This window comes from Dromiciops gliroides, chromosome 3 (assembly GCF_019393635.1).
Source record: "Dromiciops gliroides isolate mDroGli1 chromosome 3, mDroGli1.pri, whole genome shotgun sequence".
Classification (NCBI taxonomy): Eukaryota; Metazoa; Chordata; class Mammalia; order Microbiotheria; family Microbiotheriidae; genus Dromiciops; species Dromiciops gliroides.
In genome coordinates, this window is record NC_057863.1 from 166,557,570 (window position 1) to 166,629,658 (window position 72,089).

A 72,089-nucleotide genomic window follows, 5' to 3' on the forward strand; every position below is an offset into this window, starting at 1 on the left:
TTAAAAGATAAAATGCTGCATATATAATTTATGCAAGCTAATGATAGAATGCTTGATATATACATTAAAAAAAGATCTCCTCTGGAAATTGACCCTAAGGAGAAAGTGCTCATTTAAAAAAAAATAACATAAGCCTCACTTATATGAGATACAATCTTGTGCTTACAATCAGGAAGCTGGAAAGAGATGAACTCTTCTATTAGGGCTTTCCAATTTGACATTGTCTTTTTCAAGTACCATGTAAGTACTCTCTTCACACTGTATATCTACCAAATAATGTAATCTCTCAGGCTGGGAGTTAGATGGTTTTAAGCTAAGTGTTCCAAGTCTGATCTCAGCATTTATATGGAAATTTGAAACCACATTTGATAGCACATGAGAAGTCTCCTTTAATTTAGCCACCAAAGTTAGACCTTTTTAAGGGAGTGCATTTTATTAATGTTTACAGTTACACTCTCATGCTCCTTTCCCTTTTCTGTTTAGTTTCTGTTGGGTTTTGTTTTGTTTTTAGTTCTAGCTGAAAGAAAACATTCTGGATTTTGTATGACTTCTTTCAGCAAATTTCAGATCCCCCCTCAGAGCATCTGTTAAATCATAAAAATTATGTTACTTCCCACAAGTGAAACTGAATCCATGATCATCTCTCCAACCCTGACTATATTTTCACTTACATACCCCAGGACACTTGTCCATGGAGGGAGTCAGGATAGGTCTTGCCTCTAATTGTACTTTAGATTCTCCTTTTGCCTACATTGCTTTGCCATTTCTCCATCTTGAAATTCACTTTGATAAAATTTTTCTTTCTTTCCAAATAATGGCGGCTATTTTGTACCTGCTCCAGGCTATTCTTTATCCTTTCTCAAGGAGGCTAAGTCTCTGCTTCACATCTTCCTTTATGACCCACATTCTTGTCCCTATACTAAGAGGTTTCAAATCTATGCTGATGTGTCATCAAACTCCCTGTTCTTCAGATTCCTAAGTCTCATAAACTCCATGCCTTACCTTCACCTTGGCCACACAGGGTCATGGTCACACACTGGATCTCTCCATTCCTGGAAAATTATTTACTACATAATTTGTTGTCGTGTGGGTGTGTGTGTGTGTGTGTGTGTGTGTGTGTGTGTGTGTGAGAGAGGAGAGAGAGAGAGAGAAGAGAGAGAGAGAGAGGACGAGAGAGAAGCAATTGGGGTTAAGTGACTTTGCCCAGGGTCACACAGCTAGTAAGCGTTAAGAGTCTGAGGCCAGATTTGAAACTCAGGTACTCCTGACTCCAGGGCCAGGCTCTATCACTGCACCACCTAGCTGCCCCCATAGATTTTTTAAAAAGGAAAAAAAAGGGGTAAAAAAACCCTCAGCTATTTTTTCTCCCTGACCATCATAACATCTTACCTCTATTCCCATAATACTTCTAAATTTATACTTCTCCCCTCTTCATAACCTTTAATTTCCGAGAACTTTCTCAGGCCTGAGAAAAGTGGCACTGCAGCTGATTGAGAGGTTCTAGGGGACTCTTTTCTCTGGTGAGGCCTTCTTGGGACAGGATCTGTGTCAGCAGTACTGTGGGTTTGGGCCTCCACTGCTGTTTCAGCACAGCAGCTCCCGTCTTCCAAACCTTCCAAGCCAAACTTGGTTGGAAAATGATCTCCAGTTACAGTCTTCTGTGGATTTTACTGCTCCAGGAATTGTCCTATGGCATTATTTGAAGGTTTTTTGGTGCGATCATGTCATGAGTTTGAAATCTCACTGGTCTCAATTCTTTCAGAATTTCTTTTTCTTTGTAATGTTGTTATTATATAACTTATATAAATTAAGGCATTAACATTTTAAAATTCATTAAAACTTCTGGAATACTTTGTATGTATATGCCAGTGTATATATGTGTATTAAAAACATTATATGCACATATCTCTCCAGCTCCACTCACTCCCCTGAGCTCTAGTTCCACATCAACTTCCTAGTAAACATTTCAAATTGAATGTCCCAGAGATATCTCAAACTCACTATGTCCAAAATACCATTATCATTCCTGCAAACAACCGTATGCGAAATTTCTTTATTTACTTGAAAGCAATATATTCTTTCAGTATCTCTTTATTTGTGATCTCATGTTAATCATCATTTTTCATCCTCCCTGTAGCCAAAAATATACATACATTACTAAATCTTATCATTTCCACTTACAAAATACCTTACTCATTTGCCACTTTATATTGCCACAAATAATCTATGACCTTGGTACAAGGTAGGCATCCCCTTAATACCTCAAAATTGGAAATTTCATTTTGATTGGAGTTAAAAAAGGTTTAATTTTAAAATATGAGTTATATTATTCAATAAGAACTGAAATATGGGGGTATTGTAGAAATATATAAATATCTCATGTTCACTGGAAATATAAATCCCCTCTTTTTGAAAGATGATGTCTAAGCTCTTTCCTGATGATGGTTTTCAGGTAGACCAATACTTGTCAAATTATAGAGCCCTAGATATCATCTTCTAAAAAATTATCAGGGAAAATTGCCTTGATATTCTAGAAGAAGAAAGTAAATAGAAATTGAAAGAATTGACTGATAACCTACTGAAAGAGATCCCAACAGGAAAACCTCCAAGAATATTATAGCCAAATTCCAGAGGTCACAAGTCAAGGAGAACAATATTGCAACTAGATAGAAAAAAGGAATTCAAATACTATGGGCTACGTAAGGATAAAGCAAGATCTAAACAGCATCTACATTAAAGGACCAGAGGGCATGGAAATCATATTCCAGAGAGGCAAGGAACAGGAACTACAATCAAGAATCACCTACCCAGCCAAACTGATTATAGTCTTTCAGGGGGAAAAAATGGGACTTTGATGAAAAAGCGGACTTTCAAGTATTTGTGATGAAAAGACCTGAACTGAATAGAAAATTTGACTTCAAATACAAGACCCTAGAGAAGCATAAAAAAGTAAACAGGAAAAAGAAATCATGAGGGATATTAAAAGATTAACTGTTTTACATTCCTACATGGGCTGATAATATTTCAAACTCATAAGATCTTTCTCCAGTATTAGGGCAGCTGAAAGGAATATACCTAGAGGGCAGAGGTATGAATTGAATATGAAGGTATGATATCTGTAAAGCATTTATTTTTGTTTATCCTTGCTTTTTCTGTATCAGCCAGGGTGGGGTGACTTATGTCTGGGGCTGGATGTGGGCTTGCGGTCCTCCTGGGTCTAGGGCTGGTTCTTTGTCAACTGTTTCACCTAGTTGACCCCTGATGACATCTTCAAAATAAAGTTACGGGGTAAGATTAATGCACTGGAAGAAAGGAGAAGGGAGAGGCAGATTGGGGAAAAGTCGTGCACATAAAAGACATAAGAAAAAGCTTCCCTGGAGTAGAGGGGAAGATGGGGAAGGAGTGGGGGAGTGAGTGAGCTTAACTCATCAAAATTGGCTCAAAGAGGGAATAATATACACAATCAAGAGGGGATAGTAATATATTTTGCCCTGTGGCAAAGTGAGAGGGGAAGGGGATAAGGGGAGGGGTAGAGGCAATGGAAGGAAGAACAGATTGGGGGAAGGGGCAGTAAAAAGCAAAACACTTTCCCGGAGGGATAGGGTGAAGGAAGATAGAAAATAGAGTAAATTTCAAGGGGAGGGAATAAGGTGGAGGGTAATACAGTTAACAATAGTAACTGTGAAAGAAATAAAGAGCAGGATTCTATCAGAAGGACATATGAAAAATGCAAACCATCAACAGAGATATAAATGATGCTATCTGAATATAGATTGAAGTATAATTTTATTTGTTAGCTCCTCTTTCTAAAGGTATTTTGTGTATTTTCTTTCACAAGCTGACTAATGAGAAAATATTTTGCATAGTTGCACATCTATGACATATTGGATTGCTGGAATTCATAGGAAGGGATGTGGAGGGAGGGAAAAAGAAAATTTAGAACACAAAGTTTTAAAAAATAAATGTGGGGCAGCTAGGTGGCACAGTGGATAAAACACTGGCCTTGGGATTCGGGAGGACTTGAATTCACATCCAGCCTCAGACACTTGACACAGCTGTGTGACCCTGGGCAAGGTCACTTAACCCCAAATGCCTCACCAAAAAAAAAAAGAAAGAAAAAAAGAAAAATGTGAAAAGTAATGAGTAGCAGGAGGAGTTCAGAAATACCTGGACGGATTCACATGAATTGATGCTGATGTGGGGAACAATTTTTAATTGGGGAGTGTTAGCTAAGTGGCTCACCGGCAATATTGGGGCAAGGAAGGAGACCATCAACCTCCCTCAAAACAGAGCAAGATTTATTTTAACAAGAACGAACTTAAAAAAAAAAACACAAACAGTATCAGTAGGATCAAGGGAAAGGAAACTAAAATGGGGAAAGGAAATTATACAACCTGAAAAAGTCCCACTTCCCAGGAATCAGCTGAGAATACACAGCAGAGCTCCTGTTGCTTCCAGCTTCCAGCTAGAATGGCGATTTCTCCTCCCCCTTCCCAGCAAAACCCCAGGCAGCCCCAACCGATTGCCTTTTCTCTATGACAGTCATGTGACTGCCCTCACTCAGCTTCCAATCATTATAATTTTGCCAGGCTCATGTAGTGTCAGTGAGTGGTGATGATGTGAGGTGCCAGTGCTATGGCAACAGATACAACCAGTGGGTGGAGCACAGTGCCATTGGTGGAGCCCCAGAGGCCAGTACACACGCCGAGGTTTTTTTTAAATATTCTAGCCAAAAGATGGGGTCATAAAACCTCAAATAATAATTAATTCTTTACTAACTGACTAGAGGAGCAGAACAGGAGAAACACTGTATACAGTAAGAGCAACATTGTGTGATGAATGATAGTGGTAGATTTGGCTCTTTGTAGCAATGCAATGCCTCCAAAAACAATTTCAAAGAACTTCATAATAGAAAAATGTTCTCAACATCCAGAAAAAAGAACTGTGGTTTATGAATGCAGATTGAACAATACTCTTTCTATTTTGGGGATGTTTTTCTTAATTCTTCTTTTTTGAGGATTTCCCTTGTGCTCAGACTCTTCTGTCACAATATGACTAATGCAGAAATATGTTTGATGTGGTTTCACATATATAACCTATATTAGATTGCTTTCTCTCTTGGGGAGGAGGGAGAAAAGGAGGGTGGTAGAAAAATTTGGAACTGAAAATCCTATAAAAACAAATGTTGAACACTATCCTTATATGTAGCTGGAAAATAATAAAATACTGAACAAGAAAACAAAATTAGAATTTGGTGAGTCCAAAGCTAATGACTGCATGAGCCATCAAGAATCAATCAATAGGGGCAGCTAGGTGGCACAGTGGATAGAGCAAAGGCCCTGGAGTCAGGAGTACCTGAGTTCAAATCCAGCCTCAGACACTTAACACTAGCTGCGGGACCCTGGGCAAGTCACTTAACCCCAGTTGCCTCACTACAAAAACAAAACAACAAACCCAAAACCTAAAACAAACAAAAAAAGAATCAATCAAAATAAAATCAAAAGACTGAAAACAATAGAAGAAAATGTTAAATATCATATTTGAAAAAACAACTGATCTGGAATATAGATGCAGGAGACATCATTTAAGAATTATTGAACTACCAAAAAACTGTGATCAAAGATAATACCACAAACAATTTGAATTTATTGCCATAAACTGAGTAATTACCATAGGAACAGATTTGTGCATTATAGATTTGGTGCGTGTATTTAATATTCAAAGCCATAATGCAGTTTGTGATATCCCCAAGGAGAAAATAAATTTAGAGTGCAAATCTCCATTATTTAAAGAAAGTAGCAGTAGTTTAAATTATAGCCCATCAAATGATTTAGTAGTTTGGTCTTTCTGTCATTTCTTCTCTCTAATGACATAACACCTTAAGGATGCACTCATTTAACATTTATTGATAAGGGATTCAGATCCTTATACAAAAGTGCCATTTTAAAATTAAAATACCAACTGTCAGAATTTCATGTGTTGAGCTCTTCTTCATGGTAAAGTTTTGATAAAAGAAAACCTGTGCTATTTTGTTGGATATAGACAAATAGATTATTTCTATAAATAAGAACATTGGTATAACCAAAATAAAATTAAGTGACTCATTAAAATTTTTCTGTATTTAGTGAAAGGCCAGAGAGCAGTCAGGGTAATCATTAAAAATAACTGATAGGTTTTTAGAAATGTTTGTTTCTAAATCTCATCATTAGTGCTAAAAATACAAACTTTTAATGATTGAAGAAGAAAAGACAGAGGGGGAGATGAAAGATACTGCTGCAATACAATGTCCTTTTCAAGTGAAAAATGGTCACAAAAATTACTGATTTCACTATTGACTATCAAATAAAAAGGAACAGATCTTCACTGCGGTATGTTATTTTGAAAATGAAAATCAGTCAAGTGAATTTTTTATTTCTCTTCAAATAGTATTAATCATTTTCTATTTTTGATCATTTAATCTTATGTTGGAAATCTTCTTAAATTGACCAATCATCTTGATGTCTGTGTGTTTGGATAGTGTACTTAATGTATCTGAATCTTCTGAAGTAAAAAGAAACAAACAAAGACAGTAAAGAAAGAAAGATAATAAAGAAAGAAAAAGGACAATAAAGAAGAAAGAGAATAAAGAATGAGAAAAAGAAAGAGAAGGAAAGAAGGAGAATGGGAAAGAAGGAAGAAGGAAGGAAGGAAGGAAGGAAGGAAGGAAGGAAGGAAGGAAGGAAGGAAGGAAGGAAGGAAGGAAGAAGGAAGGAAAAAAGCAGAAGAGGAGAAGAAAAGAGAACCAAGAAAGAAAAGGGAGGAGAGAAAAGAAAAGAAAAAGAAAATGAATCATTTATTAAAGTTCCAAGTACTTGGCATACAAAAAGTTAAAAGAGACAAGCCTTCCTTAAAGGAGCTTATATTTTATTAGGGAAAGATAACCATTGGAAAGAGGTGACTAGAGGAGGGAGCTTTGTTTTGGAAATGTGGAAGTGGGGTGAGACAAGCAGCTAATGGTCCCAGTTGATGGTTAGACAGGATATAAAATTAAAGGCATGTTCTGGTGTCATGGGCCATACAATACCTATAGTAGACTAAATGAGCTTGTTTGCACACACTCCCTGATGAACTTGATAAAGCTAGGAAGTTTAGATATAAATAGATTAACTTTTCAAAAGACTAATGTTTTGGGGGACAGCTAGATGTCACAGTGGTTTAAACCACTGGCCCTGGATTCAGGAGGACCTGAGTTCAAATACGGCCTCAAACATTTGACTCTGAGCAAGACACTTAACCCTCATTGCCCCACAAAGAAGTCTAATGTTTGGATTTAGGAAAACAAGAGCATCCAGGTCTCAATAGCAGTTGTTTAGGGTGCTAGTCCTGGGTGAGAAAATCAGGTTATTAATGACAAGCAGATGGAGAAATGGCCTGTGTAAAAGAGTGGATGGCTTGATGGAAAGTGAATGTAAAGGTTACAAAACAATTAAATGCCCCTTATACATTGATAAGTACATTTTAAAAATTGTCCTCATGATTAAACTTCAAGTAAAGTAAGTAAAACATTATTGTCTTTGATTTACTTATTACTATTAAGAAACATCTTTTGCCTTCATGTACATGTTATGATGAAAATTTTATAAGACATCTTCTAATTGAATTAGAATTGAACTTGATGATAAATAAAAGCTGAATCCTATACATGAAAAAAATATTCAAGTCCATCTTTGTTCTTCAACATGATACACCCTATTCTCTATATTATTGCAAACGTAAGTACCCTTGTACTCTAGCACTCAACTTTCTAAAATTACAGTGTGAAAAGCTTGTGTAACTCTTTGGCTATGATGAGAAGTGGCACAGAATATTTTCAATATATTTTAAATGACAGTGTGGATGTGTGTAAAGAGAATAGGTCAGTTTACTCAGTTAAGAAGATAAGAATGTCCCACTCATATGAATGGAAAATTTAGGTCCCAGCATCTCTTTAATGGAAAAAAAAAATTGGAGAGATTTACTTTTTTTATATATCCTGAGACTCAAGTAAAATGTTATTGCCCAGTGCTTTGAAGAGGATAATGAAAATCCTAAGTGCAATGTTAAACATCTGACTTTAGGTATTGTCAGTGACAGTATGGTAATACTCACAAACTAATTTAAAGTGTTTTTTGCATGACTAGGTAGCTGAAATCAGATTAATTGAGAGTTATGATGGATCTGTTTCTAATATCACCACAGAGTATCTTGATTGGCTAAAGGAATTGAATCAGTCTTCTATATTACAAATCTATTCAATACTTACCAGTTTTAGGTTTTACAAGTTGTTTTTGTGAAAATGCTTTTTTTTAAAACCAACACATTTTTTTTTAATTCAAGTAGAACAATAGCATAATACACCTCAACATACTCATGTGTTTTTTTCCACATAGACTAATAATAGATTTGCTTAATTAATTATTCTGATGTGATTAAGGAGCGTATAACCATAACAGCTGGTGAGTAATATCTCATTTATGAGAACATAAGTAGATAGATGATAGTTAGATAGATAGATGACAGATAGATAAATAAAGAAACAAATATAAAGCACTTACACAGCAATGTCAGGCACTTTGATAAATGTAGAGAATGTATATATTATATATATACATAGTATATATATATATATATATATATCAAAGACAATTTTCTACCCTCAAGCTGCTTATATTCTAATGGGGGAAGAGCAATAAAAAGTAACTGAATAGAGGGGGAGATGAAAGATTCTGGTGCAATACAATTACAATGTCCTTTTCAAGGAAAAAACTTCAGAGTAAGGAGTTGAGCCAGGAGTAAATTGAGAGTGTATACCCTGGACACCTCATGAAAAATGCTGGTACCTACTAATCAGAGAAGAGGGACTACAAGGCTAGCCACATTCCAAACATGTAGAGAGGGCTCAAGGAGGAAAGTCAGAGATTCAGGAGTGAAGACAAGAAAAAGTGAAAAAAGTTCATTTTGCTTTGTTCAATTTGGGGTTAGTTCACATCTGAGTAAAGAGAAAGCTACAGTAATTTGACTATCACTTTATATAAGCCTGGATATCACCACATCAAAAATACAGTATTTTCTCTTATTTTTTGTTTCAATATTTAAAATTTTTAGTTTCAGAAAATTAAGTTTCTTAAAGTTTTTTCTGTAAGTTGATATATAAAATGTCTTTTATCATTCAGTACATTTTTTGACTTAAAAATAAAATTCTCAGCATATCCACCATAAGAAATGCTATACATACCTCTGCATATAGTTGGCTTTTATTACTGTTAACATTTCTTACACTACTCTCTACCCCAATAGCACTCTGCACTTTTCAACTCCTTGAATTTCATACCCCAATTCCCTCTATTTCTCAGAATTGTAGTCAATCAGAACTATTTTTGCAATGAAGTGTATGACCCCCCCAAAATGCTCTTTGAGATTATTCAACATTCTGTGACTCCTGATCAAAATTCTTCTCTTTGTCAAACAGCTCCCTACATATATTTCTTCCTCTATTAGAATATAACATCTTGAGAAAGAGACTTTCTCTCTTTTTCTATTTGTATCCATAGAATTTTACACAGTTCTTGATAGGTACTGAAATGAGTGTGTAAATATCCATCCATCATTCTACATAGTCCAAAACAGAATATAATCTAATTTGATCTGGGCTACCTAGATCAAAAGGCTTTCTACATGTTTGTAGAGATGAACAGATTGCTCAATGAAGTAACAGGAATAGCCATGTCATGTGTGATGATATCCTCTGGAATTCAAAGTGTCAAAAGTAATTAATTATTCCAACTGCTATCTTTTTTCCTTTTTGGTGAGAAGTATCATTGGCAGGAGTATTCCTTTGTTAGTCTAGTGATCTACTTCCACATAAATGAGTCTATTTTTGTGAGGACTATCCTCTAAATATTTTTGTTTTCAATATTTGACTGTAGCAGCAAGAGCCAAAGCCATTTTCATTGAATTTAGGGGCTTCAGTGATGAACACATTCAAGACATATGGTGTATCAAAGAAGCAAAAGGCCTTAATGTTGCTGCCCCAACATTATTAAGCTTAATCCAAATTAAATTCATGAGAGTAGGCATGTTATGAACCATTACTATATTATCTAAAGGTAGCATAAAAGTCATATTTTCCCTTAGTTTTTAAAGTCATTATAGTAAAAGCTAACAAATGGTTCTGCAATCTTATTTCTAATCTAATTTACCACACTTTGAAAACACACACACACATGCATACACACATCTAGTTATTTCACAGAAAGTTAAGTTTTTGTAATGTAGTTTGTTGTTAATCAAAGGCAACTTGGTACAAAAGAAGTATTTATGCATATTTATTTATATCATACATATATGTATAATACAGATATACATTTTATATTTATACTTTATATCACTGTGCATATATACATATTATCTATTTTTATTATATGTTACCACAACGGTCCAGAATTTTGCTCTTCTTCTAAAACAGTATGTGATATTGTCAGGGAGTAATTTTGAAAGCAAATTAGTGGGCATAAAAATAATTATTTATTTGGAAGTAAATCTTATTTAGATAACTTAGCTTTAAAATAAATTATGAGTTGGAGATGTTATAAATATTTTTTTCTTTGTGTACCACCTGTTTTTTCCTTCCATAGAGTGGGAAAAAAATGAAAATGACATTTTGATGGATTAAAAGTTTAATCTTTTAATGATTAGTATGGATTAATATACTACTTATATTTATATTTGTCTTCAGATTTGAAAGAATTTAGAAAAACATTTCTATATTTAAATAACAAATAATATACAGTTATAATTGTGTTTTTCTTTCTTTAAGAATGAAATAATTCTTGGTAAATTCAATACTACCACTTACTGTGGGGGAAAGTACAAGAGTTTTTATGTACCTATTTTTCCTCCCAAAGAGGAGACTGTTTTAGTAACCTGAAGAAGTAACTGATTCAATCTTCCTTTCCCAAAGGTTGCCCTTTCTTTTTCTTGTATTTTCTATTTAGAAGAGAGTACATGTATACAGAGATAATAGAGATCTCTTGTCACAATGTTTTGTGATTCTCAGACAAATGTACAAATTCATCAACGTTCTCATCCAATCCCATCATCAATGAAAAGTGTTATTTAAGCAGATGTAATTGTGCTACCTGCTAAATGTAAGCCATCCATCTAGGAATTCAAAATCTAATTCTCCAATGATGAAACCAAGAGACATTAAATACAACCATATAGAAACTCATGTTATATAAATTAGTATTTATATTTGGAACAACAGCAAATTTAGAGTTGCTGTTCATTGGCCCACTTGAAATTAATTGGGAAACACACATAGGGGGAAATAGAAATTTGCAGTTAAGTATATATTAATTTAATAAATTCCTCCGCTATATAACTTTTGTAGTGATGACATTATAAATGGGATATGTGTTTTTAAAAATGCTACATAAAATGAAGAATATACAATTTCCTAATGTGAGAAAGACATCAAGGGAAAAGAAACATTGTTATCATTTTTCTTTATCTAAAATACAATGAGCATCTAAACATTTTCAAAGTCCTACATCCTTTTACATATTCTATCAGGTTATGTAAATATTAGAAGATCTTATATTTTTTAAAATCTGTGATAATCATAAATAATCCAAGCTTCTTTTCTAAAAAAAAACAGAAAAAGATTTTCATTCATGTCATATATGAATTCAGATAGGAAATAAAGGGAAAATCATTTCTTTGTATCTGAAAATTGAAGGCAGAAATGAGCAGGCAATAGCTGGCTGGCTAGCTAGATGAGATTATATTATACATAATCACATATATATCTGAGCATGCAACAGGCATGTGTGTATGTATATGTTATAATGAATAAATATGCATACATTATATAGATGTGTGTTTTTGCATATACACACAAATTCTTCCTTATATAAATGTTAAAATGACATTAAATCATATTCATTTTTTTAAATTGTGAAATATAGTCTCTTCCCTCATCTTTTAATCAAGCTAGCTAGTTGTTTAGTACTACTAGAGAAATAACATTTGATTTTGAGAATAAATTGTTTCATGTTTTTGTATTCTACTTTATATATTCCCTTCTAATTTGCAAAATTTTCTCTTCTGTGTTTATTTTGGGCTTATTTACTGAATTTCTAATTTTTAATTGAATTTCTATCCATTAAACTTTTATTTTTCTATTTTCTTAATGTATGTTCTTAGGAATATAATTTTGCTTAGAGGCTTACTTTAGCATCACAGACACATTTGGATGTTTTCTCAGCATTGTCTTTCTTTTTTTCTTTCTTTTTTCTTTTTCTTTTAGTGAGGCAATTGGGGTTAAGTGACTTGCCCAGGGTCACACAGCTAGGTAAGTGTTTGAGTGTTCTGAGACTCGGATTTGAACTCAGGTACTCCTGACTCCAGGGCCGGTGATCTATCCACTGTGCACTAGCTGCCCCATTGTCTTTCTTATTGATGCAATTTTTAATTTTTGCCCGTAATTTAAAAATAACTCATTAATTAGCATAGTTTTAATGTATTCTACTTAGATCAGTATAATTTGTTTAGATTCCCTGTATTAATTACTATTTTTTGCTAACTTTATAAAGATGGGTCTAATGTTAAATGGTGTTTAAAGTTAAAAAAAATACTAAGGTAAAAAGCCAGTATGAAAAAATGTCAAGTAAATATATTATATTTGAATTTGTATAGTTTTAAGTGATATGCAACTTGTCTGAAAGCCTTAAAGTATCATTGTGTTTTATTCATAATTTCTTACTTTATGTTTCCATCTAGTGAGTTCATTAGTCCCAAAGTAATTTTTTTTTTTTTTTACGGGGCAATGGGGTTAAGTGACCCACCCAGGGTCACACGGCTAGTAAGTGTCAAGTGGTCTGAGGCCAGATCTGAACTCAGGAACTGCTGAATCCAGGGCAGTGCTCCATCCACTGTGCCACCCAGCTGCCCCCCAAAGAACTTTTGTGCATTTCTGTTGTCACAATTTGTTTCTAGAATGTGCCTAATTCCATGTCATTGCAAAATCTGTGTGAGAATGAATATCAGATGTTTTGTTTTGGGGCGTCATTGGTTTCTGATTAAATAGAATTAATGTTAGTCAGTTTATCAATAATCCTTCAGAAGATGAAGTGGGGAAGAGCAACTGGATGACGTGACAATACGATATGTAATAAATCTGAGCTGCTTGTGAAAACCATTCAAAAGAACTTAGAGTTTAATTTTCCACATTTCTCAAAGGAGATGATATTTCAAAGAATTTAAATGATTACAGACAGTGGTAATAAGAAAAAAGTAACTTAGAAAATGCCAGAAAAGATTAACCTATATTCCTACTTTATAAATGTAAATAAAACCCATATATTTTGAAAATAATTATTCTTCCACTGAGAATGTGTTTTTTTAAAGTAGTTCTGTGTAACAAAGAATTTATTAAGTCATAGGACCTTAATTGACTTAAATTGTACCTCTGCTACTCACTTACTTCTCTGACCATTGTGAAGTCACTTCACTCTTCTAGGACTTTACAGTTTTTCCATCTGTAAAATTAAGGGATTGAGTTAAATTACCACCAAGATGATTTTACATTATTATTTTGATCCCACCATCACACAACATATGGGGAAAGAGGCAAAATTTTATACAATAAACAATGTCTTCACCTTTACCCATATAATTGAGAGGTCTATACCTTGGGGTAGGCAAAGTACAGCCCAAGGGTCAAATGCAACCTGCCCCTATTTTTGTGGTTCACAAGCAAAGAAAGGTTTTGTTTGTTTGTTTGTTTTTAAATTTTAACTACAATAACATTTTATTTGAAAAATATAAAAAAGCACTCTTAGTTTTCCTGCTATGCCAAAATAGACTTTCAAGGTAGAGTTTATAGGTCCTCTGCTCTAGATAATATAAGATCTCACTGATTTTGTTGTTTGCTGACATCAAAAGTATTGACTTAGAATAAAATAAGCCTTGGGGATTCTGTTCCAATGAAGTATCTGATAACATAGAGATATAATTCTTTTATGAGATAAGCTAATTATCAATCTTAGAATCATAAAAGGTGGTGATTCATGCTTGTAAAAGTTGTGCATCAACATCATGGAGAAACACTGGTTCATAAGACCTTAGAATCAGATAGAAGGCTAAAAGAAACATTAGAGGTTGCCTAGTCCAAACTTTCTTATTTTATAGATGATGAAACAGGTCCAGAGAGCTTAAGTAATTTATACAAAGTCACACAGCTTGGTGTCCAAGAAAAAATACAAATAGAAAAAGGGATTCCCTAGAAATTAAATTCAATAAACATTTACCCAATGCCTATAGTTTTCAGAACATTGTTCTGGCCACTGACTATACAAAGACTATAATGAAATCTTACTAAAGGCATGCTATTTCTATGAAAGGGACAGAACATGCCAATGGATAAGTTAAAGCAGGGTGCTCCTCAGAAGAAGAGATATGCTAACCCCTGAGATTTGGCATAGGGAGAGGGATCAGGAAAAGCTTCATCTAGGAAGTGGTTATGGAGCTAAACATTCAATAAAGTTAGTAAAACTTAGAGAAAGAAACTAGGGTAGGATAAGCTATGGCATGGGGATAGAATTTTTTAATTCAGAGAAAAGCTAGTAAACCAGTTTGGGTAGAACACAGGGTACATGAAAAGGATTGATATGAAATGATTTTTAAAAGATAGATTGAAGCTAGATTGTGAAGGGATTAAAATACTAGTGTCAGAAGTTTGCTTTGATCCTAGAAAGATTGGGTAATGAGTAAAGAATGATATAGTTTGTTTTGTTTGTTTTTGTTTGTTTGGGTTTTTTGGGGGGGGGGCAATGAGGGTTAAGTAACTTGCCCAGGGTCACACAGCTAGTAGGTGTCAAGTGTCTAGCCTGGATTTGAAATCAGGTCCTCCTGAATCCAAGGCCAATGCTTTATCCACTGCACCACCTAGCTGCCAAGAATGATATAGTTTTAATTTGCTTTTGTAGGAATATTAATTTGGGAATTTGACAGAGGATGGATGGAAGTTGGGAAAAATTGAAAAGCAAGAAACTTATTAGGAGAATTCCTCATCATCTAAGTGAGCTAAATACCTGAACTAGGACTCATAGAGTAGGCTCATAGTTGGGACATGTTTGGATATAGACTGGATAAGATGGCAATGATTATTTAAAAAAAAGAAAAGGAAAAGTCAAGGCTAACCACACAATTGTGAACCTAGGTAATAACATGAATGATATTATTTCTTAAGAGAAAAGAATTTTGGAGAAATATATTTGGGGGAAGGAATTTTTTTCTTAGTTAAATGATCAGTTTGTGATGTCAGTAGGGAATATGGTTAGAGATGTCCATCAAGCAGTTCTTGATATGAGACTGCAGTTCTAGGTATCAATTACAATTGGATTTATAGAATTGGGGGTAATCTACAGATGATAACTGAGTCCATGAGAATTAAAAATGAGAGAGAGAGAGAGAGAGAGAGAGAGAGAGAGAGAGAGAGAGAGAGAGATTGAGAGAGAATGAGCATATTAAGAGAAAAATGAGAAAATGTTTCAGGACAATGCCCAGGATATATAAACACTTTGGGAGGTGAAAAAAAATGGTAAAATAATGGAGTCAAACCAAGAGAACCAAGAGAGAGCAGTGTCACAGTGTCCACTTTGTCATCTAGCTGCCCCATGATGACACCTTTACGGTAAAATTGAGGGATGAGGGAATTGCACTAGAGGAGGGGGAAGGGGAGAGGTAGAATGGGGTGAAATCCCAGATGAAAGAAGCAGGAAAGGGCTTATGGAATGGGGGGACAGATGGAGGAGGAGTGGTGCAGTGAATGAGCCCTACACTCATTACAATTGGCTCAAAGATCTTAGTTTTATCAGCGTTGACTCAAGGAGGGAACAACATACATACTCAGTTGGTGCAGTAATTATCTACTCCTGCAGGAGGGTAGAAGGGAAGGGGATAAGGAGGGAGGGGTGAAAGAAGGGAGGGCAGAATAGGGGAGGGGGCCAGTCAGACGGAAACACTTTTGAGGAAGGGTAGGGTGAAAGTAGTTAGAAAATAGAGTAAATATCATAGAGGTGAGAATAGGTTGGAGGCCAACAGTTGACAATAGTAACTGAAAAAAAATGAAGCAGAGGCAAGAGAAATGTAAGATGATGATGATGATTGATCAATTGATGGATTGATGATGATTGGATTGAAAATGAGAATTTATTGAAGAGGATTGATGAGGAGGATTGATTGATAATGAGGAGGATTAATTAATGAAGATGAAGTTTGATGATGAGGATTGATTGATGATTGATGATGGTGATAAAACATGTAGTACTTACATTGCTGGGCAACTGTGAGGAAAATCCTTTTTTCAGGTATAAGGTACTATATAAATGTTATCTATTACTGTTGTTGCAAGAATCAACCTCATGGGTTTATTGTAAGGAAATCTCTCTTTAAAGTACTATATAAATATAGTTTACTATAAAAATGATGAGCAAGATGCTATCCAAAAAACTCGGGAAAGACCTGCATGAACTGATGCAAAGTGAAATATATTGTATACAAAATAATAGCAATACTGCAAGATGATCTGCTGCAAATGACTTCATTATTTTCAGCAATGCAATGATCCAAGATAACTTTGAAGGTTTTAAGACAAATGAAGTCCATCTACAGAGAGAGAACTGATGGTGTCTGAATTCAGATTGAAGCATAATTTTTTTGTTAGTTACTTTACCTAAGTTTTGCTCTTGTCTTTTTTCTTTCACAACGTGGTTGAAGTGGAAGTGTTTTGCATTACTAGTCATGTATAGCTTATATTGAATTCCTTGAGTTCTTGGGGGGGTGGAGAGGGAGGAAGATAATTTGCAACATAAAGTTTAAAAAAATTATGTCAATATCTGATTTACAGGTAATTTGGGAAAAATTAAAATTCTAAATAAATAAATAAAAATAAGAAATAAGCACTTGTTAAGTGTCTACTATGTTCAGTCAATTAACTAATAAACATTTTTATGTACCTAAGGCACTGTGATAAGTGCTAGGGATACAAAGAAATTCAGTTCTTGCCCTTCAGAAACTAAAATCTGACTGGGGAAGTAATAGGCAAACCATTATGTACAAACAAATAATATAGAGGCTAAATAGAAATAATCAACAGAGAGAAAACACTATAATTAAGAGGGGTTGAAATATGTTTCTTATAGAAGGTGTGGGTTTTAGGTGGAACTTAAAGAAAGTTAGTGAAGCCAAAAGGCAGAAATAAGGAGAGAAAGTAATCCATGATTGATAGAAAACCAGTAAAAAATGCCCAAATTTGGGAGATTAATCTTATTAGAGGAATAGCAAGGAGGACAATGTCATGGTATTGAAAAGTAAATGGAATTGTGAAAGAGGATATATGATGTAATAAGAAGACTAAACATTTAATGCTTTATTAAGAAGGGCTTTGAATAACAAACAGAGGGTTTTTAATTGATCTGGAAGGTGATAGGGAGCCAATAGAGCTTATTGCATAGTGGAGAAGGGGAGAGGGGAGTGACATGTTGTTTTGGGTGAGTGGAGGATGGACTGGAATGAGGAGAACTTTGTGACAACAGAGCATCCAATAGGCTATTGTGAGTGTCTTCGTGTGACACTCTGCACCAGGGCAATAGTAGTATTAGATGATCAAGAGGACATATGCAATAGATCTTACAATGGTAAAATTTGTAGGACTTGGCAACAGTCTGAATAAGGGAAGTAGATTGTAAGCAGGGGGAAATGGGAGGAGAGTGATGCCCTTGACTGCATAGTGTGAGATTTAAAATTGGATATAAGAGCATTTAATTCTCCCTTTAACTTTTCCCTTACATATCTCCCAGACCACTAAGAAAAAGAAGCCGCTGAGCTTTAATCAGTGAGGGATTAGCTTTTACTGTTTGGCAATTAATTAGACAACAAAAAGGTGATACCGATTAGGGAAATAGGAAAGTAGAAATACAAATGAATAATCTTAGATCTAAGCTTAGTCTATATTTCATTATAAAACTCACTGATCCCAAAACTGCCTGCCAGGCTGAGAATGAGAGCCAACCACCAGACACGTGTGCTGCCCTGGCTAAGCTGAGAAGCCTGAGTGAGAGAGCCGATTTCCATTCCACCCTCAATTTTTAAACTGCCGTCCTGGAAGCACAGCATGCTTGGCGAGCTCTCTGGGCAGCAGCAGGAGCATGGCCATTTGTTGCCATCTCCTCCCCAAAAGGGCAGTCCTTCAAAAGAGGCTTCAGTAGCATGCTCTCAACTCGCAAATGATTAAGCTAAAACTTCCGGTTTTTTACCACAATAGTGTAGTTGGCAGTGGGAGAGGGTTTGGGGTAAAATCATGAGTTCAGTTTTAGAAAGTTTAAGATGTGTTAAGACATCCAATTTGAGGTTTCTAACAGGCAGTTGAATATGTGGAGTAGTGTTCTAGTCAGGATGCCTTAGAGATCAGCAGTTTAGTTAGGACTGGATATGTAGATTTGGAAATCACTACCATAAGCATGATTAAGTCCATGGGACACGATGAGATCACTAATTAAAAATAATATAAAGGAAAAAAGAGAAACCTTGGTGGACACTCAGTAGCACAACCTGGATGAAAATCTAGCAAAGGAGATGGAGGAGAAACAGTCAGATATAAGAGCAAGAGAATTAGGAGTCATGTGTATTAAAATACTTAGAGAGAAGAAAACTTAAAGGAAAAGAGGATGATCAATAGAATTGAAGGCTACAGAAAGTTCAAGAATTATTAGACCTGAGAAAAGCCCATTGGATTATTCAGTTAAAGCATCACTGGCAACTGTGGAGAGAGCAGTTTTGGTTGAATGATGAGGTTGGGAGCCAGACTATAGAGTTAAGAAAAGAATGAGAGTAGATATTGCCTAAGAATTAAAATTGAAGGAAGCTAGTGAATTTAGGAGAAACCAAGACACAGTAAAGCAAATCCAAATGAATAAAAAAAATAGGGCAATATGAAATATCTCCTTGGAAAAGCAGTTGACCTGGAAAATAGATCCAGCAGAGATAATTTTAAATTCATTGGACTACCTGAAAACCATGACCAAAATAAGAGTATAGACAGCATCTTCCAAGAGATTGTCAAGGAAAATTGCCCTGATATTCTAGAAGCAGAAGGCAAAATAGAAATTGAAGAATCCACTGATCACCTCCTGAAAGAGATCCCCAAAAGGAAAAACTCCAGGAATATTATAGCCAAATTCCAGAGCTCCCAGGTCAAAGAGAAAATATTGCAAGAAGATAGAAAAAAGGAATTCAAATTACTATGGAGCTACAGTAAGGATAAAACAAGATCTAGCAGCATCAACATTAAAGGACCAGAGGGCATTGAATATAATATTCCAAAGGGAAAAGGAAGTGGGACTTCAGTCAAGAATCACCTACCCAGCAAAACTGTGATAATCTTTCAGAGGAAAAAATGGGACTTCAATGAAAAGAGGACTTTCAGGCATTTGTAATGAAAAGACATGAACTGAATAGAAAATTTGACTTTCAAATCCAAGACCCTAGAGAAGCATAAAAAGGTAAACAAGAAAAAGAAATCATGAGGGATATTCAAAGATTAAAACTGTTTACATTCCTACATGGGACTATAATACTTCAAACTCATAAGAACTTTCTCTGTATTAGGGTAGCTGAAAGGAATACACTTAGACAGAGGACACAGGTCTGAACTGAATATGAAGGGATGATATCTGAAAAGCATTTATTTCTTGTTTGTCCTTGTCTTTGTGGGGCAAGCAGAGTGGGGTTGCTTATGTCTGGGGCCGGATTGGGCTCAGGGCCTCCTGGGTCCAAGGCTGGTTCTTTGTCCACTGTGGCCACCTAGCTAACTTATGATTACATCTTTAATATAGGGTTGAGGGGTAGAAGAATGTATGGGGGGAGGGGGAAGGGATAGGTGGACTGGGGAGAAGTAGCTCACATGAAGGTAACAAGAAAAAAGCTAATGGAGGGGAGGGGAAGAGGGTGAAGGAGTTGGGGATTGAGTGAACCTTATTATCATCAGAATTGGCTCAAAGAGGGAATAACGTACATACTCAAGTGGGTATAGTAATATATTTTTGCCCTGAAGGAAAATGGAGGGGAAGGAAATAAGGGGTGAGGGGAGAAGAGGGAAAGGAAGGAAGGGCAGATTGGGGGATGGTACAGTAAATAGCAAAACGCTTTCAAGGAAGGTGAAAATGTTCTGCATAACTGCACATGTATGACTTAAGTTGAAATGCTTGATTTCATAGGGAGGGTTGTGGAGGAAGGAGGAAGAAAAATTTAGGATATAGAATGGCTTAAAGACCTTAACCTTATTGGAGTGGGCTTAAGAAGAGAATAATATACACACCCAGTTTGGAGGAGTAATCTATTCAACCCTACAGGAAAGTAGGAGGAGAAGAGGAGAAGGAGGGAAGGGTGAAAGAGAGAGGGCAGAGAAGGGGAGGGGGCAGTTAGAAGCAAATCACCTTTTGAGGAGGAATAAGGTAAAAGAAGATATAAAATAAAGTAAATATCATGGGAAGGGAATAGGATAGAGGGAAATAGTTATGATGATTGAATATAATGACAAAATGTATGGTACCTACTCTGCTGGGCTATTGTGAAGAAAATTCTTTGTCAAGTTTAAGGTATTATATAAAAGTTATGATGAACAGGATACTATCAGAAAAACCTGGAAAGTCCTAGATGAACTGAAGCAGAGTGAAAGTACTATAAACAAAATAACAGGGGGCCGCTAGGTGCGCAGCAGATAAAGCACCAGCCCTGGATTCAGGAGGACCTGAGTTCAAATCTGGATTCAGACACTTGACACTTACTAGCTGTGTGACCCTGGGCAAGTCACTTAACCCTCATTGCTCCACCAAAAAAGAAAAAAAAAGCCAAAGCAGGAAAGGAAGGTTGTGTCATCAGGATGATGTCCAGTCTTAAAGAGAGCTAAAAGATGGAAGAGTGGAAAAGGAAAAGATTAATAATTACTTACATTATTCACTGTGAATGATTTAACTGTTCTAGGCAATACAATGATCTCAGACAATTCCAAAGAACTATTGATGAAACATACTATCCACATCCAAAGAAAGAATATATAGTGAACACAGACTGAAAACATGCTTTTTTTTCACTTTCTCTCACTTTCTTTTATTCAACTTTTCCTCTACAAAATTACTAATATGGTAATGTTTGCATAATTGCACATGCATAACCCGTATTGATTGCATTACTCTGTCGGGGGCGGGGGAGGGGAGAGAAGGAGGGATAAAATTTGGAACTCAAAACTATAAATAAAAATGTTATTATTTAAAAAAAAGAAAGATGAAGTGACCAACCATCATGACATAAATAAGGAAAAATTTTAAGAATGATGAAAATGAAGATAAAACACCTGGAACTTAAGTAGATCATTTAAGAATTAGTAGTTTAAGTATAGTGGGATGAATAGAAGCCAAAAGATTTAAAGTATAAAAACAAGTAGTAAGGAAATTAAAGTGATTATATAATATATAATTCATATACAACATACTACAGTTATTATTAGTTTTAATTTATAGGTCAGGAAACAGAATCAAAAGGTTTTTAAAAGTTAGGTGTCCATAGTCACATAGCTAATGAGTATTGGAGGCAAGACTCAGACCCATTTCTTGCCCTCTTAAATTCTAATTTCTCAAAAGAAAAAAACATTTACCCATACCTATAACCTATACCTATATATATATATATAAATCTCTCTGTCTCCTCTCTTTCTCCCCTCTCCCCTCCCTTTCTCACACTCCTCTCTCTCTCTCTCTCTCTCTCTCTCTCTCTCTCTCTCTCTCTCTCTCTCTCTCTCTCTCTTTCTCTCTCTCTCATCTTTCCAGTGGTAAAAAGGGACAGGATCACCTTGGAATAGGTTGGACAGCTTTACCTTTGAGATTGTGTGAAATTAGAAGAGATAAATGTACAGATAAGTATATGATGAATTAAAGATAGAAACATTTGCAAGAACTCAGATCATATGGTTTCATATTCTTGTTGATATTAAGGTCAAATGTTTTGTGTAGGGAAGGAGAGGGATTAGGAACTTGAGGAAATGTGTGCTCTAAAATATCTGTAATGGGAGTAAGCTAGAGCATGGAGAAAGATTTCTAGCAGTGACCAGTTTGAATTTTGTTTGGGTAGCATGCACTTTTAGCAGAAATTTTCTTTGTTATGGGAAGCACTTCAGCATTTGACCTTGGAAAACCTTATTATAATTACACATTATTTATCAACAAAATGGATGTAACACAGCCCACGTTTCCCAGGGTTATTCAAAGAATTAATGGTCATAATGTACTTTGAAATACCTGGCCCAAAGCCTCTATATAAATAGTGTTCACCATTATCAGGAAGACCCAATTAAGCTTGTTTGCTCTTAATATCAGTTGAGACTAGTATTTATGCATGGAATGAAGCAAGTAGCAGTCTCCTAAGTTACATGCTTCATAAATGATGACTTTCAAGCATCTCACCACTTGGAAGCAGAGCTAGAATCTTGCAAAAAAAACAAAAACCAAACAAACAAAAAAGAAGATGAATTTTCCTAAAGGATGAAACTAAAGTACCTGGAGTCACCACTGGAAAGCAAGGATGAAATGTGGAATGCCCACAGATTTGTCCAACACAATTTGCATGAATAGAATAGATGCCAAAAAGGATAAATCTTTTCCATACAGAAAAATGAATGTCTTCATTAGAATACAACTGACAATCATCTCAAGCATAGCCCTTCTCTCTATGCAGCTCACCAAATGAAGACACAAATATGTACATATTTTGAAATGTGATAGAGGCTTCTCCAACCTCCAGGTGTAGTATTTGCCAGTGAGCCCAAAAAGGGAGGGGGGAAAGTTCTCTTTCAAACCAGCTTAATAGTGGGAGCAAATATGAATATTTCATATTTTGAAAATCAAATGCTTATAAACAAAGTCACTTCTGACATTAATTGATTATGACTCATCCTGACAGTCCTGCAAAACTGCTGTCAACCTGCAGCCTGATTCTCTCTTATGTAGGGGTAGCTACACGGCATTCAACATTGCGTCAGCACCATGTCAGGAGATGTGGGAGAGAGAGAGAAAAGAAGTCAACAACCACAGTTTTATACAAGAAAATCCCCCAAAAGCAAAAAACTAAAAACAAAAAACAAAAAAAAAAACAAAAAAAACAAAACAAAACACTTAAAAATCAAAACTCTTAAACTGGGCCTGAATAGATGAGACAATTAGAAAATTCACAAAGCAATATACAAGGTGAAGGTAGATAGCATGAACAGATGATAACCTCTGAGCTGAAGGAATGTTAAAATTACCAATGGTTTATTGCATCTTTTAGATTCTTTATGGTTACAAAACCTTTGTATGTAGGATCTTAGACTGAACACCCAAAGGGACTTCTGATTCACCTAGCCCAAATACTTTATTTCACAGACAGAGAAACCAGGTCCAAGTAAACTGAGTGACTTATCTTATGTCATTACACAGTAATCATCAGAGGAAGGATTTGAACCTAGGGTCTTCTCACTCCACAGTCTGTGCTTTTTCTAATGCCACCATCCTATCTCAGGTAATTCAAACATGAACCTATAAGATAGGGCAAGTTTTCTTGTTCTTATTTTTACAGATGAGGAAACTGGGTCTCGGTATCATAGAAGAATGGAACTATGTGAATAGGAGAAAGCAGTTGTGAGCAAAAAAACCTGAAGAGAGCACTAATCTCTCTACATGAGTTAACACAACAAAACAACAACAATCTGAGAGAAGCAGAAGAGCTTTTTTTTTTTTTTTTTTACTTTGACCAGGCTATTATTTTATCATTGTATTGAGATCTGTTGAGGAATTTTGTTTCTCTAATTAGGCTGAAAATTTTTATACAATTTACAGTATTAGAAATTTGCCTAGAGGTGGGGGAGGGGCATAGAAAGACAACTTGTATTGCAAAGAAGAGTCATTTCAGTCAGGAAGAGCTAGGTTAAAAACCTGATACATCCTGGTCTTGTTACACTAAGCAAGGTATATTTACTAGGATTTATAAGCAGGTTTGCTATGTTATACTGGTGCCAGAATGGTAAACACTTTTTGCATCATAGGTATGGAATTGGGAGTATGTGTTTGCAATGAGGGGAGGAAAAGGAGTAGTTTTCTCTGTGTACCTCTATTGTAATCTGTTGTTGTACATGTCTCTGGAGAAGTACTGTGTGCTGTGGTCCTCTAAATTTCATGAGGTCTTGGGATTAAAGAATATTGAGAGGTTCAGTTGTGATGTATCCCTATCATATTAGATATCGATATAGATCCTAGGCAAACTCTATTTTGAGATCTTCTCTATCCCTCAGGTATATTTATGTCATGGGATCAGACCAAAGACTCAAAGGTTATGCAATGCTGAGTCTTTACAGCATTAAATGATTTCCACTTGGTCATATGAATAAGTAGAGTGAAGGTAGAAATCACAAGTACACATTCCTGCTTCCAGGCCCTGTTTTCTACAATTAAAGAAACAACAACAACAACAATGGTTATAGCTATATTGCACTTTTTATCATCTTGTACTTGTATGTGAATTTTGTCTGAAAAACAGCTTAATGTAAGATATTTTGTCATATGTCTTTTTTATAACCCTAGGGTTCAACAAGTACTAAGCAGATAGTACTAAGGAACAAAATGTTTGATGATTTAGAAAAAAACACCATGGAGGTAATAAGACTTGATCTGGACCTTTAAAGACATAGATAATTTAGATTGGCAGAAAGAAACATGTAGACTTTTTTGATTAGCTAGAGAGTATGATGATATGAATGAGCATGCATGTGCAAAACATAAAAGGACCATGCAGTTTGAAGTAGCGTTTGACCATTCAAATATATGGAGAGAGAGAGAGAGAGAGAGAGAGAGAGAGAGAAGAGAGAGAGAGAGACGAGAGAGAGAGAGAGAGATGGAGATTTAGCTAGAGCTAGAGGTAGAGGTAGAGACAGAGCTGAGATAGAGAGATAGAGATGTGATATATATAAATAATCTCTTTTTTTTAACTCAAATTATTTCTTAGTAAGCTCAAAGACTTCCTTTGTTATACTCAATCTCTGCTAAAGAGAATGATGTATTTGGCAATGATTTAATTCTACATTTGTACAACTACCTTGTACTCATAGTACACCTTACAAAAAATGTTGCTGTGTTCCTGTAAAGTAATACATTAAGTGTCTGTCTTTGATGTAAATAAATGGTTTCCATTCCAATTTATCAGATTGTAACCAGAGAAACTTGCTCAATTTTCTCAGTCACAAAAGACTACAAGAAAGCCAAGAATATAATATAATTGGTATCTATATTTGGATATATAATTGTCTCCATTGAAATTAAAAGTTACCATGATTAAGAATTGATTAATCATTTAGATGGACACTCAAAGAAATGGAAAGTACAATTTAGTTTGAAGAATTGGAAGAAAGCAATAACAGCATAGTGATATATGGTAGACTGTGACCAGTAATGGCCAGTTGCTGTACAAGTGATAAATGGCTGGTCATTTATAACCAATCATCTTAACACCTGAAACAATGGCTTCAAATTTTTCCATTTTGAGGGAGTATGAAATAGTGTGGTAAGAGTCGAACACATATATGAGAGGATCATAGCTTCATTAATTTGTAGCTGGAAGGACCTTAGAAACCAATCTATTTCAAGCCTCTTATCTTATAGATGAGGGACTTAGGACCAGAATATTTAAGTGACTCACTGAAGATCAAACAAAGCAATAAACAAGGAAACCAAATTTGAACCCAATTTTCTCAGACTTCAAATCCAAATCTCTATAAATTTAGAATTAGCTTTTAACCCTTGACAAAACATTCAATTCTGTAAAGTAACTATCCTTTCTGCTGCATGGTTGTTGTGGGAGCAATCAAGTGAGGAAATGTCATGAGAAGCATTTTTGAAAATTGTAAAGAGATAATTAAAAGCAAGGCATCGCCATTTTCAAAATGAGGAATTCTAGGGCCAGAGGGATTATTATAGGTGATTTGACTAAGATTATAGAGCTAGTAAATTGTGGCATTTTTAACTAACTTTCTTGACTTACAGTGCAATCATTCTTTCCATTACACACTGATAGGTAATAGAAATCCTTTTTATCTATGGACTCAAGAAGCTAGCTATCTGGTTGACTTGAAGCTTCAGTTGAATGATAGCAAGTCCAGAGCCACAGTTGTTTCTTATCTCTGCTCTCAGTACTTCTCTTCATTTGGCTTTTGTTATTGTCTTAGCTAGGGGGTTTCCCCCACTAAAATTCTCTGGATTTAGATCCCTGATTTAAAATTTCAAGACATATCACTGAGAATCATTAGTTCCAGCTCTCTGGGCTGTCACCTCAGCACATTCCCCTCACTGACAGCTTCCTAGCTGAGAGCATTGCTATCTAATTCATGCCCATATTTTGAGGAAGTATGATATATGGGGTCACCTCAGAATGGTAGACAGCTTGCTGATTTGGAAACTATGACTTTGAGAGAACAAGGAATCCTTGAATGATTTGTTTCATTAGTTTTTACCTTGAAATTTTAAGTTTTCTTTAATTTTTAAAATAAAATGTATCCCAGAAATATTTTTTCCCCAGAGGATGAAGTTTTAACAGACAGTCCTAGAGTAGGTAACACCTAGATAGGTACCTAGATTAGGTACATATAAAAGGATCCAGATAATTGACTTGAGTTAACTACATTTTTGCTTCACCCAAGATCCCCTGTGTCCCCAATTAGCTTGGAGTTTTTCCTATTATTTTCAGCTACAGAGCTATGATTAGATGATTACGGTGACACCAGAGTCTAGAGAGCAGAACTGCTAACTTGGGCAAAGAAATGGGATCAAAAATAGAAATGAAATTGCCTCTATCTATCTATCTATCTATCTATCTATCTATCTATCTATCTATCTATCTATCTATCTATCTATCTATCAACTGTAGCGAGTTCTATATAGAAAGGTGATTGATAATAGATAGATGGATGGTTGGATAGAGAGAAAGAAAGATAGAGAGATAGAGGTATGGGTTAGTGGATAGAAAACTGGCATAGATGCCCCCAAGACTTGCCTTCAAGTCCTCACTCCATCATGTTCTGACTGGGTGACCTTCGGCAAGTAAGTTCACTTCTCAGCGCTCTAGTTGCCTCTCTAAGACTATATGTTGTGGAGAAAGTGATGACCTCCTTTGTTAAAAGGAAAGTTTCTTACTTGCAAGTTTGCTAGCTCAACAAACATCACAAGTTCAGTCCCTAGGTCAGCCACATTTACCTAGCAAGTTGATCAACAAGTATTTATTAAACCTTACTATGCAAGGAAAAAAACAAAAACAGTGCTTGCCCTCAAGGACTTTAAATTCTAAGGAAGGGTGTGGGGGATATACAAATATACAATAATTTATATGATAACTATCTAAGACTATTACAACAATTTCTTGTAATAAAAGGACTGGTTAGAAAAGACAAGAAATTGGTCACATACTCAGCAACTGGTCATTATTAGTTTTGAATTAAAAAGCTAAATTAAGCCAAAGAATCACACATGCATATGCACAAAAATACACACATACTCTTTCTCTCTCTCTCTCTCTCTCTCTCTCTCTCTCTCTCTCTCTCTCTCTCTCTCTCACACACACACACACACACACACACACACACACACACACACACACACACACACACACACACAATTTTCCTCTGGAGAGAATGTATGTCAAAAGCTTGTTTTTTTTCATATATATATCAGTTAACCAAAATAAAAATATTGCAGTCTTCTAGAAGAAATTTGTTTCAGGTTCAATTATTCTAGATTCTAAGCTTTATCCTGAAGCCATTATTTCAGCTTCCAACTCTTTCCAAAATTGTTGATTTTACAACAAAATTACCAGCTGCATATTTTGCTGATTACTAATTTGCAGGCATTACTTACTGGAAAACACTTCACACAGCTGTCTATCCCTAACCTAAATGACTTTCTGATTTCTGAACATAAAAAATGTCTTTCTGTAAATAATAACTTTAGTTCAAGATATTTGGCAATGCACAATTGTCTGCCAGAGTCTACACACTCTGAATATGTAGAAAAAAAATTGAGGGAATCTCTGATTTGTTCTATCAAGGCAGGCAGAAACCAATGAAAGGTCTGCACATAGCATGCACCAGAATACCTCAGCACCTTTTATCAAGTGTTCACCCCCTCAGGCTTTATCATAGTTAGACATTCACTTTCACATTTTTCTCAGTAATGTGTCACCATGACTCTGCAACACTATACCCTCCTTTTTGTAACAAACAAATACATCAAGACCTTCAGGCAGCAATTAATTGTTATCAGCTTGTGAAAGCTATCAAAATCCCCAAGTCACAACACCCTTAATGGTAAGGCTCAAACAGTGTGAGCAACTATAACCTGTGGCCTTGCCTCACCTTGGAGCATCTCTGAGTAATGTTTAATGGGAAGAAGAAAGGACTAAACAATTAAGATAATTTTGTTCATTTAGGAAGAGACTAATTGAAACAGACACCTTGATAAGAGCCAAAGAATCTAATGAGGGCTACATTATAGCTAAAGGGAATAGCTACACTTCTGTCATTTTTCCCCCTTAATAGAAATGTCTTTCTGTTAAACTTGCTGAAAAATCCTGCTGGTCAAGAGCCATTTTAGGAAAATGCCTTAGCGACAGGAAAAGAGAAAAAAATAAAAAGGAAAAAAAAAGGCTTTTAAGATTTTTTTCTCCCCCTTTTTTGCCATTTGAGAGTCCATTATCAGTCTGTCAGGGTGTGCTGTTTTGGCGTCGTCTGGCTATGAAACTGCACAATACCTCCTATGTGAAAGATGCAAGATGATCCGAGGTTAGACCAACTCTAATACCTACCATCAAGGGTGACAGGTAGAGCAAACTTTCAGCTAATTCTGGAGGATTTTCAAGCAACCACACCACCCCAGAAGCAGCTTTAGTTACCTAGATGCTTGGCTTACTTTTATCAAGACCTATTCTGAGATTGACATTGATGAGGGTTAAAGGAGCCTCTGAAAATAATGCATTTGTAAGTAGAGTTTAAAACACATACACACAAAATTTGAATTTACCCTCTTTCCCCCCTCACAACCACTCTTAAAGCCTTCTTTAAATTCATAAACTCGAATTCCCAGCATCCCAAGTATAGGTAAACAAATAATATGAACAAAGGGACCAGGAGTTTAGTATGGTGAAATAAGCATTGAAATTGGATGTTAGATCAAAATCCCTGCTCTAATCCTTTCTGTCTATGTGACTTTGGCCAAGTCACTTAACTTCTCCGAACTGTTTTCTCATTTGTAAATGAGGGGTTAGACTGAATGACATCAAAGATCTTTTTCTACTCCAAATCTATGATCTTATAAAAATAGAAAGTGTGGAGAAAAACCCTGGAAGGTGAATAGGTAGTCTTCAGAAATCATAGTATACATGAAAAGGAGCACATTTGCTCCTTAAATGTCACAAAGATAACAGTATTAGGATCTCTCAGGATGAAATGAAAAAAATATATATAATTCTTATGTGAATAGGGCCATATCTCAATGTAAATCTGAAGATTACCTCACTGAGTTCTGAATAGCATTTTAAACAGAAGACAATTACAGTTATATAGTGGAATCTCCTTAATGAATACAATGGACTATTAAGCCATATTCTAGATGTGACCTAGAATTAGATGGTCCCATACATTTTTTCCTTAGACTAAAGGAAGGTATAGTACACTTTTATATACAGTAAAATAAAGAGGGCAAATATAATCATATTCTACAGTACTTTTAAATGTTATGCTAATTTGTTTTGCTTTCAGAATTCCAAAGTATCTTTTTCATGAGAATTCCATGGGGTATTATAAAAACTATATCTCCATTTTACTGATAAGAAAACTGAGGAATGAAAAAAAAATTTTGAAAAACATAGACTTTGCCCACAGATCATATGGCCACTGAGTGTCATAATGGGATTTTAACCCAGATCTCCTATATCATAAAGCTTTTCCTGCATAGCAAGCATTAGGACAGTCTACAAGAATTTTCTAAACACTTACTGTGTACAAAATAATATTCTAAGCACTGGGAATAGAGTTTGTTCATTATATTTTCTGTGACTTTGCATAATAATATTTTATCAAAATAATTTCAGAAACTAAATATTACTGTCAGTAACTTGAGGCCCTACCTTAACAGAGATTCTTGACATGGGGCATAGGATATATGGAGGAATTAAGAGACTATTAAAGTTTTAAACTGGCCAACCTAGTTATCAGGACAGACACACCTAAGAAGTAGGGGGAGATTGATTTCTATAGCAGGAAATTCATAGATCTATCTAAGACAGAGATAATTCTAGAGCCCACACTATCATTCCAAAAGAAACATTCCACCCTTCATTGAAGCCATCCCCACACCAAAGGGAAGTTTCCATTGTTAGGTGGTCACCCCATCCCATCCTCTTATAAAATCTTTGGTTCTTTTCCATCAGGAAAATGCCTCTAATCTATTTCCTCCCCTAGAGGCAAGTCTTGACTTCCCTCTTAGTCACTTTCTCTAGAGGCCAAAAGAAATTCTAATTGGATTGTGGGGGTAGAGTTATATGTCTTTAAAGAGGAATACCAAAGGACCCCCCACCACCTATTTCCCTGTGATAGTTCTTAACCTGAGGACGGTGGATTTTTAAGTATATATTTGTAGCACTACATTTCAATAAAATTGATTCCTTTCTAATCTGTATATTTTATTTTATGCATCTAATAACATTCTTCTGATTAGGAGCTCCTTAGGCTTCTACAGATTGCCAAAGGGGCCCATGACAGGTTAAGTACAGGAGCCTTAATGCAATTCTATTCTCTCTCTCCCTTTACTATATGATGTAGATGTAGTCATATTTTCCTAGCTTTTGTTTTTTATAATTTGAAGATGTTGTTTAAATGTTATTATAAGTGCTTTTAGATATATTTAGTAAATCCCCAAGTATTATTTATTTATAATTTATATTTATATATATTAGTAACTTATTCATTGGGTTATATAGCCATTAGTCAGTCCATGAGGATTTGTTAAGTACCTACCACATGCCAGCACTGTGAGAAATGCTGAGGATGCCAAAAAAGGAGGTGATTGGAATTTGCAAGATAAGAGAATAATGTGGTATGATCTCTATTTTAGGAAAAAAAGGAAAATATTGTCAGCTGGTGTGGAGAATGGATTAAAGTGGTGAAAACCTTAAGGAAAGAGACCAATTAGTAGGCAATTGTAGATAGTTCAAACAACAGATGATAAGGGCCTTAACTTGGGTATTGTTTTAGGAAGTAGTTAGAAAAGGAGATATATATAAGAAATATGAAGTTTCAATTGATGAATTGCAACTTAGGCAATGTGAAGAGTCAATGATGATACTAAGGTTGTGAAAAACAATAAGAAGGCTAGTGCCCTCAACACTAATAGGCAGTATGTACCCTCAGTTCTCCCTGATGGTGATGTCTTATGCCAATGTTATATATTCATATCTAATGTTAATCTGTAATAAAGCTCCATGTGTCATTTTTTGGCTGAAATATCTATTACATTATCATTCCAAAGAACTTTAATTTGATTTCAAGTTCAATAACATAATCAAGTATCTTTATGAACATGCAGTATTATAGATCTGTTTTTCTAGTTCCATTCAGCCAAAAACCCAATTATTAATTGCCTGCTATGCACAATTAAATCACAGATCCAGTTTCTTTTACCAATATTCATTCTATCATGTCTAAGCATCTGTGCCAAGCACAACTAGTTCTCAATCACTACTACTCAATCCCATAATTTTCTTTGTCACTCTTTTATAAGGTCAAATAATTCAATGATGTTTCAGCACTGTGACTCTGATAAGGATCTTTGGGTTACAATTTATCCCAATGCAGTCTTTTTTTACTTCTTCAGGATTGATTAATGATGCTATCTATACTGACTCCCCCCAAAATATATTAATATTTTACAAATTTAAATGTTTTAGGTGACTGTGGCTGAGGGTATAGTCATTCCAGAGGAAATGATTTGAAGATTTTGGATGAAATTTTTAGAAGTCCCAAGAGGTCTAGAAATAAATTCTCATAAACATATTCACTTTTCCTGTCCTGGCTTTGGGAAGTAAATATAAACAAGTGGTCCCCATTATGAGATATTTTAATATTCCTTTATGATGAGGGAATATTTCAAAGATGGTATAATCAACTCCATTAAAATGAGGTAGCTGTCTTAGAATATCAATGTAGATTGACATTCATTGACCTTTCCTCCTCTTCCAACACCACACTAACGTAAGGCAGAAGGATAGAGCAAGAAATATATAAGGATAAAAAAAATACCTGCGATACCCTTACCTGCTCTAATAAATAGGTTGGAGGCTGTCTACCATCCTGATATTCACAAACTCAACTTGGACATGGAGGATGCCAAAGGAATTATGGCCTAAGTAGCCAAGAATGATGTCAAGAGAAGTTAGCTCAGCATACTGGCAATGTTCCTATCTAGAAGTTATGTTCAGAAACACACACGGAGGAAGAGATATTACAGCTTCAGGAAGGGAGGATCAAATTCAATTATCCCAGTAAACTTCTGAATAAGAGGCTTTCTCGTTACTCCCCACTCAATTGGACTATCATCATATGGAAAGGAACAGGAGCATCATGGGACTGTATTGTTGATCAAGAAGAGAAAAGGAGACAATCTTTATAGGTTCAAGAAAAAGAGGTTTGATAACAGTATTCAAATCTTTACTAATAATAAAGATATGTAGAAAAATTAACTGTGTGTCTTGATGCCCTTTCCTGCATGTTACTGTTTTAGTCAGATAGTCAATCACTTAGTTGATCCAAAAGAAAAAAAAATACTTGTTATTATTTACTGTATACCACACCGTCTGCTAAGCAAGTGGGGGATGCAAAAGAAAGCAGAAGCTAGTCCCTGATCTCAGAAGCTGGCATTCTTCTTGGTAAGGGTGTGGTGGTGGCAGTGGCAAAAAGCAAACAAATATGAATAAGCAGCCATATTCAGGATAATTTAGAAATAATCAACAGCAGGGAGGCACTGTCATTAAGGAGGATCAGAAAAGTTTTGTTGTAGATGGTAGGATTTTATGTGGGACTTAAAGGAAACAAGGAAGCCAGAAGGCAGAGATGGAAGGGAAGATCATTCCCTGAAGAGCTAGTAAAAATATCTGAAGTCAGGAGATGAATTATCTTGTGTGAAGGATATCAAGAGGGTCAATGTTTTGGGGGAAACTCTTAGTTATATTAACTATGTCTCAAGTCCTCTGCTAAGTACTGGAAGGGTGGAAGGTGGAAGAAGACTGAAAATGTCAGGGGGCATGTTATTAAGAATGATGAATACCAACCAGGATCACACATTTGATACTGGGGATGAGAGGAAGTTTATTGAGTAGCGTGTGTGTGTGTGTGTGTGTGTGTGTGTGTGTTTGTGTATGTATATGTGGGTAAGGCAGGGTAAATGATCACATGTGAATCTTAGGAAGAACATTTTGGCAGCTAAAAGGAGATGAATAAGAGTGGCAAGACACTTGGGTTAGATATTCCAGTCAGAAGGCTATTTTTTATTCTTTTATTTTCTTTTTTTTGTGAGGCAATTGGGTTAAGTGACTTGCACAGGGTCATACAGCTAGTAAGTATCAAGGGTATGAGGTCAGATTTGAACTCAGGTCCTCCTGAATCCAAGGCCGGTGTCTATCCACTGCACCACCTAGCTGCCCCAGAAGGCTATTTCAATAGAGGTTATGAAAAACCTGGCTGTTTCAGAGGAGAAATTTTAAAAAAAAAAAAGGCATGTTTTAAATGAGAGACTTTATGCAAGTAAAATCAACCACCCTTGCAACAAATTGCATATGGCGGGCAAGAAAGAGCAATGAGCTAAGGGAGACATCTAGGTTAGTAGTTTGGGTGACTGGTAACAGAAAACTATTATAATGAAAGCTGACAGTATTGTTCTTTACTTATCTTTGAGGACTCTTACCAAGATTCTATCTTCAGTGGAGAATAGTGTGATGACTGCAGTCATACTTTCACCTTTCTTCATGAAGTTGTTATTAATAATTTTTTTCCTGAGAGTTCATATTTGAAAGATGATTCATGAATATATTTAAGAGCTCATCCTTTGAAATTCCCCCATGGATTAGCTATTATATGCAGTGACTTAAACTTTCTCTCCGCTCATGCATTAGTACAAACTTTTTTCCAAAAACTGGAATGGATCCCAACATCTGGGAAGGGATGGAGGTTATTGTAAGTTATAGTCATTGCTTGGATAATTATACTATAAAAAGATAAGCCAATATTGAAGGATATTTTGAGACAGTAGATAATCCAACCCACTGCTTCTAATTGACCCTAGCATGGATTTTGCTTTTCATCTGTCACAAGCAGACTGATCTACCTAATCTCTAATTATATTTGTTTTAGGATAATTGTAAAGAGAGCCTGTATTAACTTCCATGATATTAATTGTTAGTAAGGGAGGTAGTGCAGAAATGTTAAGTGGCCAAGGGACAAGGGAAACTAGTATGCAATTAATATATGCCACAGATAATGCACTAAGTGCTGATCTATGTCTGGACAATTAGGAATAAATTGCACTTTGGGAGCACAGTGCTTAATGATGAAAGGAAATTAAATATAAATCCATATGTAAACATAATATTCTCAAGAATTGGCTATTTCAAAAGATAAATTATATGAAATAGTTTTGACCTATAGATATACCAGGGAAAAGCAACTTAAAAAATTCAGATCAAATATATGTTTTTAAAATGAGAATATTCTTTTTAATAGTTGTAAATTTATTGTATAATTCTTATCAAATTGTAGACTATAACTAGAATCAATTTTAGAAACATTTGGACCATATTTTTAAAATGATCAGTCATCACATTGTGGTATTTGCATTCAATTTATTTAATTTGGAATACATTAAGGCATTTTGTTACAATATCACTAATTGAATAAATTGCCTTTACACACACACAAAATCTTAAATTCACAAAATCATAATAATATTGGAATGGGACTTTGAGATCCAAACCCTGCCTTAAGTATGAATTCTCTCCCTAATACCACTCAGTTATCATGAAGCATCAACTTGATGTCTTGTAGTGATTGGATGCTTGTAAATCCTAAAGGAAATCTATTCCATTCTTGAAAATCAATAATCATTAGTAAATGGTTAAACATATTGAACCCTTAATATGTCTTCCTTTAATTTTCAATCATTAGTCTTAGTTTCACCCTCTGAGGCCAAGTAGCATAACAATAATTTATCTTCCATATAATAACCCTTTCAAAGTATTGAAAGCAGGGATTAAATCACCTCTCCTCAATTCTTTTCACCAGACTACATTATATCTGGGGAATTTTCCCTGCTAGAGAGTTATTTTTTTTTCCTTTTTCACTCATTTCCACCATGGAAGATCCAGGGGAATCTACTGAAAGAAAGTTAATATATCTTATGCCAAGTTTTCTATGAATGTAGGTAACAGGATCACATACTCCTACATGAAACTTAATACTATATATGGGTTTCAGATGTTCAATAGACTTTATTTAATCCAACACCACCTACCAAAATATATAAACTGGAGCAGCTAGGTGGCACAGTGGATAAAGCACTGGACCTGGATTCAGGAGGACCTGAGTCCAAATCTGGCCTCAGACACTTGTACTTACTAGCTGTATGACCCTGGGCAAGTCACTTAAACCCTCATTGTTCCACAACAAAATAAGAATTTAAAAATTTAAATAGAATAAAAATATAACTGTAATGACTTACAGTAGTCTATAAAGCAAACAGAAAATTCCAAATAGCCTCAACTCCATCTGGAAAATAAAACACTTTAAAGATTGCTGAACAACACCTCCACTTTGCCTTGAACCATGTGAACAGTTCCCAGCAATAGCATGGAAGCAGTGCTGGCAAGATTCAAATTCTACAGCATAGATAAGTTTTGCTTACATATGTATATATGTGTGTAAATGTGTATGTACATATATATGTATGTGTATGCATAGATACAGCTATATTTATTTTATTATAATTTCTTGTTTGTAATCCTAATGCATTTTATGTCATGAATTTAAGATATTATTTTGAGAAAGCATCTACAGGCTTTATCAGACTGGTATATAGGTATACAGTATACATTAAAATAAATTAAGAACCCCTGCTCTAAGATGTCTGACTAAACTCTCTGATTGATATGGAAAATCTATCCTCAGTAATTTATTTTCTAATGTACCCTCTTCCTACATACCAAACACAAGTATCTGTGCTTAAGTGTATCAATGCAAAAACACCATGTTACTTTTGATTTTTTTTTTAAGATTAGCCTAGCAAAATACAAATGGGCTTAAGACTAAGAAAGTAACTACTTGCTGATAAATCCATAGCCATACCAATACAAGAAACAAATAAAATAGTTTTAAAATAACCAGCCCTTTGTAGCCCCTTTGCACATCTGTAGTGAGAATGACAAAGTGGTGAAAAGGGGATAAAGAAGGCTAAAATCAGTTATTGTTCTTTATTTAAACCATCTATAAACATCAACTTAGCTGTTGATCCCCCAAACATGAAATCTCCCCCCCCCCAGGGACTATCAGTAGACACACTAATTGAGGTATTGAACCATAGAAATTTTAAAAATTCTTTCTAATAAACCAAACTAGGTGAATAACTTTTTTTCCTAGAAATTTCTTGAATTCTTTTCTTCCATAGCATTTCTTAACTGAGAAGTAGCTCACTCAACTTCCTATTCTTCTACCTATTGAATGATTTTTTGAGAAATATATTTTAATAATTTACCACCACCCCTTATTTTATTACTGTTATTTATTTTATTTGGCCTATTTGTAGTTTTTGAGGTGATGAGAGAACTAGTTTAGAGACTGATAGTTGACATACTGGAGAAAGTTCTGGACTTGGAATCTGGAAGTTATTTGAATCTTACCTGAGACACTTAATAATAGTTTGACTCCGGGGAAGTCGCTTAATTTTTTGCTGCCTCAGTTTCTTCATCTGGAGGAAATGGAGATAAAAATAATACCTGCTAAGCAAACATTCAATGAAACAAAATTTCATTCTTTTCACCTGCTTTGAATTAAGAAGACATGATAATGGATAAAATGAGTTCATATTCCTTTCTCCATACATATTATAGGTGATATTTGTATTCATGAACAGTGTTAATAGGATAAATAAATGTGAATGGGCCCTACAGAAAGAATGATATACAAAAGCCATAGGATCAGATATGCAATGTGTAGGGATCAAAGACATAACTTCACTTGCATTCTCTTAAACTGTATTCCCACACCTTTTTGAGTGAGTGGTGTGTTCGGGTGTTGACAATGTTTTCATTTTGATAAGTACCATAGTAATTCCATGGAATATTGAGCTACTTTAATTTTCTACTTTAAGATTCTACTCAAATATGCTGCAAATTGGTATGTTCCCCAGGGAGAAAGAAAAAAAATGAAATTCTCTTTCAGAAGTTTTAAAAAGAATATTAGGAAAAGACTTCTTTGAACTAAAAGAAAACCTCAAAACCTAGTTAACCAATTTATGAATCAAAGAAACAATAAAATTAACTAAATACATGTGGAATTAATAGTAAAAAGGAAAGTCTCTTTAAGAATTGAAATAGAAATCAGGAAGATGAGGTCACTATTTCATTCTCCTTATACATACCACTATAAGTAGTCAGAGTAGGTACCAGGCAAGGAGACACTTGAAGTGGATGATTATTCAAGTTATCTCCCAAAGAGCCCAATAAAACATGAAATAAACACAATTAACTGTAACATTATTTTGGGGGTTTTTGTATTTTATCTTTTTTATATACTTATAATTTTTTAATGCCTAGTGATTCTTTTTATTTCAAATCTGAAAAAGTGATTCTCTGTTATCAAAGGGCTAAAAGATGCAAACACTGCAGTCCAATGAAAGGAATATGTTCTTTGCCACAGTGTGAAATATTAGACTTCAGGTCATCAGCATGACATCTTTTATTAGGATTGAATGTAGAAGTGTGAGATAATACAGGAGTCCCCTCGAGAGAAGCGAGTTGTGATTATTCTCTCTGAGAATTAGGCAGTTGTTCATCTTAAAATACTGTTCACGTTTAATGTCAACAAGACTTTATTAGGTCTGCCCTTGCTACCAGAGAAATGCTGCTACTGCTAAGGGTTTCTACATGGTTTTTTTGTTATAGACCCAAGTTTTCTGGCTTAATTTGTCCTAAAGTCATTTTAGGTTACAAATGGAATCCACTCTCATTGTACACAAGTTGTCAGTTCAGGTAAAATGAATTCTACGAACCATACATAGCTCTTAAAGAGTATAGTATGGTCTTACACATGGAGGAAATCGACAGAAATTCCATTTTAAAACATTATTAAGTGGCTCACTTAAAATGACTGGTGCCATGGCAATGTTATTTTTTCCTTTCCAGCACTAACTGTGCCTATAAGTCAGAAGTTTTGTGGTCTGCTCCATAACTCTGGAGCTACACACAAGCTTTGAGATTTACTCACAGAAAGAACACCATGAAGTGAGAGGGTGATGTGAATATAAAAAAAAAATGATTTTTTTTGAATACTTTGGACACTCTTTGATTAGGGGAAAAAATCCTTACGTCTCATTAATTTTTATTACAATTTGTGAAATTTAAGCATACAGCACTTGTCCAAATGCTAACATTTGAGCCAAGAGAAAACATTCATTTCCAGTCATGGGTTTTAGCAGACACCTAGATTTCTCATAGATTGGTGTTGCATACCTCTGAATTGACTGAGCTCTTGATTTAGTCAACTCAATGCAATTAAGTCTACTTTTCTCATCAGTCAGCCATAGCAATTCTAGTTCATGCCTGCTAATTGACAAAAACACCATAATACTTTTTTCTGTATAGCTGGATAATTAAGTCCAATTCAATGCAAAAAAAGCACAGAAAAGAAAAGAATAAAATAATCAAGCATACTGGCCTATCTGTGAGAGATAGAATGGCAGAGTAGATACAAAAGTGTTCTCAGAAACTGGAAGACCTCAGATCAAGTCCTACCTCTAAGACTTATTGATTGTAGGACCCTGGGCAATTTACTTAACCTCTCTGTGTTCCTAGGCAACATTATTTAACTATAAATTGAAGATTAGGTGACTATGATTGGTAGAGTTTCTTCCTTGAAAGTTCCCTATAATTAGTAGTGTGCTATAAAAAAATCACAAGCAAGATGACTTCAGAAAGGCCTGGAAAGACTTGTATGAACTGATACACAGTGAAGTGAGCAGAATCAAGAGAACATTGTGCAGACAGCAATATATTTTTGTTTGTTTGTTTGTTTGTTTGTTTTTGTGGGGCAATGGGGGTTAAGTGACTTGCCCAGGGTCACACAGCTAGTAAGTGTCAAGTGTCTGAGGCTGGATTTGAACTCAGGTACTCCTGAATTCAGGGCCAGTGCTCTATCCACTGCGCCACCTAGCTGCCCCAGCAATATATTTTTTTAATTTAACCATTTAAAATTCATTAAAATACTATTTTAAATATACAAAGATTTTATTTTCCATTAAATACAAGAAAGAAGACCCAAGAAAGTGAGTGACTGTCCTAGAGTCCCTCAGAGAATGGGAGGAGTCTTAACCACACCCTAAGAAAAAACAAAATATAGGGGTGAACAAAGAGAGGATAGGGAAAGGGAGAGAGACAGTGGGAGGGAAGGTAGTTCAATCCAAGAATAGAGCAGAGTCCTGGGAGTAGCTCACAGGGCAGAGCCCTGCTAGAAGGGTCTAGCGGGCAATATTTTTTTAAAAGAAGAACTGTGAATAACAACTGTTCTTAGCAATACAATGATCCAAGGCAATCCCAAAGGACTAATGATGAAACATACTATCCACCTCCAAAGAAAGAAATGATATCTATGGGACACAGACTTAAGCATGCTGTCTTTTACTTTCTTTTATTTTTTTTCCTTTTATTAATTTTCTTCTACAAAAAGACTAATGATGCAATGTTTTGCATAATTGCACATTTCTGATTGCTTACTGCCTCACAGAGGGGGCAGGGGAGGGAGGGAAGAAGGTATAGAATTTGGAACTCAAAACTATAAATAAAAAATGTTTATTTTATTATATTTTATTTTGCAGGGCAAGTGACTTTCCCAGGGTCACACAGCTAGTAAGTGTCTGAGGCCAGATTTGAACTCAGGTACTCTTGAATCCAGGGCTGGTGCTTTATCCACTGCACCACCTAGCTGCCCCCTGTTTATTTTTTAAAAAAGAAAGTTCCCTATAGCAATAAAATCACACGTTTGTTCCAAAAGTACCTAGGTATCATGGTGCCTAGAACCATGACTGACACAGAGGAAGCACACACATGATAAATATTTGCTTATAAAAGTATAATTTGATGTATTAAACATACTGAAAATTTTTCTTCCTCTTTCTTACTTCCATTCCCCTCCAACTCCCTCTCTTCCTCCTCCTCCTTTGTCTTCTTTTTCTTCCTCCTCTCTATTGTCCTCTTATTCTCCTAGCTCTCCTTAACTACCAACTCCCCCTTTGCATCTTCATCCTTCACTTTTTGCTGCCCCTGCTCCTCTTCTTCCTCTTCCTCTCCTCCCTCCATCTCCTCCCCCTTTGTTTTAGGAATACTAAAGTACTACTAGAGTTACTCTTCGGATTATAATTTACATCACTATATAACCAGGGCCCATCTTTTTGAAAGGCACATATATGTTCGTAATGACATCAACACACACACAACATCATTAGTACATCTTTCCACTAAATTTCTAGTAACTTTTATTCTTCTAATATTTAACAGGTCTATTATTTATTGCCAGTCATATTTTACCAGGAGAACACTGGTGCTCAAGACCTAGGTGTGAGCACTCTGATGTAGTACAATGTATTTTTATGAGGTTCCAATGAGATGATATGTAAAAACTCTTTGTAAACTTAAAGTGCCTAATAAATGGAATTTATTAGGTTTGCTTTTATTATTTCAGTGAACTGAATCACTGATACATTGCATTCTATATAGTCTGAGTGATATATATTTTCATCCATAGTCTTAATTATGTGGAAGATTAAATAAGTATCTTTCACTTACAAATGTATTCCATTAAGTTTTGAAGTGTCTCTGGGTTCAATTAAATTACTGTAGTATTTTTTGTGAATAAACGTATTAAGAAAACATCACTAGCAGTTGAGAATATCTCTTTTATTCAGACTCTAGCGACCATTCCAAGATATTTTTAAATATTTAATTTAAGCATATGTCCCTTTGGTGTCTATACTCTTCAAATGGTTAGACAAGATGTTGTCTGTAGTTGATAGTTGTATTTACCATGATGTTTTGTTTATTTGTTTGTTTTGAACAGTAAGTGACATTTGTATAATGCCTTTAGATTTTCAAATTCCTATCTATACACCATCTTGATTGAGCCTCAAAACAATCCTGTGCAGCACAAAAATATTATTATCCTTAATTTTCAGATGATTAACACAAGTCTAGGATGACAAAACAAATAAACAAAGAAATTCAGATAAAGAAATTAAGGCACAGAGATGTAAATTGACTTCTACATGGCCACATAGCTACAAAATGTTAGAAGAATGAAAGTATTTGATTCTTGAACCAATACCGTTTATATAGGTAAAGAGATATTATTGTGCCTATGATTCAGATCAGGAAGCTGAGGTTCAGAGAGATATAAATGAATTGTCCAGAGTTACACAACATTGCGGGGTGGGGAATATGAATCCAGATCTTCCTGACTCTTAGGGTAACATTCTATACAGTACACCAAAGTACCTTTGGTGATTAACTTCCATTTTTAGTGTTGGTTGTACATAAAAAAGTGACTTCCAAAGGCAATAATAGACTTCAGACTTAAGGGAGAGAGACTATACTGCATATTTTTGAAGGACTGATAAGAAAGTTTCCAATAAGTGTTAGGCTGATTCCATGTCATGACATGGAGGTGACCCTGGGTTTTTGAAAGTTATTCCAGTGATACAAGCTCTGGAAAATACTACAAAGCTGGAAACATTCTGCATATGATCCAGCAGCAGACTGTGCCTATCTCCAGAGCACAAGCTCAACTATATTCAGACGATCTTATCACCAGAAAATTGGCCACCAGGTTATAAATTAGTTTGGCTACAGCAAATCATGACATTTTTTTCTTCATCACTTCACATTACATTTGTAATCTATATCAGAGGGAGAAGTACTCATAGCAATGAAATCATGCTTATTTTAATGTACTGAAATATAATAAATAACACCTCTGAAGCAGGATGAAATTCATAGATAGCTAGCATAATTGAAACCTATATCATTCTAAAGTGAAAAGATATGATCAAAATTGTTTCACATTCTAAAACTGTTGACCTTTATACTTATGCAAGAACTCTTTATTGAAATAAAAAAAAACAAAAGAAAAAGAAAATCATAGCACTCCAATCTGAATGTTTAAAGTACAAAGTTGTATGCTACCATTCTCTTTTGAAAGTCACATTGTTGTACAAGAAGTCAATAGTTTTCCATTATATCTTCCACAAGTTCTAGTCAATAGCATATATCTAAAATAGAACCTGTCTTAATTGTTCATTTCAGAGACTAACACATAAAATACCCAGCAGAGAGTCATTAACTGTAAGATGAATAAAATATCTCCAATGTTTACCATTTTATAGTAACTTTCTTAGGACAGGTGAATGAATAAAAGATGATTTGGTGTCTAGGTTTCATTATAAGCTATAGACTTATTTCCCCTCTCTTCTGATGACTGAAGAAAATGTTTTCAGAACTCAAAAGCATGTGAATTAAAGACAGAGTGACAATTCCATTAGGAATTTTCCACTTCTAGTTTCATTGTAAAACCTCAAGGGCAAAATGGCTTGTTTTAAAACATAAGAAAAGTTTCCCTTTGTTGTTGTTGTTGTTGTTTAAAATTTAGGAAAAAAACAAAGTATCCTCTGATAATAGAAAAGAATGCATGATGTCATAGAAGATGGAAGACAGCAGATATTTTAAGGATCATTAATGAATAATCCAATATTGTAATATAATATAAATAAGAGCATAGCATCAAGAAAAAGAAAGCTGTAAATCTCCTATTATGCCAGTCAGAAAGTATACTAAAACAATGTGTTACCATAGTAATGAAAAGGATCAAAACTATTCCATATGGAAATTCATTGAAGGAATTAGTTATTTTAGTCCAAATAGTAGAAAACTTGGGGAAGGAGAATGGAAGCTTTAGTTGTTTGAAGGGTTCTATGATGAAATAAAAATTATGCTACTTTTTCTACTTAGTTTAACTGAGACTGATAGTGAATATTTTAAGGAAGCAGATTTGACCTCAGTGTACCAAAAAGCTCCATAACAAATAAAGCTCTCAAAAATGCAATGGGTTGGCTTCAGAAATATTCAGTTCCATGTCCTAGAAGAAGTGTTTAATCAGAGGTTGAATTACTACAAGAGAGAAAAGTTGTAGAGCATATTTATGGTTGATGAAAAGATTGGCCTAGATAGCATCTGATGTCTCTGTGAACAAATATACACTATGATTTTAGGATATTCAATTCCCTACTCAAATAAACCAGTCAACACATACTTATTACATTTATTCAACATGTACTATGTGTCAAGTACTTTGCAAAGTGCTGGGGATACCAATATAATGAATGAAGTAATATCTACTCATAATGAGCTTATGTTCTCACTGAATAGATGCAAAGGTCAGAAACCAATGCTTGAAAGTTATTATCTCTTCTTACTGATCAGTAAATGATAGGAGGGAAAAATCATGAATCAGCACTTCCACCCTCATGTTACTCTGAGCTCACTGATAGAAGAATAACAGGAATCAAAATAAATGCCCATGTTTTGAACCTTTTTGGCTACACAGACATGTTTGGAATATCATGTTCTGTTTTTTTTTTAGTTTTATTTGCAATAGCACTTCCTCAGAGATGAACAGCTCAGATGAAGGGAAAATTGGCAGAAACATGTTTCTTTAGTTAATTGCAATGAGTTTCCAATTAAAAATAACTACAATAACAACTTTCACCTTTCTCTGCACAGTCCAATTTGTGATACATTTGTTTTGTCTCACTTTATGTCTCTACCTATAGATTAATATGATTTAGGGTAGGATTTAAGTGATTCAATAAACTTCCTTCAGTAGTTGATGCCTGAATAAACCTAATGATAATAATAATAATAATAATATAATTAAATGGGCTTTAATTTTAATAAGACACAAACACCAGTTGGAATCAAATTTGTATATCTTGGTGGAAATTGTCATAAATGTGTATGCTTATTTGTATATACATACTTATTTAATATTGCAGCTAGGTGGTACAGTGGATAGAGCATTGGACCTGCAATGACAAAGACAAGAATTTAAATATAACCCCAGATACTTCCTGGGTATTTAACCCTGCACAAGTCACTTGACCTTTATTTATCTCAGTTCCTCAACTATAAAATGAGGATGGGTATAGTTTATAACAATAACCTCACAGAGTTATTATTATGATCAGATGAGATAATATTTTTAAAATGCTTAACACAGTGCCTGATACTTGCTATATAAATGCTTATTACCTTTCTCTCCTATTCTAATGCATTTCTCTCTCTCTCTCTCTCTCTCTCTCTCTCTCTCTCTCTCTCTCTCTCTCTCTCTCTCTCTCTCTGTATGTCTCTGTGTGTGTCTTTCTCTGTGTCTGTGTGTCTCTCTGTCTCTTTCTGTCTCTGGCTCTCTCCTCTCTGTCTCTGTCTCTCTGTCTTTGTCTCTCTCTGTCTCTCTCCTCTTTCTCTCTCTCTCTCTCTCTCTCTCTCTCTCTCTCTCTCTCTCTCTGTCTCTCTCTGTCTCTCTCTCTGTCTGTCTCACTCTCTCTCTCTCTCCTCTTTCTCTCTCTCTCTCTTTCTCTCCTTGAAAAAAAATTTTCTTCTTGAAGACAAAGTTTTTTAAAGGTGAAACTTCTCCATTTCTGTCTGATCTCTTCATAAAGAACCCACTATCTGATTATGAGAAACTAGAATTTTATATAATAAAAATCAAGTTATAAAAACACATACACAGAGTACAGCAAGGTACCTAATTTAAATTTAAACACTTGGCAAGTCCCAAAGGTACAATCAAGTTGACAGATACTTCAGATGTTTCATGGTCTGCTCAGTTTCTTTCCTCTACTTGTTCAGATAAAGCACTTTTCAAATAGTTGATAACAGCTTTTCCACAATGTCCAACATTTTCCTCCATTTATCAACAACGTTGAGTCATTAGGAACTCTCATGGTAGCAAATCTTTGTAGATACTGTGGAATGAACCTAGTTTCTATTGGGTTATTTGAAAAAAAAATAAACTGAGCTAACATGACAGTTTAAATAGTTTTAGAATTACATATACTCTGGGGCAGCTAGGTGGCACAGTGGATAAAGCGCCAGCCCTAGATTCAGGAGGACCTGAGTTCAAATCTGACCTCAAACACTTGACACTTACTAGCTGTGTGACCCTGGGCATGTCACCTAACCATCACTGCCCTGCCCCCCCCCAAAAAGAATTATATATACTCTGGTATTTACTAGATAGATTCTCTTATTTGACATGAATATTTCACCATATATATCAGCAAATATTCAAGAAATACCAGAATACCATTAGAATATTTTTTTGTATTTTTAGTTTCAATTCTAAATTCTCTCCCTCCCTTCAACAGTACTGCAACCCTTTGAGAAGGTAAGAGATAGAATGCCAATTATGGATATGACATCATGCAAAACATGTTTCCACATTAGCCATGCTATACAAAAAAAGTGGAAACATAAACTTTAATCTGCATGAAGAGTTTATCAGTTCTCTCTCTGAAAGTGGATAGCATTTTTCATCATGAGTCCATTGAAATTGCCATTGGTCATTGTATTGATTAAAGTAGGTAAGTCTTTCATAATTGGTTTTGGTTAAAATCAATAATGCTTTCCTATTAACTGAAATGACACCCTCTGAAGTTTTGTACAAAAGATCATGCTGTTTGAATGCTGTGACACTAAACCAAAAAGAGCAGATACAATATTTCCTTTGTTTCAAGAATCTGTGATTTACTTTCTGTAGATTTTCCCTCCACCAATACTTACCATAAAAAATTATATTCATGAGTTGCTGTTCCTAAAGAAAATCATCACTGGATGATGAACATTCTGGTAAAAGTTTTCCTCCAAACTTAGTTTTTGTCTGATGTCTGATAGCTAATGTCTTGGCACTATACTCTAACCCTTTCAACTTTGATGGAAACTGCCAAAACTTGTGCTCCACTGATAAAGCATATGAGAACACAGCTCTATGCTATGAACTGTGGTAGAATTTTAGCACATGAAGAGCTAATTTTATTAAAGTATTGGACTTGAAATATGAATGTTTCACTATGCTTTAGGCAGACCATTATCAACATAATTAAGTTAAACTTTGAGTGCCAGACTTTTACAGAACATTATTAAGCTGGAAACATATTCCAAGGAGGGGTAACAGGGGGGAAAATGAGGGAGGGGATTGTGGATAGCTCAAGAGGCTAGTGTTTAGATATTATATTGGTTTTCATCCTTCTCTATTATTTTCCTACCACTTATTAGAAAAATCTTCTAAATTGATGATTATTATGTCTTTAGCCACACCAGAGAAGTGAAAAAACTATGCACCACTACATCATGAAAGCAAAGTTTCTTGAACGATCTACATACAACCCTACTTGTTATTGTTTGGTTGTTGCCTGTCCTTCATTCTGAAGGAGCACCATGACATCCAAAGTGATGTCATGACATGCAGTGAATTGGATTTAAATGAGGGAGGGCTGCGCAAAGTCACCAATCTCACTCTTTCCTCCATGAGCCATCTGGGTCCAGTGGCAAGATATACATCAGGACTACTGGAGGTGGTCCCAGATGTTTGAGGAAATCAGGGTTAAGTGACTTTCCCAGGGTCACACTGCTAGTAAGTGTCCGTGTCTGAGAGCATATTTGAAACATAAGGTCTTCCTGATTCCAGCGTTCTATCTACTCTGCTACTATGCTACTGGTACAACTACTTGATCGTGATCCCTAAGAGACCTTAGGGCTCAGATCATGGTGTTATTTTTACTACATTGTATGTGGTAATAAAAAGTTACAGTCTTATCTAAGCCTATAGTGTGTCCACGCCAGCTACCAATACAACAAGAAAAGCAGTAACATCCTTTGATTCATTCACAATGTAGCAAAACTGCGCTTTCTGAACCCTGCAGACTATAACCCTAATGTGTATCTTTGGCATATTATCAGCTGTCCCATTTCACACATTACAGTTTGAAAGTCCTAAGGCAGTAATTGGCTAAATCAAGGACAGATGGACTCCAGGTTGGACTGCCATTAGTATCTTACCCAAGACCTTTGGCTGAGGACTATTAGGCTACTTATCTCTATTTACACAGAGTTAAGGACTCACCATTCATCCAGATTGCTATTATCTATACCAGGGCTTCTTAAACTTGTCCACTCATGACACCTTTTCCAACCGAGAAATGGTTATCCCCTGAGAAATGTTTACATGACCTCAGGTATACAGGTATATAAAATCAATATACATAACCTTTTACTATTGCCAAATTTTTCAAGATCCCCACATTCAGTTACATGACCCCATGTGGTCACATCCCACAGGTTAAGATTTTATCTATATTACCACAATTTTTTATTAGGAGATTGTGATAATTGTGCAGAGGTCCTTGGATGACTTTGAAAATATGGAGGATATAAAAGGAGGAAAAACAGGGTGTTAAACATTGTATAGCAGGCAAAGCTATTTTAACAACACAAGTAGAGCATTATATTTGTACATCTATATAATGATGTTATATATATGAATCCATCTGGAATTTTTACTACAAGTATATTTTTATCTTTGAATCTATCCAATAGGGACCAAACTGGTCAGTTTAAAACATACATTTATGGAGTATTAATGAACACTATATTTCACCTAATAGTAATAAGGATATCTCTGAAGAATCCTTTTCAATGGCTACAAGAACAGGACTTAAGAAGCCCAAGTTACAAATATCTTCTCTAAGAATTAGTAGAAAGCATACAAAGAAAAGGGACTTAAACTAAGATACCAGGAAATACAGAGAAAGAGGATTACAACATTCCTTATGCCTGTTCTGTGGTTTCTAGAATTTAGTTCAGCACTTATTTTAACTCCTAAGAGGTTTTTGTATGGTAAAATTTCATATGTTAAAGCAGTTTTGGACTGTGTGGTGGTTTTTTATAAACATGGCAAATGTACACAAAATTGGCAGGCAGGATTCCATCTGATTAATGCACAAGCACTGTAAATCCTGAGTTTCAGGGGAAAATATTTTATCATGATTTTTAGAAGCAAATAATATTAACTTTTACATTCATGAAGAATTAATTGAAGTTATTGTTAGTAAATAGAAATATGATTTTATTTGAACTGTGGGATGAGTTAAGACCGTCATTAGAAAGCTACCCTATTGATTTACCCAACAAGTATTCCAAACCATTGCAAAAGAGGCATAGAAAAGCTAGGAAGAAAAGAATTGTGAAGAAAACACATGGTGTCCAAATTATAGAACTTGAAACAAATGATGAAAATAACAGTGAATTGTATTTTTATTATAAAAAAAGATTAACTTCCTAACAAAGCTGACTGAAAAATGGAATATATTGCTTCACCTTTCTATTGCTGAAAAATATCCAACTAGAAGGCATGTAGCTATTTATTTGTCTAGGGTGCCATGGACGAGGATGAGTATTTTAAGCAAGGGTGGAACTGGATAACTTCTGGAAGGTTATACCTTATTGAAGAGAAACAGGATGTACAATAATGAACACAGGAACATCATTATATATTAGATATATTCCCAAGGAAATCAATGAAACAGAGAGAAGAAAAAATGTTGAAGGCTGGGAAAAAAGATATAAAAGCCAACTCAAGAGTGAAAAGAATTATGAGAATATATTGCAGAACATTCGTATATAAAGAAGATATTACTTCATTTAAATACACATACATCTTAGGAAAATAATATGCATAATGAAAGCTCAGTTTCTTATAGAACCTCATTTTAAAAATTTTACTTATTTATTATGATCAACATACATTAATATTCCAATATGTGAGTGCAAACAGACGCGCTCAAAACTTATTTGTCTAGCACTCTCCTTATTGGTGAGATTAATTATCAGTGGTCTGCTTTCACCATCAAGAGAGAAGATATATGATTTCATTTTTTCTTCTGAGAGAAGTCTCTGAAAAGATTTTAGAAAGAAGCAGATGCGTAGGAGGTGAGCAACTATGCCCAGCTTGCTAAGCCAGAAACTTCAACTTTGTGGATTTCCCCTGAGGTGATCTAGGGCTGTGTTCTCTCAGTCTCTGTCTGTCTCTGTGTCTCTCTTTCTCTTCTCTTGCTGTTTGGTCTCTCTGTATCAATCTCTTCATTTCTCTCTGTGTCTCTCTATTTGTCTGTCTCTGTCTCTTATTCACTCTGTGTATTGTATGGTATAGTTTTCACTTGTGTAATTCTTCAATTTTGTTTGTCATAGCAGAGAATAAAAGGGGTTTATTTGATTTTTGCTATCATTATGTGTGGTCTTCATGTGACTAGAATTTCATGGAAGAGAGTCAAGCCTCGGGTATAAGGCTTGAGCACTCTGTTAAGAGTTAGGAATCAAGAGTGAAGCCTTTAATATAAAAAATATTTCCCTAGATTAAGAATATTTAGAGAGGCAGATAGATATAATTCTAGCCTGATATCCTTTTTCAGACACAGAGCATTGTGGCTAGCTTCTGCACCAATCTCCTATTTCACCACCTGGCAGAAATTAAAGTCACCCTTGGAGAAGGGTAAATAGAGGATACTCTAGCTCTATCTATCCATGCCTCCTGAGATCTGGGCCATTTCCAGTCATCCTGATGTAATATATTGCCACCTGGACCCAGATGGCTCTGGAGGAGAGAGTGCTGTTGGTGGCTTTGCACTGCCCTCCCTCACTTAAATCCAATTCAGCACAAATCATGACATCACCCTCTGGATGTCATGGGTCTTCTTTGAGAATGAAGGACAAACAACAACAGATCTTAGTTATAGACTCAGCCAAGAAGACACACAAAATCTATATGAAAAACCAAAGAAAACACACACACACAGCTTTTATAAAGAACAAAGGATGGTATATGAAACTGTAAATCTCCAACTTATTCCTTTTTTAAAAGGATTTGATAAATTAAAGTATATTTCAAAGATGTCTTTTTCTTTGTCTTCTGAATCACCTTTTGTTCCTAATATGCATTCTTTTAAAAGCTTCACACACCCCTCTCCCTTTATCATCATCATCACCATCCATCGTCTCATGCCCACAACCACCACTACCACACCACTAACGCCCACTCTCTTTCCTGTCAAATTCCTTACCCCTCCCAATTAAATAAATTTCCATAAAAAAAAAGTATAGTGAAAGAAAACTAATTGCTTAACCCTTTCTGAAAACCATACTGTATTTTGTACCTCTATTCCAGAGGACTAATCACAAAACATATTTGACTCCTGATAGAGCTTCATGAGTGGCTTCTCATAGTCAGTGAAAATTTCAAGCCTTTCCAAGTAAATTTTCCTTATAATAGTGTAACCATTTTATAAATTGTTCATCCCTTTGTATCAGCTCCATGAAGACTTCTCAGATTTCCTTGAATACAACTTTTTTTTTTCATTTTTTACAATGCAAAAATAGCTCACTACAACCATATAAGGCCTTTTGTTGAGCTATTCCTCAAATGATTGTCAATCCCATGAGGTAAGAGGAATATCTAAGGAAGTCTGCTGATATGTGGGCTGTCCCTAAGGAATTATGCCACCCAGGTTAAACCAGTTTGTTTTGCATTGTTGTGGTTTGTTGTTGTTGTTGTTGTTTTCCTCTCAAAATATATTGAAGTTGTCATTTAGAATTGTTTGGCTCAGGAAATCAGGGTGTTCAAATAGTTCCTTGGTTATCTGAGCAGAAAAGTACATCAAGAAGAAGTCAGGGCTCCCTCCTTAGGCTTTAGACCAACATACTCCCATGTCAGAAGGAGGGCTGCACGTCTGAATATATAGGTAAAGATAGAGAGATACAGACAGAGATGGATAGATAGAGTCTGAATATAGTATATAGTCCTTATATAGTATGTCTTAATGTGTGTCTATGTGTTTGTATGTGTGTTCATGTGTGTGTCTGTGTCTCTGTGTATTCAGAATAGATAGGAAGAAGACCCTGAGAAAACAAACAAGGCCTGAATATCATGTATATTGAAGAGGCCAGGCCCTGATGTTTTCTTAGGATCCTGCTCCTAATGTCATTATCCTTATATACACACATACACACATGTGCATATGTGTATATGTATGTGTGAATATATGTATATGTGTACATAGTCTATAATTTCTAGTTTGCTCTTTTAAGACTTTACATTGCAAAGAAAGTGCCTCCTGTATTAATTAGAATGGATTTCCTCCACCCTCAGGATTTTCCTCTATTAATGAAATCAGTTTGTTTTTTTCCTAGTCCCCAAGTGAGCAGATATATGAGCTAAAAATTTAAAATAATCTTAAGAAATTACTGAAACTTCAGAAAAAAAAGATGACAGGGCAACTATGTAGAATCCATAGCTACCTGCCTTTTTGATTTGTTACACTATAGATGCTCAAATAAATATTTACATTGTTATATAATCTTTGATCTTAAACTGGACAACAAATTCATTTATTTTGAATGAAAATATAGATGATCAAATCATATACATAGAAATGTTAGATATAATAGGAAAAAAATTAAACAAGCACAAATCTTATCTTGAAATGGCATAAATGAATTCAACAAACTTTTCATACTTGTCTACTGTGTACATGCTGAGACTTCTAAAAATACACAATTTATATATAAACTAAAAGGGAAAAAAAGGAAAAAAAGAAGTATTTTGGCCTAATTAAAGTTTTTCCCCCAAAACTATGAAAGTATTATTTGTTGTTGTTTTTTTTTTTCATTTTTTTTCCAAGTCTGAGTCTTTATGACCCTGTAGTCAATAGCTCACCAAGATCTCCTGTCTTCCACAATGTAGAGAAGTCTGTCCAAGCTTTTGTTCATTACTTCCATGACACTATCTATCCATCTCATTCTTTGACATCCTATTTTACTTTTGCCTTCAGTCTTTTCCAGCATTAGGGTGTTTTCCAATGAGTCCCATCTTCTAAGTATATGGTCAAAATATCTCAGTTTCATCTTCAGTATTTGATATTACAATGAATAGTCTGAATTAATTTCTTTAATTATGGACTGATTTAATATCCTTGCTGTCCAAGGGACTCTCAAAGATCTTCTCAAGATCCACAATTTGAAAGCATCAATACTGCAGTGATCAACTTAACTTACAATCCACCTCTCACAGCCATACATTGCTACCAGAAAAACCATGGATTTGACTGTGTGGACCTTTATTGGCAAGGTTCTCTGCTTTTTCATTTACTGTCTAGATTTGCTAAAGCTTTCCCTTCCAAGAAGCATCTTTTAATTTCACAATTATAGTTGTTTCTTATCATCTTTCAGCCCACGAATAAAAAAAAAAAATCTGATGCTGCTTCTGTTTCTCTTCCCTCTATTTGGTAGGAAGTGATGGGACCAAATGTCATGACCTTAGGTTTCTTGAGGTGTTTGTTTTATTTTAAGCTTCAAAAGCCAGCTCTTACACTCTCCTCTTTTGCACTTATTGAGAGATTTCTTAATTCTTCATTTTATGCTACCAGAGTAGTATCATCTGCATATCTGAGATTATTGATTTTACTCCTGGCAACCTAAATTCCAGCTTTTGATTCATACAGTCTGGCATCTCAGATGATGTACTTTGCATAAAAGTTAAATACATAAGGTGACAATATATAGCCTTCTCATACTTCCAATCTCAAACCAATCAGTTACTCCATGTTTGGTTCTAATTGTAGCTTATTGGCAGGTATAAAGTTTCTTCAGGAGATCAGTTAGATGATCTGGTACTGTCATCTCTTTGAGTACTTTCTAATTTTGGTGTGACCTACATAGACAAAGGTTTTAATATAGTCAATGAAGCAGAAATATATGTTGTTGGTTTTTTCCTGGAACTTCCTTGTGTTTTCCATAATCCAGCAATTCTTGGCAATTTGGTCTCCAGTTCCTCTGCCTTTTCAAAACCCATCCTGCTTTGATAATTCTTAAATCACATGCCTAGCTTGCAGAATCTTAAGGGATAACCTTACTGGAATATGAAATTAGTTCAGTAATTTGAATATTCTTTGTCATTGCCCTTCTTTAGGAATGGGATGTAAACTTATTTTTTTTTCCATTTCATTGGCCAATGTTGAGTTTTCCAAATTTGCTGGCATATTAATTGAAACATTTTAACAGCATCATCTTTTAGGGTTCAGCTGGAATTCTGTCACTTCCACTATCTTTTTTGTTAGCAATACATCTTAAGATACAATTCATTTATGATATTATACCTTAATGGAAATAGACATTTTAGGAATTACTTTAAAATAAGACTTCATTGTTTCAAATTAAAATTTAAAATGTATAGTAAAAATCACATTGCTTCTTCATATATCACTGAGTGGAAATCTTAACAATACTGAACATACCCACCAAGAGGCTAAGATGCTTGCATAGGCACACAAACATAGAGCATTATAAACTATTGATATGTTACTTAAATGAATTGAGATGGTGAATATAATGTATCTGGGATAGCTGGTTCCTAAAGTTCTTTTTGATTTCTCATCTACAGTTCTTGTAAATTATTTTTTTTAAATCTCAGATCTGGATTTCAGGTTATAGAGTCATACCAGGTCATACTTTTTAAATAAACAAAGTGCTTATATGTCATTATTAATAATCTGTGGGAGCATATTTGAAAATCAAGGAAGCAAAGGAAAAGTACTAGGAAGAGAAGGTTCATATGAAAAGAGAAATGTATTTTGAGAAAATTAAAAGAATTTAATGCAGTATAATAAGAAAGACAAGGTGACTAAGCTTCTGGATTTCCTCTAGTAATAATGTTCCTAAAGTTTTACGGTAATCAATGCAGTGAACTACTATTTATCACCTAGCCTCATGCCATGAAATAGAACTTTTTGGGTTTTTTTAATCATAATGAATGTATAGCTACTAAGTAGTATTTGCACATTAACACAATATCCATATACCATTTTCTCAATAAAAGACACTTGGCCATGTGTGATTGTCCATACCTATAATTCCTCCTAATAGGTTCTAAATTGTAGTAGGGCTCAAGCCAATATGGTGCTCTCAGTAAGTATAGCTCCAATATGGTTACCTCCAATGATTTGTGGGCCACTAGGATGCCTAAGTATAACTAAACCATCTCCTTTGGAAATGGAATAATTTTCCACAGGTCCTTTGTCTGTCAGTGATGAAACCTACCAAACTATTATCTGCTTCACATGCAGCTTAGATGAAATAAGGAGCAAAGTCTCAACAAACAAGGCACTGGGGTAATGTTTTCCAGAGAGAGAAACAAAAACAAAAGCAAGAAAAAAAAACAAGAAAAAAAAGGTTTCTATATGTATACTGTCAACTAAGTAGTAAGAACTTTATTCCACCCAAGTTAGTGAAAAGCCTTAAAATCATACCATATAAGTTTGGCTAAAGGACTGGGGTAGCTTTACTTGGGTAAAATAGACTTTGAGGAAAGGATAAGACTGATAGTGTCTTCAAGTATGTGAAGGTCTGTCATATGGAAAGAGAATATATGTGTTTTCCTTGTATCCAAAGAACAGAATTAGAAGAAATAGAGTAAAGGTATAGAAAGACAGCTTTAAATTAAATTTAAGGGGGGAGAAGAGCCTGTTTCAATAATTAGGGTCATCAAAAAATGAACTAATACCTGAGGAGATAGTGAGAATCTCTTCCTTTCCCCTCACCAAACATAAAAATATTGTCAAGCAAATGCTATATGATGACATTATGATTTATCACAAATGGTATGGGGCTGATTCTGTTTTCAGATATGAATCTCATTAGATGTGCTCATAAATATCTTCTCGTTCTGTGTCTTAGAGAATGAAGATGTATCTTCCTAGATCCTCCACTTAAGGAGAGAGTACAGGACAAACTTTCTTCATTCCCCTACTGGGTACATTCCTGGATTTCTCCAGGATGCCCAAGGAAGCTCTTGATCCTGAAAGATCATTTCAGTCCTGAAACTCCTCCACAGTAGACTCTGTCACTGGGACTCCTCACTTTCTGATTGGAAAGCTGAGACTTCTCCTCCCAGAATCTTCAGTCAAGGAGTGATTCCAGGTCATCCATTTCTTCATTTCCACTCAGTCGCAATTCCCTGGAGTTCTTTCTCAACTCTCCCCCACATACCGCCACCCCAGTTGCTTTTCTCCTTCGTTTTGTATGTTGTCTTCTTCCATTAGATTGTAAATTCTTTGAGGGTAGTGACTTTTTCTTTGCTTTTTTCCATCTCCATTGTTTATCAAAGTGCCTGGCACATAGTAGGTACTTAATAAATATTTATTAACTGACAGACCAAACTCAATGTGCATTCAAAAGCTGATATTCTGTTATTTTCATCCTTGGATTAAATAATCAATTAATAATAAAAATCAAATTAGATATTTTTTCCTGGTTTCTTCATCCTAGAAAATGTCCAGTTTAAGCAACCAAACATATTCCATAATTTATAGTCCTATATAACTAAAGATAGAATTCAATGACCAGCCAGTGGTATTCTACAGAACTGTTTTACTTATGTAATAACCCAAACAACCCTCAAATTCTTCCTAGTAAGTAAGGTGCCAATTGTGATTGTAAAAGATAGAGTTATTCAAGAGATTAAGCCACATTTTCTCCCCTCCACTCTTCCCTCATATCCTGTCTCTTCAAAAGATGGGCAATTTGGTGGTGAAAAGTTACAAAATCTAAAATAGATCTTATTTGGCTTAGGACTGTATTATTTTCCATTGCATAAATGTTAGTGTCATGCCTTTATATTGACATACAGAGTGTCTCAAAAGTCTTAGTGCATTTTAAACATTTATTACACTGCACATGCTCTAAGACTTTTGAAACATACTGTTGTTGATTTGTTAATGCTGTTTGTTTCTACATAGCAGTTGGACAGGGGAGGCAGCCCCTGCTAAAATTGGAGTCAGGAAAAGTATGCAGTACGACACATGTAAATAAAATGTAGGACTGCAAGCCTACTCAGAAAATATTAAGAGCTGGGAGCATTGGAGAGACTTAGCTGAAGTTTAATGGAGAGTCAACTCATTTTTATACACTATGTTATAACTATAAATTGATTGGACACTGTCATTTAGTATCCTTGACCATCTATAAAATGAGGAGTTTGGATGAGATGGCCTTTGAACTCCCTTCTTTCTCTAGACATACAGTGTGACTTACTGAGAAGGTGGAACCCCTTGGGATTATGAGTGACTCTTATCATTGTTTCTATGATCCTGGATTAGGTACCCACTGAATTAGGTGGTAGGACTTGTACGTTAGAAGTTATTTCTGAAAGGATAATTATTCTGACAAATCTACAAGCCTCAGGCAAGGAAAGAATACTAACAGATTGCTTGTGTCTGAAGGGACACATCTGAATGTTAAATCAGCCTCAAGTAGGTGAATACAATGAGGAGGAAGATGATACAGGAAAGTCTGTGACAGGAACAACTTGACAATCCTATTTGTTTTCCTTCTTTTGAAAGTAGAAAACTCAAGTTCATTGACAAGATGTCTGCAAATCATACAACTGAGGTAATATGCAGTTAACGACAAACATTATCTACTCTAAATCTTTACCAAGGACTAAATAGAACTCATATACATTAGACTCAGTAAATCAATGAAACTTAAATGTTCATCTCTAATTCTTAGACATAGACATATGGGGAGAGAATTGAAGGGGTCTTACAAATATCCCTCTCAGCCACAATTTGACTGTTGATAGAGGTGTACAACAGTTGTATGATGAAAAACAATTTACATGGCAAAAGCAAATCTGTTTGTAAATCTCAAAAGAAATGTTTGGGCCAGGAATATTTCTAAGATCTCTCTGCAAATTAGTGGTGATAGTAAGAGATCACACCCAAAACTTTGCATTAAATCCTATTATTCTACTCCATAAATATTATTCCTGATTATGGATATAACTCTGTAAGATTTCTCTCTCTCCAGACTTGAACATCCATCATCTAAAGTGTATCTGGGACTATAACTGCTGAAACACCTAAGGATGATCAAGTTTCAGGATATAGGTTTTAATGTTATGAAAGGTTTTGCATCCTACCCAGCAATGAGATGTTGGTCTATAGTAAAGAGAGATGCACATTGAGATGTGTTTCAGTTTCCTTAGATTCTCAGGTATCACATAGACCCCAGGAATATTAGTGGAAAAGGGAACATCTTGAAGTAAAATAATTTTAGAGGTCAATACCCCGACATCATCCACAGCCTGAGCTCAGTCTAAGCTTGACTCATATTCCTTTAACACTCAGTTATTTGTCTTTAAATAACTTCATTCCCAATTCCAATCCTTCCCACAATGTAAGGTCCCGTGGAACTAATAGAAGTCTTGATTTGTGAAAAGCTACTTCCCTACCCCTGTTTTTGTACCCCCACATTTAAGGATCAAGGTTAGGGGTGGAGTAGGGTACTATGAAAAATATAACAATTTTTTCTCTCTCTCCCTTTATACCTCCCTCCTTCATTAAAGTCTATAAGCCAGGGCAAACCAACTGTGGGGGTGCTCCATCATGTCAGATAGACCACAGAAAGACTGATTAAAAAGCCAAGACTTGTCACAAGTGATTCATTTGGAAGTACAGCCCTTTGAAACCATATTCAAATTAGTCCCCGCAAATACCACCATTGAATACCTGGTAGATAACAGACAAGTAGGGCAATACTGACTAAGGTTGGGTCTTTCTACTCTAACCCTTTAAAGGAAATTATTTTTCAATAGTAGAAAATAAGGTATTTGAAGACATTCCAGCAAAAAGCTCTGCTGAATTACCTAAAAGTTTTGCAAACAAATTACTAAGAATGTTTAGGAAAATTTTGCTTATTTGGTTGTCTTAACAAATAAATTCAACCATTTTTTTAATAGAAGCATTAATTTGATTTAGGACAAATTAATGAAAGTATCTAGGCTATTGTTGAAGGTGAGAGGTGGAAATGGTTTGTTTTTTGTTGTTTTTTTTTGTTTCTTTTGTTTTGTTGTGTTTTGTTGTTTTTTATGGGGCAATGAGGATTATGTGATTTGATCTGGATCACACAGCTAGTAAGTGTCAAGTGTCTGAGGCTGGATTTGAACTCAGGTCCTTCTGAATCCAGGGCCAGTGCTTTATCCACTTTGGCCCTTAGCTGCCCCAAGATCTTTTTTAAGCATAGCTTTAAGGATTAAAAAAATCACCAATCCATGATGTCATATACCTTTTGAATTGCTATTTGAACATTTTTTAATAAAATGTAATATATAAAATTTGCATTCTTCATTCTTAGCTATTTCTTTTCCAATAGCTGGGACTTAAAAGTTAAAGGATGTTGGGTATTTCCACACTGTTTTGGAAGTAGAAATAATCACGTACCTCCTCTAGCATCTAAGAGGTGGTCTATAATCTAATTGGAAATTCTTGCAAAGAATAATTTCCTTTAAAATAATGTTTTGTGGGTTTTTTCCTTTCTCTCAACAGCTGTGAAAGTTAGCAAGAATAGTTTCACTTTATTTTCCTACAATATGTGCTAGAGTGCTAATCAGATCCCACATTTAATTGATAAAATCAGGCTAAAGGAGGAAACTTTGAAAAGAGCAACTTTAAACCCAGTGAACAAATACCCTTAACCTTATAATCAGTGTTTTTAGTGTGTGTGTGTGTGTGCGTGTGTATACATACATGTATATATATATACATGTGTGTATATATCTATATCTATCTATCTATCTATCTATCTATCTATCTATCTATCTATCTATCTATCTATCTATCTATCTATAATGTCTGTATAAAGCTCATGTTCTCCCTGAATCATATTTACTGAGGACTTGTCTTTTGTTTTTTAGGAGGTTAAAAAATAAAGTCTAATGAGCCCTATGGCTGTTGGTATCAAGTGCTTTAGACCATAGTTAATGCATTATTGTTTATTACCCTAGAGACTAAAAAAATCCTTTTTTATTTCCCGTTCTTATAGAACCTTACAGATCAGATTTTGTTGTTGTTTTCAGTGTGTTGTTAAGTGCCTCTTCCCTGAATGCCAAGGTAGATGCTGAGAATACATTTTAGCTCTTGGGATGAGGCCATTTCCTGTAAATGTAGCCACATAACAGTGTGAGGTTTAAAGGTTTATTTCTATTATATTCAAGTGGTTTATATTACACTGGTTAGGTTAAAGACTGAACTGAATAAAGGGTTTGAGGAAGAATTAATTTGTTGACCTTTCCTTTCATGGTATCATAGATTTATTTCCCCAAAGTACTTTAGAACTTATCAAGTCCAAACTGCATTTGGGGAAATTGATGCCCTCAAAAGTTAAGTTAAAGGAAACTTTCCAGCTAGTAAGTATGGTAATAATTGAAATCAGTTCTTCATGAACACAAGTCCAATGCTATATTCACCTGAGTGGGAATCAGTTCAAAATGTAATTGTGAAATGCTTAATAGAAAATAAAAATACAGCCTAGATAATGTTAATTCGTGACTTTCTAGCTCAATATGTAGCCTGTTGGGATTCATTTGTATTTGAATTTGATACATTACTCCTGCCACTTCTAGCTATAGCATTTTGCATAGATGTGCATTAAGGCTTTTGAACACTCAGACTCCCTCATCTTCCATAAAGAAAAAAGGTCTGCTCAGAATAGTGAGTGGAAATATGGAACACTCCAAAATCTACTTGTCCCACACTTGGACTTCTTATTTTATCTGCAAGTCAGAGGATCATAGATTTTTTTAGTAGAAAGAGACCTTGCACAGTATTGAATACAACCTTTATTACTTCACACATGAGGAAACTGAGGTAAGAAAGATCAATTGATGACTATTCACAGAGGTAATAAGTGACAAAGTCAAGATGCAAGCCTGTCTTTCCATTTATTATTTGTTTCCACTGTTCCACTCAAGTCTTTGGGTTCATTTTGACTTCTTAATCCCACCCATTTCTGCCTCCTTCTTCCATTACATATACTGTGTGCTAGAGAATGGATGGGATTGATTACTTTGGGTTGCTGGCATCATCTGAATTCAGTAATCATCATTTGTTCCATGGAGCCAAATATAGGAGGGCAGGCAACAGTAATGGGGGAGCCAAATTGTGCCTTCTTCTAGGTGAAGAAGCAGATGGGAAGAGGAAAAGCTAGGACTAGGAGGACTGAGTTTCCAGGAGTTTTGCCAACCCTACCTCATTGCTTCTGGCTTTGAGCTTTACTCGTAGCTATTATTGCCATGAATCTAGATTTTCTTCCCTACTACCAACTCCTCCTCCCCCTTTGCCTGTATAGGATTGTCACCCTGGGAAAGTTGGCAGTCCTAAAGTTGGGCAAGTGATCAGGCTAGCAAAGCAGTTAGCTTTTCTTTTATGTACAGAGATGTTTTTCTCAATGTGCCTGCAAATGGAGGCTTGAGGCCAAAATAAATACTAAATTGCTTTCTAGGCACACAGCATCATTGTCTTTTCCATTAGTAACATCCTCTAGAGAGAAAAAGAAAGAAAAAACAACAACAACAACAGTTCTTCAATAAGAAACCACATTATCACATTACATTGAATATATATATATATATATATATATATATATATATATGATGAATTTGCAATTGCCTATGTTAATAGAGAGGGACAGTTAATTTTAAAAATATATTATTGCTTTTTAAAATACATTGCTGGATTTGAAAATTTGAATTTTAATTCTAAAGAATTATGTTTAGCGTGATCTAAGAAAGGAAATCTTAACTTGAGGTGTGTTAGCTTTTAAAAAAATACATATTTTAGGGGCAGCTAGGTGGTGCAGTGGATAGAACACTGGCCCTGGATTCAGGGTTCAAATCCGGTCTCAGACACTTAACACTTACTAGCTATATGACCCTGGGCAAGTCACTTAACCCCAACTGCCTCACCCCCCAAAATACATATTTTGATAATTGTATTTCAATAATTGTAATTTGATATTATATTTAAACTTTTAGTTTTCTTTATAAACAAATGCATTTTATCTTATTCATTCAAGCACATTACTTTAAGAAGGCCCATAGATTCACCATATTTAAAGAGAACTACATGACCCCAAAATGGTTAAAAATCTCTAGTCTTAGATATCATAGTGGGTGGGGAGAGCACCAGAGTAAGACTTTAAAATTACCCTACTTAATACATCAAGTAAGTAAATCATAATGAATTTTTCCATCATCTTTATGAAAAAAAGATATTTGAAATATATGTACATTTAAGTGTATATGCATAGATATTTGTATATTTATTATATGTATATATTCATAAGGAAAAACTAACATTTATATTGTGCTTACTATGTGCCAGGCATGGTGTGCTAAACATTCTACAAATATTATCTCATTTGATCCTCACAACCACCTGGGAGTTACATGCCATTATTATTCCCATTATTTTTTTCACTTCCCTTCCCTCTTTTTTCTTTTCTTACTTTTTTGTTTTTTTTTGGGTGGGACAATGAGAGGTTAAGTGACTTGCCCAGGGTAACACAGCTAGTAAGTGTCAAGTGTCTGAGGTTCAATTGAACTCAGGTCCTCCTGAATCCAGGGCGGCGCTTTATGCACTGAGCCACCTTAGCTGCCCCTTTCCCTTCCCTCTTAACCCTAGATGCAGCTGAACTGCAAGAAGCACAGCAAGACCCATTTTTCAAATGTTCTTTTCTTTTCTCTCCAATCAATAAAACACACAATTATATTTTCTTCTTTTCTCTTTAATTCTATTTTTTAGTAAACTTCAGCTGTGGTAATTGTGATCTAAAATTAGGGAAAAAATGATCTCATTCAATAATTATGAAAAACAGAATTATAAACACCTACTCCTAAACTGAAAAATGTCAAATTTTAAGACTATTGCTTAGTCATTAGGTAGAGAAGATTGTGTTTTCAAATATTGTTCTCAGAAGGCAAAGCAGTTTAGTGGATCAGTAATAGTCTGTGATACAGAAAGATGTGTTCAATCTCACCTTGAACTTATACTATCTAGCTCAAACCTTCTTAAAACTGTGGGTCACACCCCATGTGGGGTCACATAACTGAATGTTGATTTGAGGTCATGAAAAAATTGGAAAAGTTAAAAGGTTTTGTATACTTATTTTATGTACCTATATACCCAAGGTCACATAAACATTTCTTGGACAAAAAGGAGTCACAAGTGGAAAAAAGTTTCAAGAAGCCCTGGTCTAGCTGACCCAGGATTAAGACACCTAACACTTTTGAGATTACCTTCCATCTTTTCTATATATCTTGTATATATTTAGTTACTTTTAGTTTGTCTATCATTTAAAAATAAGTTACTGAGAGAAAGAACACATCTACCCCCTTTCCTGTAACCTACATACTTAGTAAACTGCCTAAACATTAATTAAGTACTTAATAAAATACTTCCAGGAGGTGGTTCAGTAGGGAATAATTCTATAACCCATATCCTTGCAGGTACCCGTAATAATACCTGTCCCAGCTTGGGGAGGAAGGGTAAGGAAATGCTTCTTTGCATCTACTTCATTAGCTCTGGATATAAGATTTAGAATTCTGTATCCTGAATTGTTCTTCATGGTGAATAAAAGTAACTGTAGTATTATATAAGACTCACAGCTGTGTGGGGGTGGGAGGAAGTGAAGGTCTGCTCTAATATTTCTGGGAAGGAACTTTGGACAAAGTGAGAACTGAATATGGATAGGAATTATGCTAATTAGCCCATGTTGGTGGTCAAATAATTTTTCTCCCTTTAAAGCTTTATAAAATATCTTGCAAGTATTGAGCTCCTGAAGTATTAAAAGATGACAGTAAATCCTAGTCTTTTCAGATATAACCATAAACTGTAACTCAATAAGTAAAGAAGCATATGATTCATAAATAAGAAACATGCATATATGTATAGATGTCTATTATCTATATAGATAGATATGGTGTATTATATATGCATAATAATGTATAAAGTATTATTTCAGGATTTTACTCACTTTGTCTCCCCAATAACACTAATGGGAAACATATGAGTATTTTGGATAGCATTCTTTGTCATGTTTGGAAATCTTACAAAATGTTGGAGGCAGAATCTAAAAGTTTTTAGGATCTTACTTTATTTTTGCCAAAAAAAAATGTAATTTTTTTATTTCTACTGAAAATAAGAATATCAAAAACAAAAACAACCCAGATTTTGGAAAACTCAGCTGGTTTGAACCAAAACTAATATTTGATTACTTAATATTAAGTTATATATGTGTCAGATGTATAAACATAAAAACTTTTATGAATATTCTTTAAAAGTATTCTTTAAATGTATGAAAAATGATTAAATAAACTAGCCAACACTAACTGCTAAGGCTAATTTCTCCACTTAGGTAAAAGAAGATACAAATATTTATCATCTCTCCATTCTGTCCCATCAACAATATTTGGTTGGAAAGGGGGATATAGGTATAGTAGTTTCTGCATTTTCAATATTGTCTTACTAAAAGCCAAGCAAGATAAAATTAATCCTTTTTTTACATAGTCTTACTCATAGAGAAACAGGAAATGATATTATAGTAATGATAATAACTATTGTTGGTTATTATATTTATAATATTTACGATTGGGTGGCAGGGCAATGAGGGTTAAGTAGACTTGCTCAGGGTCACACAGCTAGTAAGTGTCAAGTGTCTGAAGTAGAATTTGAACTCAGGTCCTCCTGAATCCAAGGCCAATGCTTTATCCACTGTGCCACCCTAGCTACCCCTATCATATTTACTATTGATAGTAATTATTTAAAACAACCTGAAAACTCTTGTTTTTTAGTAAAATTGAAAAATCATTGGTCTTGTAACTTCTTTATGGTAATGGAAAGATTTATGAAAGTAACTGAAGATCTGATCATTGTCACCAGAATTTACATACAGTTGTATTTAAGGATCCAGACTTGCTCAATGCCGATTGTACAAGGAAATGGCAGAAATATCTCAATACTTCCCTGAAGATTACAAGAATTACCACTTGATGAATATTTCGATATATAGAGATATTGCTATATCTCTAATCAACAACGTGATTTAGAACCTTTCTTCATATGCCTATAGATAGCTTTGATTTCATTTGAAAGCTGCCTGTTCATAACCTTTGACTATTTATCAGTTGGGAAATGGCTTATATTCTTATAAATTTTACCTAGTCCTCTATATGTTTGAGAAATGAGGCCCTTTATCACTTGACACAAAGATTGTTTCCCAGATTTCTGCTTTCCTTCTAATATTGGTTGTATTGGTTTTGTTTGTGCAGAAGGTTTTTTAAAAAATTAATATAATCAAGTATCTATTTTATATTTCATAATGCTTTCTCTATATAGTTTTGCCATGAACCTGTAACTCATTTAAATTCTTTAAGAATTTGGATGCTATGTATATATGTTTACTATTGATATTACTTCAGTGTATATAGTACCTTTTAGCAGATGTAGTTTCCTCCCTTACCTCTTTTAATTCGACCTATTTTTACTTTGCTTTGTTGAGATCAGGATTGCTTTCCCTCCTTTTTTTTTTTTACTTCAGTGAAGCATAGTAGATTCTGCTCTAGTCCTTTACCTTTTCTCTGTGTGTCTCTTTGTTTCAAGTGTCTTTCCTGTAAACAACATATTGTATAATTTTGGTTTGGGATAAATTCTTGCTAGCTGTTTCCATTTTATAAGAGAGTTCATACCATTCACATTCACAGTTATGATTGTTATCTGTGTATTTCCCTCCATCTTATTTTTCCTCCTGTTAGTCTTCTCTCTCTTTTCAACCTTTCCTTCCTTGACAGCATTTTGCTTCTGTGTATCACTTTCCCTAGTTTGCCCTCTCTTCTGTCAGTTCTCCCTACCCTTTAACTTATTTCCTCTCCTCCTGCTTTCCTATTGAGTAAGATATATTTCTATATTCAACTGTTTGTGTATATTATTCACTCTTTAAACCAATACTGATGAGAGTAAGGTTCAAGTGATACCTATCACTCATCCTTCCATCTCTTCCTCCACTGTAATATGTTTTTCATGCCTCTTCATGTATACTAACTTACACCATTCTACCTCTCCCTTCTTCCTGTACCCAGTGTACTTTTTTCTCATCTCTTAATTATTTTTGTCATTCCGCCAAATTCACCTTATACTTATACCCTATGTCCATGTATATTCCTTCTGGTTGTATTATTGATTATACAATGTTATGAATTATAAGTGTCATCCCAGGGGGGGATGTAAGCAGGTCAGCACCACCAAATCCCCTTATGTTTTCTTTTCCCCTTTTTGCCTGTTTTAGGTTTCTCTTGAATCTGAAGTTGGAGATCAAATATTTTTTGCAAATCCTATTCTTCCCCTTATGAAAGCTTGAGTATTCATTGAATGTCAAATTTTTCGCGTTGAAGTATCATGCTCAGTTTTGCTGGGTAAGTGATTTTTTGGTTGTAGTCCCAGCTCTTTTACCTTCCAGAATATCATGTTCCATGACCCTCAGGTCATTTAATGTTGCAGCTGCTAAGTCCCTGTGTAACCCTGCTGTGGATCCTTGATATTTGAATTATTTTTTTCTAGCCATTTGCAGAAACTTTCTCTAATTTGCATATAATTTTCCTTGGAGTTTTTATTTGGGGATTTCTTTTCTTGAGGTGATTGGTGAATTCTTTCAATGCTATTTTGCCCTCTGGTTCTAAGATAGCAAAGAAGTTTTCTTAGATAATTTCTTGAAAGATTCTGTCCAGGTTCTCCCTTTTGATTATGCCTCTTCAGATAGTCCTAATGATTTTGACTTTGTCTCTCTGGGATCTATTGTACAGGGCCACTGTTTTTCCCAGTGAAGTATTTTACATTTTCTTCTATTTTTGTCATTATTATTATTTTCTTTAATTGATTCTTTATGTCTCATAGAGTCATTAGGTTCACTTGCCCAAGTCAACCTTTTAAGTTGTTTTCCTCAGTTAGCTTTTATACTCCTTTTTTTTCCATTTAGCCAATTATACTTTTTTAAGCAGTTATTTTCTCTTTCCAAGCTGTTGGACTCTTTTTTTCCCATCATTTTCTGTTTCACTCATTTCTTTTGCCATTTTTTCCCTTCTTACCTTTCATATGATTTTTAATCTCCCTTTTGAGTCTTTTTTCTGGCCTGGAGACCACTTTGTGTTTTTCTTTGGGTTTTTGTCCATAGGTATTTTGACATTGCGCTCCTCTTCTGAGTTTGTGTCTTAATCTTTCCCCCCTGTTAGCATAATACACTGTATATGGTCAGGATTCTTGTTGTTACTGTTGTTGTTGTTGCTTGTTGTTTACATCATTGTTGTTGCTTGCTCATTTTTTTTTTGGACTTTTACCTTTTAAATTGGAACTCTGCTACTGGCTGAGAGGACACTCGTCTCAAGCTTCTTGTGTCAGGGGCTGTAGGCCCTATCTGTTACCTGGTACTGTAGTCCTTCCCAGACTACACTTTAAGAAACACCAAACTTTACTGTCACTCAGAATACACAGCATTATGGACAAATACACATATACACATTCCAAGAGCCTCTCACCACACACCCAATTGGGATAAGACCCTTGGGAAATTTTGTAACCCATTTTCCACAGATATTTTCTATTACATTAAAGAATAAGTTTAGATGGATAGATGGATAGATAGAGATATCTATTAAAAATATAAATAAATACAGATATATGTGTATGTGTATAATATACTACTACTACTACTACTGCTACTGGAGATGGGCCTCCAAGCTCTGAGAAGAAGAAAAACGAAATGAGATGCAGGAACCAATGGGCAACACAGAGTGCAGTTTTCACAATGTCCTCATTGCGGCAGGAGCTATGGCTCCCATATCAAACTGCACAGCCACACTGTGCCTGTGCTCTCAAGGTGCTGATCCATGGTCATCCGTGACTGGTGGAAGCCTACTACCTACTACTGCTACTACTACTACTACCATCGTCAGGACAATATGGATTAAGAGAATTTCAGAGAACATTTTTAAACAACTCTATGACAAAATTAAACTAGACCATCACTTTGAAACCAAAATGAAGGGGACAACTTATAGAAAATATAGGTTTCTTATATAAATATATACTCAGAATAGAAGTCGATTTAGCAAAGATTGGCATGAAGCAAAACTTAATCACTATTTAATCAGTAAGTTTTTTTTAGTGCCTAATTATGCATTTTTCCCTATGGAAGCAAAGGGAACTACATAAAAATTGAACAAGTAGCTTATAGTCCATTTGGGAAGTTGGATACACATGTTAGAAAATAGAAATAAAATATACAAAGGGATATACTAATAAACTCAAATAGTCAAATGAAAACTTTAATTATTTTTATTCAGTAATTGTTATAGAACACATCTATGTCTAACCATACTGTGCAAATCCTTGTCATGTCCATCCATAAGTTTCTACCAGGCTCCTCCAAGTTTGGAGAGAAAGGGAATTTTCTTATTTCCTCTTAATATCATGAGGCTACAAGTATGCATCTGCTGCCCAAAGTTTATCTTTCACTCTTGCCCTGTTACCAAATCTAATTCTTTTTCATTCACATATATCTTGGATGGCTTCCATGACTCCTCTTCTCCACTGTAATTTCTTGTTTAGAATGTGTTGTTGCCAGAACATGTCCAACTTGAACCTCTCCAATGCCCTTTGTATCATCCTCAGTGTTAATTCTTTAGACACTTTAGTGCATCATGACAACAATACAGGAGTATATCAGCTTTAGAAATGCTTGCCTTCATTTAAGGGTAGAGACTGAACTTGTCAAAAATTCATTTGAGCAAATATTTAAAGATGAAAGAAACCTTACATGTCAGAGGTTCTTTTGTGTCATGTAAACCTTTTGGCAGTCTGATGAAGCCTACGGATTCCTTCTCAGAATAATATTTTTAAATGTATAAAATCAAATATATAGTATTACAAAGGAAACATAATAAATTCTATTACCAAAATTTTTAAAAAGGTCATAGACCTGAAGCTGAAAACCCTTGATAAATTATGATAAATGCCTAATCCCCTTATTTTATTAATGAGGATATTGATACCCAGAGTTATACAACTAAGTGAAAAATCACACTTTTATATATAGATTGTATGAGTCATAGGAATTAATGAAAGAATAATTTCTGAAGCAATGGAGAAATTACTCTAGGTTTTGAAGGATAACTAATATGTATAATTAGAGAGTAGAAGTATGATAGATCTAAGGTTCCCTGTTTATCTACAAGGATTTGCATTCCTTAAAAGTCAATAAAGTTTTCCCTTGGACCTTAAGCATCTCTGCTTCCCTTCAATGAGCTTCCTGGTCAATTCAGCATATAAAGATCCCACCCACATATATTCCTTGCCCCTCCAACTCAGTTGGTTGCTAAAAATAATAGGAGTGACTACACCTGCTGAGCTAACCAAAGGCATTTCCATATTGAAATGAGGTGGTCCATGTCTATAGTAAGCTGAAGTGTCAAGTAGAGCATAACATAAAGTGTGATGACTAGAAAATGCTTTTTGCTTTAATGTGGTTGACACTGTATAGACTCATTACCAACTAGGATCAATTCATTGAATATTGGATGTTTCTACCACTTCAAAACAACTTTCTAAATTATTTATAGAATTGTCCTGGCATTTATAGACCAGAGTCCTTGTTCTCCTGATGAATAGCCTCTTTATTTGTTATAGACATGAAGTTTTAATAATATTTTTCCTCTCAACTATGTTAATTTCATTTCATCACAACATAGAAACATGAGCAGGGTACTGTTGCTAGACTCTTGCTCTTCATGTGGGGGAAAGAATTATATGTAGAAGAAAAAGCATATATGTCTAAACTATTCTAAGAGTCATTATGACTTAGTGGAGAGAGTCAGCTTAGGACAACCCCGAGTTTAAGGCCTACCACAGAACCATACTGGTTGTATGACTATGATTAGTAATTTATCCTTTTGGTACTCTAGAAAACTTGAAGTTGCAAAGATGGTGTAAACCTGCATAGGTAGAAGGAGCATCCTTTGGAAGCTCCACATATCAATAAGATTACAGGTTTCCAGTACCTATTATTACCTATGTAGTAAAGCCTACAATAGTGGGATGGTACTGAGCTATCCTCAAAGAGTTAATGCCAATTCAAAATGGGAACAAATTTATGCCTTTATTATTGAGAAAATCAGCGTCAGCCTTTTCTCAGGAACAGAGATGAGAAAGTATGTTTGGGGGTTTTATTTTTACTATTACACAAAGAACAAAAAGTGACTATAATTAAAGTGATTTAATTTTGTTCCAAAAAAAAGTGATTCCTCCTTCCCCGAAATACAAAGTCAGATTTTTTTCCTTGATCAAGCTTCTTAGAAGTCTAGACATACAAGTTCTGGACACATTCTTATAATATCACACTGTATTTGGGACATGTGACATACACAGCAACTATAGGACCCACAATATCTTTAAGGAAGATAACGACTTCCATATATCTTGTTCACTTAATCTGAAAAAAACACTGTGGCCATAAATGACTCAGAGAGCAGCCCCAACATGCTGTGAACTTTCTGATATTTACCAGTCCTCCTTCTTGCAATTGACACAGGTTTCATATACTTACTCACTTTTTTAAAAGTATTTTTTGCTGTTTTCATCCAAAAATGTTATATTCTTGAGGTAAAAATGTTACTGGGCAGAGATTTTTTTTCACTTTTTTTTTTCTGTGTAATAGTAGAAAATTAGAATAGACATTCACCGACTTTGTGTTTTTCAGAGCAATGATTTGGTGTCTAAGGTGACTTTTTGGTGTTTTTTTTGTTTTTTTGTTCTTATGAATTACATTTTAAACTCCTAAAAAGTAAAATGTTCCTTTGGGAAAGAGAGAGAAATTGCACGTTTCTCTTTGGCCTCCAAAGAGGTTCATTACCTTTACCATGCGTCAGCATTGCATAAATTGATTAGAGAACCTGGAAAAATCCATTTAATGTTTTGATGGTTCCTATCATTTTAGTGCAGAACTTTCACTTTTACATGTGGATTAGCCTGTAAATTACAGTCGTAGTCCTTGTCTTCTTGATGGATCATCTCTTTTTTTGCTTTCTATGAATAAAGTCCTGAATAATGTTGTGTTTTTTTTCCCCTTTAAATTGTGTCAAAAGTTAATGTGTAAAAATGGTCTAGTAAGTTAATACTATTTAAAAAATCTATCAGTTTATTTTGATAAGGAAAATAAATAGGAATGTTTATGGGAGGAAGAAACAAATAGAAAAAATATGTTGTATAAAGTTCTAGTTCTAAGAATTATTCACATTCTTCTTTAATTTGACCTTTGGAGAAACAATGCCCTCATACACAAATTACTGCCTTTCTCTTCAAATTCTCCTCCTAAACAAACAAACAAAAAATCACAACTATTCCTCATAAGGGAATTTATGTGTTTCCGTAGATATACAGATATGGGGATGCATAGAGATAGAGATAGAGATATATATTAGGTATGGGTATGGGTATAGATATGGATATTGACATGGATAGATATGTAGATATATACATATACATGTACCTAAATATAATCATATATACATAAAGATATACATTCATATGGAGGAAGAGGAGATAGAAATGAGAGAGACAGAGACAGAGACAATGGGAAAGAGTGCTTCAAAATGGGGAAAAAAATGGAAAAAACAACTCTCATTACCTTGGTCACCTCTAGAAAGATGTGAGAGCATTGGATAATCATGCTGCTTTGTGGATCCATCAAACTATATATATATATATATATATATATATATATATATAAAATCTTGAAGATGGATTGAAAAATAAAACAGCTGCAAGAACATTGAAGAAGAAAAGAAGTTATATATGTCCAAGGTGCAACCATTGGGGAAGCATGTGTGTAAGCAGTTATTGGTTTTGCTTTGATGACTGGAGTGTTAGATGACTGTAAGTATTATAAGACTGTTAGGTAATTTTTAGTTTTAGCATTTGCAGATACCTTCTCTTAGGTTCAAGTTCAATCTCTATAATTTACTAGGTTTGGGACCTTAGGTAAGTCATTTAACATCCCATAATGCCTCAGTTTTCTTATCCATAAAATGGAAATAATAATTCTTTAATGTTTTACTTCATAAGATTGATGTGAAAATCAAATGACATGATGGCGGAAGAAAAGCAATAAGCTCTTGGAACTCACACATGATCACTCCAAAAAACATCCAGATAATTCCATAGAACAATACTTGGAGCAGCAGAACTCACAAAAGAATAAGCCAACATTATTTTCCAGCCAAAGATGACTTAGAAGATGGACAGGAGGGGACTGCTGTGCCAGGGTGGGAGTGGAGACCAACCCTTCAGTCATGGTGACACAGATCCAGTCCCAGGTAGGCCTTGCCAGAGAATGAGACCCCCATAGCCTCTGAACCAGGTTCAGTGCTAGTGTCATCTGGAACTGATCTCATGGTCTTGTGAGAAGGCTGAGCAGTTGGCTGGGGGGAGATTACAGGTGTCTCTGCTACCGCAGAGGTGGAAATTGGGTGTTCTACCCCTGCTGGGAACCAGGAAGTAGGCTTGAGGAGCAGTGGTCCAGGTGGAGGAGGGAAGCAGTTTCCTCAGAGCTAACAACCACAGAACACAGAGTTTTGCTGCCTCGTTAAATAGTAAGTTGGC